Consider the following 72089-nt stretch of genomic DNA (forward strand, 5'->3'; position numbering starts at 1 on the left):
CTAGGGGGATTCAAATGATGTGCAGCCAGACGCCGCAGCAGAAGAGGACTCAGCCGAGGAGGTTATCGAAGAGGATGGAGTAGGAGGAGTAGAGGGAGGTGGCAGTAGGCCTGCCTGCAAGTCGTGGCGGTGTCACCAACTCCGCTGCAGAGCCACACATTCCATTCTTGGCAGCCTTCAGCAGGTTGACCAAATGCGCAGTGTAGGTGATATACCTGCCCTGACCGTGTTTTGCAAACCAGGTATCAGTGGTAAGATGGACCCTTGCCCCAACACTGTATGCCAGAGATGCCATGACTTATTTTTAAATCACTGAGTAGAGGTTTGGGATTTCCTTTTTTTTTTTTTTATTCGTCCGGGTACCTTCCACTGTGGTGACCCAATAGCGACAAATGTTTTGAAGGCCTCAGACTCCACCAGCTGGTATGGTAAAAGCTGGCGGGCTAAGAGTTCCGTCAAGCCAGCTGTCAGACACCGGGCAAGGGGGTGACTCTGTGACATTGGCTTCTTACGCTCAAACATTTCCTTTACAGACACCTGACTGTGGGCAGATGAGATGGAACTGCTGAAGGTGAGAGGCGGAGTGGCGGGTAGTTGAGAGGGGGCAAGGAGGACAGCAGTGGTTGACGTGGCTGAAGATGCTGGACCAGGAGGAGGATGGTGGTTTTGAGTTTGTGTGCTGCTTCTACTCATGTGTTGATCCCATTGGCGTTTGTGATGTGAGATCATGTGCCTTCGCAAAGCAGTTGTACTGAGGTGGGTGTTGGACTTCCCACGACTCAGTTTCTTTAGGCACAGGTTGCAAATGGCATTGCTTTTATCAGAGGCAGACACACAAAAAAAATGCCACACTGCTGAGCTTTGCAATGACAGCATTCTGGTTGTGGCAACAGCATACGTTGATTTGGCATGCTGTCTGGCTGACCCCAGGTGCCGATACATGCTGTCTGACTGTGCCCCTAGCTCCTTGCGATGACCTCCCCCTGCTTCCAACTCGTCTCGTCCTTCTATCTGTCTCCCCTTCAGAACTTTCCCCCTCTTCTTTTTCTCTTCGAGCAGGCACCCACGTGGCATCCAAAGATACATTGTCATCATCAACCACTTCACTTGTATCTGACACCTCAGCAAAGGAAGCAGCAGCGGGTACAACATCATCATCATCATCACACTGTACGTCCATGTGTGTAATGCTGCCTGACTGAGACATATCCCTGTTATCTACATCCTCTGGCAATAATGGTTGCGCATCACTAATTTCATCCAACTGATGTGTAAATAACTCCTCCGAGGGATCAAGTAAAGCGGCTGTGGTGGTAGTGGTGGTGGCGGCGGGCGGGAGAGTGGTAATTTGAGAACAGGTGACCAAAGCTGAGCTGGAGGAGGATGGTGCGTCAAGGTTCTTAGCGGAAGTTGTTGAAGATTGGGTGTCCTGTGTAAGCCAGTCAACTATTATTCAACCCAAATTTTTTGGGTTCAGGGTATGTGGTCTCTAAACACTGGGCATTATTCCAGGGCCAGTGGAAATCGCAGCACCACAACCACGATGTCCCCTGCGGGGTGGCCTGCCTCTGCCATTTTTTTTAGATAAGTGGTACTATGCATGCAAGGTACTGTGCCACCATATATAAGTGGTGGGCAGTGGGCACAGTACAGTCTGTGTGGGCCTGACACACACTGGCTTGCAACTGGGATTATATCACAGAAAAATAATACATTGATTTATTTTTTTTTAACTGCAAGGTATTTGTGAGTGACACCCTGTAACGGTGTGAGTGGTGGCCTAGCCAGTGGCCACAGTACAGTCTGTGGGCCAGACACACACTGCCTTGCAACTTGGATTATATCCCAGAAAAATAATAAATTGCATTTTTTTTATCTGCAAGGTATTGTCTGTGACACCCTGTATGAATGGTGTGCACACAGTACTGTCTGTGACTGAGCCTGCAGCCTCTCACACACGGGCAGGCAACTGCAATATATATTGTAAGGGGTTACACTCTCAGGCTGGGAGGCGATGACAGATTTTCTTACAGACCACAGGGTTAAAGTCCAAATGCTGCTTTATTTATCACACTCCGGCAATACAGGCAACCCCAGTTATAATTCACTGGGTAAGGTGAAGGACCAGCACCACAAAACATAAATCAAACTGAAATAAACACCTGCCCGTCTGGGCCCTGGCTAATACAGTGAAGATCCTAGCTCACCTATTGAACACAGGTCACACAGAGCACTGTACCTCACAGTCTTCTGACTGTGAGGTACAGGGTAAAAATTTGCTCAATGATGATGTATAGGGGCGGACCGAAACATCGCATATGTTCGCCCGCCGCGGCGAACAAGCCATGGTCGCTGTGAACTGTTTGCCTGCGAATAGTTCTGGACATCACTATTGATAATCAGTTTCGCAAAATAGAAAAAATTATAATCAAAGCCATAAGGAGAAATTAATAAATAAAATACAATTTTGCTGATTTTAATGTTTTTACTTTAGATTTTTTTCGATTTTTATGTTTACTATTATCAACTTGCAAATCAGCTAAATTTTATTTTATTTTTCTTAATTTCTCCTTATGGCTTTGATTATAATTTTATCTATTTTGTAAAACTAATGATCAATTTTTAGACTTGAAAAAGGAGCGTCACAACTCCGAAACGTGTTGTCACCCTTTATTTAAATAAAAAAGAATATTCTACAAGTTGCTGAGGTCGTGCATTTACACCAGGAGGTATCGAAATCTGTGTGGTGAACCCCATTATCCACTCTATTCCTATCTTCTATTGTATCAATCCTCCGGATGACTGACAACTCCACGAACGAGGACTGAATGATACCGGCAGCATCGACCACTTGCCTACTTTTTTTTTATAAATCTAGCAAAACTTACTACCCTATGAGCGCCTTTCCCCTTTTTGCCACATATGCTCTCTACTGTCATATCAATTAGTGGATTCCAATGCTCTTAGGCAAATAATGATGTGCACACAGCCTCAAATAAGGGTACCTAGCCACCATTATTGTACAAAAAAAAAGTCCCTGCTTTGTACGTGGGCCTTTCCTTGGAATTGTTGCCGAAGATCAATACACAGTGCAGCAAGTATGGAGAGGTACAGTGCATGTCTTTCACAGCCTTCATGGACAGTGTTTTTCATAGCAGTGGCAATGATGCACCACTGCACAGAGGCCAGGTATTACTGATATACACATGGTTGTGCAGGTCTGGTTCTCATACCAGGTGCTTATTAACCTCCTGCATGTTCTCCTCAAGTGGCATACTCTCATCCCAAATAGAAACATGGCAAATTCTGTTTTGTCCATTATCTTCCAAAAGACATTTCCCTGTTCTACCTTTGGTGAGTATACTTTGCACATAAGTTGCTACAGTAATTCATTTCGAGATTTTCTTAGGTTCTGGAGAGAATACTTATATTAATGATAACTTTACTGTAGAATTCTTTATGCTTTTGTTTAAAAAAAACTAAAATTTGCTTTGGAAAAATGTAAAGTTTCTATGAAGCATATCTGGTGGTAAAACTAACACTTCAATCATTAACTTTTGATTGGTATCGTACATTAATTGTTGAGTAAAGCTTTCCACAATTCTGTTTAACCTGTTGGGGGACACATGATGTACATGTACGTCATGATGTCAAGGTACTTAAGGACACATGACGTACCAGTACGTCATGTGTATTTCCAATCACCGCCGCGCGGGAGGGGGGCGGTGTTCGGAACTGGGTGCTTGCTGAAATCAATCAGCGGGCACCCTGAGACAATGCGGGGGGGGGGGGGGTCCTGTGAACCCCCCTCCCGTATTGGCAATCGCGGTAAGCCGCAGGTCGATTCAGACCTGCTGTTTGCTGCGTTTCCGGGCTATTCGGGTGTCTGGTGACCCGATAACTCGGAACCGGATGGTGATCGGTGGTGTGATAATACACCACCAATCACAATCCTGCGATCCTGAGAGGTGATGGTGACATCACCTCTCAGGATCACTTCTGATTGGCTGCAGGGCAGGCGGGAGGTTCAAGTTATTGCAGCTCTCCTCTTCTCCTCCTCCTCCTCCTTTCTGTGTTTGGGAGCGAGGAGAGAGGAGCCTGCATTCAGATCTCCTGCACCAGCACCCCCATCTGTGCCCAGCAACCCCCTTCTGACCCTCCACAGTACCATCTGGCACTAAAAGGTGCTTAGGGAAAGGTTAGGTTAGGCAGGGATATTCAAGGATATTCAGGGAAAGTTTAGGGGGAAAAAAAGTTTGATTGTTGCATCACCCTGATTGGATGTCTGGGGTCCACAGCACAGCTGTGTGAGCCTAGACCCCCTAGGGGTGCTGCAGCTTGCCCCCCTGCCCCCGCACAAATTTTTTGGGGTGCAAGCAGTTTTTTTTTTTTTTTTCTGCGTACGCTGACTGTGGCCAGCACTCTTAGAGTCCGGCCACTGTTAGCACATCGCACACCTCACCGCTGATCAGCTTCGGATGGCTGGTCAGCTAGTTTGAATTATTTTAATATTTTTTAAATTTGGGGCTTTTTTTATTTAGTTTTTTTTTCTGTTAGGTTTAGGGATAAGTACGCAAACACCCGTCCCCCACACACATGCACACTAAATAAAAATTTCCACACACAAACTCCCCTATGGCCTGCCGGATGTTCTCGGCCGAGGAGGCATATGCCAAGCTTGCCTCCGACTCTGAGAGCCCAGTGAGGACGAGGATGACCCCACTTTATTTTTGTCATCCGTGTCCTCGTCACCATCTAGCAATGATGATGAGCCCCCAAGGCGGCGGAGACACCATCAGGTGGAGCAAGGGGACCACAATGCCCGGGACCCTGTGGCCCACACTAGTACGTGCAGCTCTGGGGCTCGTACTAGTTTTCCGGCCCACCAGATAAGTCCACCGAAGCCCCCTACCGGTGAATTTGCATGGTGTACCCCAGAGCATTTTGAGCCTGTGATTCCTGATTTTGTTGGTTAACCAGGAATCCAGATTCCCACAGTGGGCTTCACTGAATATGACTATTTTAGTCTTTTTTTCAGTGACCACTTTGTGAATCTGATGCTGGAGCAAACGAACGTGTTCACCCAACAGTTCATTGCTCAACACCTGGGCTCTGTTTTGGCTAGGGTCGGTGGCTGGACTCCGTTTAGTGCAGCCGAGATGAGGACGTTTTGCTGCACATGGGCCTAGTCAAAAAAACCAGTGTCAGCCATTACTGGAGTGGTGATGTCCTCTGCCAGACCACACTTTACAGTATGACCATGACACGTACCCGGTTTGAGGTCATCCGGAAATGCAGCATGTCCCCCCAAAGGTGACCCTGCCTATGACCGCCTGCACAAAATCAGGCCGGTCATCGATCACTTTGGGGCCAAATATTTGGAGGCCTATGTACCTGGAAGGGAGGTCGCGGTTGATGACTCTCTCATTGCTTTTAAGGGGAGACTGATTTTCCACCAGTATGTTCCCTCTAAGCGGGCAAGGTATGGCGTGAAGCTGTACAAACTTTGTGAGAGTACCTCAGGGTACACTTGCAAGTTTCGTATGTACGAGGGGCGAGATTCCCATATACAACCCCCAGAATGTCCCCCCACTCTGGGTGATAGTGGGAAACTTGTGTGGGACTTTATGCACCCACTGCTAGATAAGGTTTACCACCTGTACATGGATAACTTTTATACTAGTATACCCTTGTTCCAGTCCCTCGCCGCCAGATCCACGTCTGGTTGTGGGACCATGCGGAAAAATCAACGCGGCCTCCCTACCCACCCCCTCCAGGTACCTATCCCCAGGGGTGAGAGCCGTGCTCTTATCAGTGGAAACCTGTTGCTGGTCAGATATGAGGACAAGAGGGATGTCCTTGTACTGTCCACAATTCACGGTAACGGCATCACCCATGTCCCTGTGCGAGGTAGCGTGACAACGGTCCTCAAGCCCGATTGTATCGTCGACTACAATCAGTAAATGGGAGGAGTTGATTTCTATGATCAAGTCCTCAAGCCATATACGGCAGGGCGCAGAGGGAAAGGAACGCCATATGGTTTCTGGAAGGCAGATTTTGATGGCCTTTTTTGGGGCACAATGTCCCATTTGAAAAACCCCTGATGCACCGCTAGAGTAGAAACTCCATAAAAATGACCCCATCTAAGAAACACAAGGTATTTAAAACTGATTTTACAAATTTCATTAACCCTTTAGGTGGTCCTCAACAATTTATGGCAAATGGAGATGAAATTTCAGAATTTCTATTTTTGGTAACCTTGCCTCACAAAAATGTAATATAGAGCAACCAAAAATGATTAAAATGAAAAATTAGTAAACAAAAATATTTTTATTTTATTTTATCTCCATTATCCAATAACTCTTGTAGAACACCTAAAGGGTTGAAGTTTTTAAAATCAGTTTTGAAAACCTTTAGGGGTGTAGTTGGGGTCACTTTTATGGAGTTTCTACTCTAGGGGTGCATTAGGGGGGTATCAAATGGGACATGGTGTAAATAAACCAGTCCAGCCAAATCTGCCTTCCAAAAACCACACTGCGCTCCTTTACATCTACACCATACCGTGTGCCCGTACAGTAGTTTACGACCACATATGGGGTGTTTCTGCAAACTACAGAATCAGGGCAATAAATATAGAATTTGGTTTGGCTGTTAACACTTGCTTTGTTACTGGAAAAAATTTATTAAAATTGAAAATTTGCCAAAAAGTGAAGTTTTGAAATTTTATCTCCATTTGCCATTAACTTTTGTGGAACACCTAAAGGGTTAACGACTTTTGTAAAATCATTTTTGAATACTTTGAGGGGTGTAGTTTCTAGAATGGGGTAATTTGTGGGTGGTTTCAATTATGTAAGCCTCACAAAGTGACTTCAGACCTGATCTGGTCCTTAAAAAGTGGGTTTTTGGAAATTTCTGAAAAATGTCAATATTTGCTTCTAAACTTCTAAGCCTTGTAACGTCCCGAACAAATAAAATATTATTCCCAAAATGATCCAAACATGAAGTAGACATATGGGGAATGTAAAGTAATAACTATTTTTGGAGGTATTACTATGTATTATAGAAGTAGAGAAATAGAAACTTGGAAATTTGCAAATTTTGTCCAAATTTTGGGTCAATTTGGTATTTTTTATAAATAAAAAGGATTTTTTTTTTTTACTCCATTTTACCAGTGTCATGAAGTACAATATGTGACGAAAAAACAATCTCAGATTGGCCTGGATAAGTAAAAGCGTTTTAAAGTTATTCACACATAAAGTGACACTGGTCAGATTTGCAAAAAATGGCCTGGTCCTTAACCACTTCTACCCCGCTAGCTGAAACCCCCTTAATGACCAGGCCACTTTTTACACTCCTGCACTACACTACTTTCACCGTTTATCGCTCGGTCATGCAACTTACCACCCAAATGAATTTTACCTCCTTTTCTTCTCACTAATAGAGCTTTCATTTGGTGGTATTTCATTGCTGGTGACATTTTTACTTTTTTTGTTATTAATTAAAATGTAACGATTTTTTGGCAAAAAAATGAAATTTTTCACTTTCAGCTGTAAAATTTTGCAAAAAAAACGACATCCATATATAAATTTTTCACTAAATTTATTGTTCTACATGTCTTTGATAAAAAAAAAATGTTTGGGCAAAAAAAAAAAAATGGTTTGGGTAAAAGTTATAGCGTTTACAAACTATGGTACAAAAATGTGAATTTCCGCTTTTTGAAGCAGCTCTGACTTTCTGAGCACCTGTCATGTTTCCTGAGGTTCTACAATGCCCAGACAGTAGAAAACCCCCACAAATTACCCCATTTCGAAAAGTAGACACCCTAAGGTATTTGCTGATGGGCATAGTGAGTTCATAGAACTTTTTATTTTTTGTCACAAGTTAGCGGAAAATGATGATTTTTTTTTTTTTTCCTTACAAAGTCTCATATTCCACTAACTTGCGACAAAAAATAAAAAATTCTAGGAACTCGCCATGCCCCTCACCGAATACCTTGGGGTGTCTGGTTTCCAAAATCGTGTTACTTGTGGCGTAGTTATACTGCCCTGGCAATTTAGGGGCCCATATGTGTGAGAAGTAGTTTGCAATCAAAATCTGTAAAAAAAAAGACCGGTGAAATCCGAAAGGTGCACTTTGGAATGTGGGTCCCTTTGCCCACCTAGGCTGCAAAAAAGTGTCACACATCTGGTATCGCCGTACTCAGGAGAAGTTGGGGAATGTGTTTTGGGGTGTCATTTTACATATACCCATGCTGGGTGAGAGAAATATCTTGGCAAAAGACAACTTTTCCAAATTTTTTATACAAAGTTGGCATTTTACCAAGATATTTATCTCACCTAGCATGGGTATATGTAAAATGACACCCCAAAACACATTCCCCAACTTCTCCTGAGTACAGCGATACTACATGTGTGACACGTTTTTGCAGCCAAGGTGGGCAAAGGGGCCCAAATTCCTTTTAGGAGGGCATTTTTAGACATTTGGATCCCAGACTTCTTCTCACGCTTTAGGGCCCCTAAAAAGCCAGGGCAGTATAAATACCCCACATGTGACACCACTTTGGAAAGAAGACACCCCAAGGTATTCAATGAGGGGCCTGGCGAGTTCATAGAAATATTTTTTTTTGCCATAAGTTAGCGGAAAAAAAAAAAACAGGCCGCAACGCAATAATTTTATTAACTTTGGAACAGAACATATAAACTTTAACTTTTTGAACTAAACATTAACCTTTTTGCCTACTGGTGTTTTTTTTTTTTTTTTTTTTTTTACCTTTATAGAACAAACCTCTCCTTCCCCATGGGTCAATGTGCAAAGCGCAAATCGCCCAAAGATGTGGCGAAGTGCGTTATGCACTTTGTCCCAGGTGAAAGGAGACGTTTGCAGCAGCTGTATGTGAATGGGCCCTAATAGCCCTGTGTGCCTGTACTGGTGAGATGTGATCCCTATGCTAGGTGTACCTGTGTGTGGTACTTCCGGAAACACTCTCCAAAGCATAGGGCAGGGTGGTCAGGACAGTCAGGACAGAAATAGCGGGTGTCACGCCTTATTCCACTCCTGCTACAGACACGACATCTTTTTCGGGGTGACGGTTGGGTTGAGGTACCAGGAACGACATTGGGGAAATGTCGCTCGTGTAGGCGGCTAACTACACTGGTGGATGGGGCCACGGAATCTCCTGGGTACAGGAGGTTCTCGATGATCTCTTCCTGAAATTTGAGGAAGGATCCAGTTCTCCCAGCCTTACTGTAGAGAACAAAACTATTATACAGAGCCAATTGAATTAAATATACAGACACCTTCTTATACCAGCGTCTGGTTCTGCGGGAAACTAAATACGGAGACAACATCTGGTCATTGAAGTCCACCCCTCCCATGTGAAGGTTATAGTCGTGGACTGAGAGGGGCTTTTCAATGACACGGGTTGCTCGCTCAATTTGTATTGTCGTGTCTGCGTGAATGGAGGAGAGCATGTAAACGTCACGCTTGTCTCTCCATTTCACCGCGAGCAGTTCTTCGTTACACAATGCAGCCCTCTGCCCCCTTGCAAGACGGGTGGTAACGAGCCGTTGGGGGAAGCCCGCGCGACTAGTTTGCGCGGTGCCACAGGCGCCAATCTGTTCTAGAAACAAATGCCTAAAGAGGGCCACACTTGTGTAGAAATTGTCCACTTAAAGATGGTACCCCTTGCCGAATAAGGGTGACACCAAGTCCCAGACTGTCTTCCCACTGCTCCCCAGGTAGTCAGGGCAACCGACCGGCTCCAGGGTCTGATCTTTTCCCTCATAGATCCGAAATTTGTGGGTATAGCCTGTGGCCCTTTCACAGAGCTTATACAATTTGACCCCATACCGGGCGCGCTTGCTTGGGATGTATTGTTTGAAGCCAAGGCGCCCGGTAAAATGTATTAGGGACTCGTCTACGCAGATGTTTTGCTCTGGGGTATACAAATCTGCAAATTTCTGGTTGAAATGGTCTATGAGGGGCCAAATTTTGTGGAACCGGTCAAAAGCTGTGTGGCCTCTGGGACGGGAGGCGGTGTTGTCGCTAATGTGCAGGAAACGCAGGATGGTCTCAAAACGTGCCCTGGACATAGCAGCAGAGAACATGGGCATGTGATTAATTGGGTTCGTGGACCAATATGACCGCAATTCATGCTTTTTAGTTGGACCCATGTTGAGGAGAAGGCCCAGAAAAGTTTTAATTTCGGAAACTTGGACTGGTTTCCACCAGAAAGGCTGGGCATAATAGCTTCCCGGGTTGGCGGTTATAAATTGTGTGGCATACCTGTTTGTTTCGGCCACGACTATGTCTAAGAGCTCCGCAGTCAAGAACAGCTCAAAAAATCCCAGGGCCGAACCGATCTGAGCTGTCTCAACCCGAACTCCAGACTGGGCGGTGAAAGGGGGAACTACAGGTGCAGCTGAAGTTGGGGACTGCCAATCAGGGTTTGCCAGCACCTCTTGGATTCTAGGGGCTCTATGGGCCCGTCTTTGCGGTGGCTGCGATGGGGTCACTACTGCTCGTGCCACCGTACCAGCTTCAACTGCCCTTCTGGTGCTCGCCACTTCACCAGGTTGTACGGCAGTGCTGGTACTAGGTCCAGTGAGGGCTGCGCTGCTGGTGTATGCCTCACCACGTAATCCGAAAGCGCCAGCCCCACTCTACTGCTCTTGAAGTGGATCCTGCGAAACCTGTGGTCTAGCGACACAGGGCCGGGTACGCCTGGTGCTATCAGGGACCTCAGCCTCCTCGTCCGAACTTTGGGTCAGAGAGCCACTGCTTTCTACAGGTTCGTATTCTGACCCACTAGATTCATCAGATGAGGGTTTTCATTCCTCATCCGACTGGGTCAGAAGCCTGTAGGCCTCTTCAGAAGAATACCCCCTGTTTGACATTTGGGCAACTAAATTTAGGGGCATTTCCTGAGACTACTCAAGAAAAAAAAGCAAGCCTGTCTTACAAATGGGAGGCTAGCAAAGTACCGGAGGCCGCTGCGGTTGATAAAAAATATCAAAACTGATTTTTTGTCACTGCGGTGGGGCGGGTTTGGGCGAACGCACGTGTGGGCGACCGATCAGGCCTGATCGGGAAAACACTGCGTTTTGGGTGGAGGGCGAACTAAAGTGACACTAATACTATTATAGATCTGACCGTGATCAGTTTTGATCACTTCCAGATACTATAAAAGTACAAATGCTGATTAGCAATATGCTAATCAGCGAATCAGTGACTGCGGTGCGGTGGGCTGGGCGCTAACCGATCCCTAAACTACCTAACCAAGGGGCCTAAACTATACTAAAACCTAACAGTCAATACCAGTGGGAAAAAAAAGTGACAGTTTACACTGATCACTTTTTTCCTTTCACTAGTGATTGACAGGGCGATCAAAGGGGTGATCAAAGGGTTAATTGGGGTGCAGGGGGTGATCTGGGGCTAAAGTGTGGTGTTGGTGCTACTCACTGTGAAGCCTGCTCCTCTGCTGGATCCAACCGACGAAAAGGACCAGCAGAGGAGCAGGGCAGCCATATAACAGATCATATTTACTAATATGATCTGCTATGTGGCTTCTGATAGTTTTTTTAAAAAACAATCAGCTTGCCAGCCGCGATCATTGGCTGGCAAGCTGATGACGCGACCCCCCCTTGACGAAATGCCGGCCCGAACTGCGCGGGCCGGCAAAGCGCGTCATCTCGCGTCTCGCGAGATGACGCGTATATGCGTGACTCTGCGCAGCGCTGCCGCCTCCGGACCGCACATCTGCGTTAGGCGGTCCGGAGGCGGTTAAGGTGAAATATGGCCGTGTCCTTAAGTGGTTAACAACTATTATGCTGCGTAAAATAAAAGTTTGCATAGCAAGTTTATCCAAGACATGATTTACATCTCAGCAGTGGGAGTGACTTTGCCTTGACACAATCCGTATTGTTTGTTTGAACGGGGCCTTAGGGTTTATTTTTTGTGCAGTGATGTGTAGGTTTATTTTGTATACCATTTGACAGTGTGTTTGCCTTTTTGATCACTTTTTATGAAATTTTTTGGGGAGGTGAAGTGACCAAAAAACTGCAAATTGCCCATTTTCTTTTTTTTTTTAATTATTGTTACAGGATAAATTATTTTATTTATTAATAGTTCAGGCATTATGGGACGTGTGATACTAATGATCTTAATTATTTTTTGTATTCTTGTTTATTATATTTTTAAAAACTTTTTTTTTACATTTATTTTTACCCCCTTAGTGGTTTTGATCATCTAATTTGTCTGATAGCTTCTCCCATAGACTGCAATAATTTACCATTGTAGCCTATGGGAGATTCACTATGGGGTTTAGACGCTGATCTTAATATCACCTATATCTGGCGTTTAATCTTCTAGATCTCTATAGATACGCTGGCCTCTACATAATTTTGGTGAATCCGCCACTGCTTTTAAATGTAAGACAGCTTCCCCACTATTTTAGAACTGGCGTGAGTGGGGAAAAGTCACAGATTGCGGTGCAAAGGACCTTTGCACCACAATCTGTGCCAGGAATACAGCTACTATAGGCATATTTCTGGTTAGTAAATGACCCCCCCATGTTCCTATGGAGCCCTGCCAGAGACAGAAGGCCGAGGTTGCCATAGCAACCTAGCAGCTCCTGCAATCCCATCGTGGAGAGCCATATGGTCACCGGACCGCGGCGCTCCCAGAATTTGGCTGCTTAGATGCTGTGGTCACAATTGACCACAGTATCTAAGGGGTTAACGGTCTGTGAACAGATTCTGCCACCAGGTGTTTGTTGTATGTTGAGCGGGCGCCATTTTCAAAGAACTGACAACTGCTGTTAGGGTGGCCAGAGGTCCGGTTTTAGGCCAGGCAGTCTAGTTTTCAGACTCCCTGTCCCCCGTCCGGTGCAGGGGCTGGACGGACACAGAGATGTCCTTTTGAACAGCTAACAGTCAGACAGCAGCACTGTGCTGTCCGAACGTGAGCTGCAGGGAGAAAGTCACCATTCCTCCCATCCCTGCAGCTGACCTGAGATTCATTTTACCCTGTCCGCTGTGGAGTCATTTTATCGTGGCTTAGCACAGCCGGAGGTGGGGTTTTACAGTCCGTTTTTTCAGGGTGGCCTAAATGGCCAGCATAACTGCGGTACATATGGAGTTAAGGGCAACTACATGTATATGTTCTTTTTAGGGCAGCTAGACCATTGTATATATTGATTTATTTAAAAAACTATTGATACCTGCCCCACAGTGCTTCAGTGCACATACTTACCCCTCCGTTCCTCCTGCACTGATGCTCAGCACTTGACTTCTCCTTACTTCACTTCTGTTTCTCAACTTCTCCTGACCTGATGCTGCCAGTCTGGTCAGGTAGGTGATGCTGTGAGCGTGTCCAGGAGTGCAGTCCCAGCTGGATATAGCTGGGCTGAGGTGATCCACCTCTACTGGCTCCTCTGACAGGACACTGAGGCTGAGCAGAGAACTTGAGCAAGCTGGTGCCGTACTCTGCGCTCTGCCGCAACTTTACTCGCTACTAGAGTTGAGCGAACACCTGGATGTTCGGGTTCGAGAAGTTCGGCCGAACATCCCGGAAATGTTCGGGTTCGGGATCCGAACCCGATCCGAACTTCGTCCCGAACCCGAACCCCATTGAAGTCAATGGGGACCCGAACTTTTCGGCACTAAAAAGGCTGTAAAACAGCCCAGGAAAGAGCTAGAGGGCTGCAAAAGGCAGCAACATGTAGGTAAATCCCCTGCAAACAAATGTGGATAGGGAAATGAATTAAATTAAAAATTAAATAAATAAAAATTAACCAAAATCAATTGGAGAGAGGTTCCATAGCAGAGAATCTGGCTTCCCGTCACCCACCACTGGAACAGTCCATTCTCAGATATTTAGGCCCCGGCACCCAGGCAGAGGAGAGAGGTCCCGTAACAGAGAATCTGTCTTCATGTCAGCAGAGAATTAGTCTGCATGTCATAGCAGAGAATGAGGCTTCACGTCAGCCACCACTGCAACAGTCCATTGGCATATATTTAGGCCCAGCACACACACAGGCAGAGGAGAGAGGTCCCGTAACAGAGAATCTGTCTTCATGTCAGCAGAGAATTAGTCTGCATGTCATAGCAGAGAATGAGGCTTCACGTCAGCCACCACTGCAACAGTCCATTGGCATATATTTAGGCCCAGCACACACACAGGCAGAGGAGAGAGGTCCCGTAACAGAGAATCTGGCTTCATGTCAGCAGAGAATCAGTCTGCATGTCATAGCAGAGAATGAGGCTTCACGTCAGCCACCACTGCAACAGTCCATTGGCATATATTTAGGCCCAGCACACACACAGGCAGAGGAGAGAGGTCCCGTAACAGAGGATCTGGCTTCATGTCAGCAGAGAATCAGTCTGCATGTCATAGCAGAGAATCAGGCTTCACGTCAGCCACCACTGTAACAGTCCATTGTCATAAATTTAGGCCCAGCACCCAGGCAGAGGAGAGAGGTCCCGTAACAGACAATCTGGCTTCATGTCAGCAGAGAATTAGTCTGCATGTCATAGCAGAGAATGAGGCTTCACGTCAGCCACCACTGCAACAGTCCATTGGCATATATTTAGGCCTAGCACACAGGCAGAGGAGAGAGGTCCCGTAACAGACAATCTGGCTTCATGTCAGCAGAGAATCAGTCTGCATGTCATAGCAGAGAATGAGGCTTCACGTCACCCACCACTGCAACAGTCCATTGGCATATATTTAGGCCTAGCACACAGGCAGAGCAGAGAGGTCCCGTAACAGACAATCTGGCTTAATGACAGCAGAGAATCAGTCTGCATGTCATAGCAGAGAATGAGGCTTCACGTCACCCACCACTGCAACAGTCCATTGGCATATATTTAGGCCTAGCACACAGGCAGAGCAGAGAGGTCCCGTAACAGACAATCTGGCTTCATGACAGCAGAGAATCAGTCTGCATGTCATAGCAGAGAATGAGGCTTCACGTCACCCACCACTGCAACAGTCCATTGGCATATATTTAGGCCTAGCACACAGGCAGAGCAGAGAGGTCCCGTAACAGATGATCTGGCTTCATGTCAGCAGAGAATCAGTCTGCATGTCATAGCAGAGAATGAGGCTTCACGTCAGCCACCACTGCAACAGTCCATTGGCATATATTTAGGCCCAGCACCCAGGCAGAGGAGGGAGGTCCCGTAACAGAGAATCTGTCTTCATGTCAGCAGAGAATTAGTCTGCATGTCATAGCAGAGAATGAGGCTTCACGTCAGCCACCACTGCAACAGTCCATTGGCATATATTTAGGCCCAGCACACACACAGGCAGAGGAGAGAGGTCCCGTAACAGAGAATCTGTCTTCATGTCAGCAGAGAATTAGTCTGCATGTCATAGCAGAGAATGAGGCTTCACGTCAGCCACCACTGCAACAGTCCATTGGCATATATTTAGGCCCAGCACCCAGGCAGAGGAGGGAGGTCCCGTAACAGAGAATCTGTCTTCATGTCAGCAGAGAATTAGTCTGCATGTCATAGCAGAGAATGAGGCTTCACGTCAGCCACCACTGCAACAGTCCATTGGCATATATTTAGGCCCAGCACACACACAGGCAGAGGAGAGAGGTCCCGTAACAGAGAATCTGTCTTCATGTCAGCAGAGAATTAGTCTGCATGTCATAGCAGAGAATGAGGCTTCACGTCAGCCACCACTGCAACAGTCCATTGGCATATATTTAGGCCCAGCACACACACAGGCAGAGGAGAGAGGTCCCGTAACAGACAATCTGGCTTCATGTCAGCAGAGAATTAGTCTGCATGTCATAGCAGAGAATGAGGCTTCACGTCACCCACCACTGCAACAGTCCATTGGCATATATTTAGGCCCAGCACCCAGGCAGAGGAGGGAGGTCCCGTAACAGAGAATCTGTCTTCATGTCAGCAGAGAATTAGTCTGCATGTCATAGCAGAGAATGAGGCTTCACGTCACCCACCACTGCAACAGTCCATTGGCATATATTTAGGCCTAGCACACAGGCAGAGCAGAGAGGTCCCGTAACAGACAATCTGGCTTCATGACAGCAGAGAATCAGTCTGCATGTCATAGCAGAGAATGAGGCTTCACGTCACCCACCACTGCAACAGTCCATTGGCATATATTTAGGCCTAGCACACAGGCAGAGCAGAGAGGTCCCGTAACAGACGATCTGGCTTCATGTCAGCAGAGAATCAGTCTGCATGTCATAGCAGAGAATGAGGCTTCACGTCAGCCACCACTGCAACAGTCCATTGGCATATATTTAGGCCCAGCACCCAGGCAGAGGAGGGAGGTCCCGTAACAGAGAATCTGTCTTCATGTCAGCAGAGAATTAGTCTGCATGTCATAGCAGAGAATGAGGCTTCACGTCAGCCACCACTGCAACAGTCCATTGGCATATATTTAGGCCCAGCACACACACAGGCAGAGGAGAGAGGTCCCGTAACAGAGAATCTGTCTTCATGTCAGCAGAGAATTAGTCTGCATGTCATAGCAGAGAATCAGGCTTCACGTCACCCACCACTGCAACAGTCCATTGGCATATATTTAGGCCCAGCACCCAGGCAGAGGAGGGAGGTCCCGTAACAGAGAATCTGTCTTCATGTCAGCAGAGAATTAGTCTGCATGTCATAGCAGAGAATGAGGCTTCACGTCAGCCACCACTGCAACAGTCCATTGGCATATATTTAGGCCCAGCACACACACAGGCAGAGGAGAGAGGTCCCGTAACAGAGAATCTGTCTTCATGTCAGCAGAGAATTAGTCTGCATGTCATAGCAGAGAATGAGGCTTCACGTCAGCCACCACTGCAACAGTCCATTGGCATATATTTAGGCCCAGCACACACACAGGCAGAGGAGAGAGGTCCCGTAACAGACAATCTGGCTTCATGTCAGCAGAGAATTAGTCTGCATGTCATAGCAGAGAATGAGGCTTCACGTCACCCACCACTGCAACAGTCCATTGGCATATATTTAGGCCCAGCACCCAGGCAGAGGAGGGAGGTCCCGTAACAGAGAATCTGTCTTCATGTCAGCAGAGAATTAGTCTGCATGTCATAGCAGAGAATGAGGCTTCACGTCAGCCACCACTGCAACAGTCCATTGGCATATATTTAGGCCCAGCACACACACAGGCAGAGGAGAGAGGTCCCGTAACAGAGGATCTGGCTTCATGTCAGCAGAGAATCAGTCTGCATGTCATAGCAGAGAATCAGGCTTCACGTCAGCCACCACTGCAACAGTCCATTGGCATATATTTAGGCCTAGCACACAGGCAGAGGAGAGAGGTCCCGTAACAGACAATCTGGCTTCATGTCAGCAGAGAATCAGTCTGCATGTCATAGCAGAGAATCAGGCTTCACGTCAGCCACCACTGCAACAGTCCATTGTCATAAATTTAGGCCCAGCACCCAGGCAGAGGAGAGAGGTCCCGTAACAGACAATCTGGCTTCATGTCAGCAGAGAATTAGTCTGCATGTCATAGCAGAGAATCAGGCTTCATGTCAGCCACCACTGCAACAGTCCATTGGCATATATTTAGGCCTAGCACACAGGCAGAGGAGAGGTTCATTCAACTTTGGGTAGCATCGCAATATAATGGTAAAATGAAAATAAAAATAGGATTGAATGAGGAAGTGCCCTGGAGTCCAATAATATATGGTTATGGGGAGGTAGTTAATGTCTAATCTGGACAAGGGACGGACAGGTCCTGTGGGATCCATGCCTGGTTCATTTTTATGATCGTCAGCTTGTCCACATTGGCTGTAGACAGGCGGCTGCGTTTGTCTGTAATGACGCCCCCTGCCGTGCTGAATACACGTTCAGACAAAACGCTGGCTGCCGGGCAGGCCAGCACCTCCAAGGCATAAAAGGCTAGCTCTGGCCACGTGGACAATTTAGAGACCCAGAAGTTGAATGGGGCCGAACCATCAGTCAGTACGTGGAGGGGTGTGCACACGTACTGTTCCACCATGTTAGTGAAATGTTGCCTCCTGCTAACACGTTGCGTATCAGGTGGTGGTGCAGTTAGCTGTGGCGTGTTGACAAAAGTTTTCCACATCTCTGCCATGCTAACCCTGCCCTCAGAGGAGCTGGCCGTGACACAGCTGCCTTGGCGACCTCTTGCTCCTCCTCTGCCTTGGCCTTGGGCTTCCACTTGTTCCCCTGTGACATTTGGGAATGCTCTCAGTAGCGCGTCTACCAACGTGCGCTTGTACTCGCGCATCTTCCTATCACGCTCCAGTGCAGGAAGTAAGGTGGGCACATTGTCTTTGTAGCGTGGATCCAGCAGGGTGGCAACCCAGTAGTCCGCACAGGTTAAAATGTGGGCAACTCTGCTGTCGTTGCGCAGGCACTGCAGCATGTAGTCGCTCATGTGTGCCAGGCTGCCCAGGGATAAGGACAAGCTGTCCTCTGTGGGAGGCGTATCGTCATCGTCCTGCCTTTCCCCCCAGCCACGCACCAGTGATGGACCCGAGCTGCGTTGGGTGCCACCCCGCTGTGACCATGCTTCATCCTCATCCTCCTCCACCTCCTCCTCATCCTCGTCCTCCTCGTCCTCCAGTAGTGGGCCCTGGCTGGCCACATTTGTACCTGGCCTCTGCTGTTGCCAAAAACCTCCCTCTGAGTCACTTCGAAGAGACTGGCCTGAAAGTGCTAAAAATGACCCCTCTTCCTCCTCCTCCTCCTCCTCCTCCTGGGCCACCTCCTCTTCCATCATCGCCCTAAGTGTTTTCTCAAGGAGACATAGAAGTGGTATTGTAACGCTGATAACGGTGTCATCGCCACTGGCCATGTTGGTGGAGTACTCGAAACAGCGCAACAGGGCACACAGGTCTCGCATGGAGGCCCAGTCATTGGTGGTGAAGTGGTGCTGTTCTGTAGTGCGACTGACCCGTGCGTGCTGCAGCTGAAACTCCACTATGGCCTGCTGCTGCTCGCACAGTCTGTCCAGCATGTGCAAGGTGGAGTTCCACCTGGTGGGCACGTCGCATATGAGGCGGTGAGCGGGAAGGCCGAAGTTACGCTGTAGCGCAGACAGGCGAGCAGCAGCAGGATGTGAACGCCGGAAGCGCGAACAGACGGCCCGCACTTTATGCAGCAGCTCTGACATGTCGGGGTAGTTGTGAATGAACTTCTGCACCACCAAATTCAGCACATGCGCCAAGCAAGGGATGTGCGTCAAATTGGCTAGTCCCAGAGCTGCAACGAGATTTCGCCCATTATCACACACCACCAGGCCGGGCTTGAGGCTCACCGGCAGCAACCACTCGTCGGTCTGTTGTTCTATACCCCGCCACAACTCCTGTGCGGTGTGGGGCCTGTCCCCCAAACATATGAGTTTCAGAATGGCCTGCTGACGTTTACCCCGGGCTGTGCTGAAGTTGGTGGTGAAGGTGTGTGGCTGACTGGATGAGCAGGTGGAAGAAGAGGAGGAGGAAGCCGAGAAGGAGGAGGTGGCAACAGGAGGCAAAGAATGTTGCCCTGCGATCCTTGGCGGCGGAAGGACGTGCGCCAAACAGCTCTCCGCCTGGGGCCCAGCTGCCACTACATTTACCCAGTGTGCAGTTAGGGAGATATAGCGTCCCTGGCCGTGCTTACTGGTCCACGTATCTGTGGTTAGGTGGACCTTGCCACAGATGGCGTTGCGCAGTGCACACTTGATTTTATCGGATACTTGGTTGTGCAGGGAAGGCACGGCTCTCTTGGAGAAGTAGTGCCGGCTGGGAACAACATACTGTGGGACAGCAAGCGACATGAGCTGTTTGAAGCTGTCTGTGTCCACCAGCCTAAATGACAGCATTTCATAGGCCAGTAGTTTAGAAATGCTGGCATTCAGGGCCAGGGATCGAGGGTGGCTAGGTGGGAATTTACGCTTTCTATCAAATGTTTGTGAGATGGAGAGCTGAACGCTGGCGTGTGACATGGTTGAGACGCTTGGTGACGGAGGTGGTGGTGGTGGTGTTGGTGGTACATCCCCTGTTTGCTGGGCGGCAGGTGCCAACGTTCCTCCAGAGGCGGAGGAAGAGGCCGAGGCGGCAGCAGCAGAATAGGCCGAGGCGGCAGCAGCAGAAGAGGTAGCAGGGGGAGCCTGAGTGACTTCCTTGGTTTTAAGGTGTTTACTCCACTGCAGTTCATGCTTTGCATGCAGGTGCCTGGTCATGCAGGTTGTGCTCAGGTTCAGAACGTTAATGCCTCGCTTCAGGCTCTGATGGCACAGCGTGCAAACCACTCGGGTCTTGTCGTCAGCACATTGTTTGAAGAAGTGCCATGCCAGGGAACTCCTTGAAGCTGCCTTTGGGGTGCTCGGTCCCAGATGGCGGCGGTCAGTAGCAGGCGGAGTCTCTTGGCGGCGGGTGTTCTGCTTTTGCCCACTGCTCCCTCTTTTGCTACGCTGTTGGCTCGGTCTCACCACTGCCTCTTCCTCCGAACTGTGAAAGTCAGTGGCACGACCTTCATTCCATGTGGGGTCTAGGACCTCATCGTCCCCTGCATCGTCTTCCACCCAGTCTTGATCCCTGACCTCCTGTTCAGTCTGCACACTGCAGAAAGACGCAGCAGTTGGCACCTGTGTTTCGTCATCATCAGAGACATGCTGAGGTGGTATTCCCATGTCCTCATCATCAGGAAACATAAGTGGTTGTGCGTCAGTGCATTCTATGTCTTTCACCGCTGGGGAAGGGCTAGGTGGATGCCCTTGGGAAACCCTGCCAGCGGAGTCTTCAAACAGCATAAGAGACTGCTGCATAACTTGAGGCTGAGACAGTTTCCCTGGTATGCATGGGGGTGATGTGACAGACTGATGGGGTTGGTTTTCAGGCGCCATCTGTGCGCTTTCTGCAGAAGACTGGGTGGGAGATAATGTGAACGTGCTGGATCCACTGTCGGCCACCCAATTGACTAATGCCTGTACCTGCTCAGGCCTTACCATCCTTAGAACGGCATTGGGCCCCACCATATATCGCTGTAAATTCTGGCGGCTACTGGGACCTGAGGTAGTTGGTACACTAGGACGTGTGGATGTGGCAGAACGGCCACGTCCTCTCCCAGCACCAGAGGGTCCACTAACACCACCACGACCATGTCCACGTCCGCGTCCCTTACTAGATGTTTTTCTCATTGTTATGGTTCACCACAACAACAAATATATTATTTGGCCCAATGTATTGTATTCAAATTCAGCGGGATATAAATTTGAGGCCTAGTATTTAGGCGCTGGGTGACCGGTATGGATTTAGTGACAGAATTAGACTTGGAAATGCACAGAAGCGTGTGTGTGAAGTTATTCTGAATGACCCTATGTGCACCTTCAATATGATCTACCCTTTTAGGGATAGATTTCAAATAGCTCTGATATAGCAGAAACGACTAAATTATGAAATTGCTAAATTGGGAATTGTATTTCAACCCAGAACAAAAAATGTGCTTTGACGGACACTAAATAACTTTCCCAGCCACAACAGGACAGCGGTAACGAGAGATTTAGCGGGATATAAATTTGAGGCCTAGTATTTAGGCGCTGGGTGACAGGTATGGGTTTAGTGACAGAATTAGATTTGGAAATGCACAGTAGCGGGTGTGTGAAGTTATTCTGAATGACCCTATGTGCACCTTGAATATTATATACCCTTTTAGGGATAGATTTCAAATAGCTCTGATATAGCAGAAACCACTAAATTATGAAATTGCTAAATTGGGAATTGTATTTCAACCCAGAACAAGAAATGTGCTTGAACGGACACTAAATAACTCGCCCAGCTACAGCACTAGGGACAGATTTAGCTGGATATAAATTTGAGGCCTAGTATTTAGGCGCTGGGTGACCGGTATGGATTTAGTGACAGAATTAGACTTGGAAATGCACAGAAGCGTGTGTGTGAAGTTATTCTGAATGACCCTATGTGCACCTTGAATATTATATACCCTTTTAGGGATAGATTTCAAATAGCTCTGATATAGCAGAAACCACTAAATTATGAAATTGCTAAATTGGGAATTGTATTTCAACCCAGAACAAGAAATGTGCTTGAACGGACACTAAATAACTCGCCCAGCTACAGCACTAAGGACAGATTTAGCGGGATATAAATTTGAGGCCTAGTATTTAGGCGCTGGGTGACAGGTATGGGTTTAGTGCCAGAATTAGACTTGGAAATACACAGTAGCGGGTGTGTGTGAAGTTATTCTGAATGACCCAATGTGCACCTTGAATATTATATACCCTTTTAGGGATAGATTTCAAATAGCTCTGATATAGCAGAAACCACTAAATTATGAAATTGCTAAATTGGGAATTGTATTTCAACCCAGAACAAGAAATGTGCTTGAACGGACACTAAATAACTCGCCCAGCTACAGCACTAAGGACAGATTTAGCGGGATATAAATTTGAGACCTAGTATTTAGGCGCTGGGTGACAGGTATGGGTTTAGTGCCAGAATTAGACTTGGAAATACACAGTAGCGGGTGTGTGTGAAGTTATTCTGAATGACCCAATGTGCACCTTGAATATTATATACCCTTTTAGGGATAGATTTCAAATAGCTCTGATATAGCAGAAACCACTAAATTATGAAATTGCTAAATTGGGAATTGTATTTCAACCCAGAACAAGAAATGTGCTTGAACGGACACTAAATAACTCGCCCAGCTACAGCACTAAGGACAGATTTAGCGGGATATAAATTTGAGGCCTAGTATTTAGGCGCTGGGTGACAGGTATGGGTTTAGTGCCAGAATTAGACTTGGAAATACACAGTAGCGGGTGTGTGTGAAGTTATTCTGAATGACCCAATGTGCACCTTGAATATTATATACCCTTTTAGGGATAGATTTCAAATAGCTCTGATATAGCAGAAACCACTAAATTATGAAATTGCTAAATTGGGAATTGTATTTCAACCCAGAACAAGAAATGTGCTTGAACGGACACTAAATAACTCGCCCAGCTACAGCACTAAGGACAGATTTAGCGGGATATAAATTTGAGGCCTAGTATTTAGGCGCTGGGTGACAGGTATGGGTTTAGTGCCAGAATTAGACTTGGAAATACACAGTAGCGGGTGTGTGTGAAGTTATTCTGAATGACCCAATGTGCACCTTGAATATTATATACCCTTTTAGGGATAGATTTCAAATAGCTCTGATATAGCAGAAACCACTAAATTATGAAATTGCTAAATTGGGAATTGTATTTCAACCCAGAACAAGAAATGTGCTTGAACGGACACTAAATAACTCGCCCAGCTACAGCACTAGGGACAGATTTAGCTGGATATAAATTTGAGGCCTAGTATTTAGGCGCTGCGTGACAGGTATGGGTTTAGTGCCAGAATTAGACTTGGAAATACACAGTAGCGGGTGTGTGTGAAGTTATTCTGAATGACCCAATGTGCACCTTGAATATTATATACCCTTTTAGGGATAGATTTCAAATAGCTCTGATATAGCAGAAACCACTAAATTATGAAATTGCTAAATTGGGAATTGTATTTCAACCCAGAACAAGAAATGTGCTTGAACGGACACTAAATAACTCGCCCAGCTACAGCACTAGGGACAGATTTAGCTGGATATAAATTTGAGGCCTAGTATTTAGGCGCTGCGTGACAGGTATGGGTTTAGTGACAGAATTAGACTTGGAAATACACAGTAGCGGGTGTGTGTGAAGTTATTCTGAATGACCCAATGTGCACCTTGAATATTATATACCCTTTTAGGGATAGATTTCAAATAGCTCTGATATAGCAGAAACCACTAAATTATGAAATTGCTAAATTGGGAATTGTATTTCAACCCAGAACAAGAAATGTGCTTGAACGGACACTAAATAACTCGCCCAGCTACAGCACTAGGGACAGATTTAGCTGGATATAAATTTGAGGCCTAGTATTTAGGCGCTGGGTGACCGGTATGGATTTAGTGACAGAATTAGACTGGGATATGGCCAAAAAATAAACAGACTATTGCTGGTTAAATGCACTTGGTGTGACAGCTTCACCCTGATGTAGGCTTTAGCCAAAAAACAACCACACCATTGAGGGTTAAATGCACTTGGTGACAGGCGCAGCTTGCCCCTGATTTAGTATATGGCCAAAAAATGAACAGACTATTGCTGGTTAAATGCACTTGGTGTGACAGCTTCACCCTGATGTAGGCTTTAGCCAAAAAACAACCACACCATTGAGGGTTAAATGCACTTGGTGACAGGCGCAGCTTGCCCCTGATTTTGTATATGGCCAAAAAATGAACAGACTATTGCTGGTTAAATGCACTTGGTGTGACAGCTTCACCCTGATGTAGGCTTTAGCCAAAAAACAACCACACCATTGAGGGTTAAATGCACTTGGTCGCAGCTTGTGCTGGCGCACCACAAGACACAAAATGGCCGCCGATCACCCCAGAAAAATGTGACTGACAAACGGTCTGTGCAGCCTAAAAACAGTGAGCAATTGAGGATCAGCAGCTCAATGATCCACAGCTGCAGATCGATCAGTTAATCAAGTCCTTTGGAGGAGTTAATCTGCCTAATCTCGCCCTACTGTCGCAGCCGCAACCTCTCCCTACGCTAATCAGAGCAGAGTGACGGGCGGCGCTATGTGACTCCAGCTTAAATAGAGGCTGGGTCACATGGTGCTCTGGCCAATCACAGCCATGCCAATAGTAGGCATGGCTGTGATGGCCTCTTGGGGCAAGTAGTATGACGCTTGTTGATTGGCTGCTTTGCAGCCTTTCAAAAAGCGCCAAGAAAGCGTCACAAAAGCGCGAAGAAAGCGACGAACACCGAACCCGAACCCGGACTTTTACGAAAATGTCCGGGTTCGGGTCCGTGTCACGGACACCCCAAAATTCGGTACGAACCCGAACTATACAGTTCGAGTTCGCTCATCCCTACTCGCTACCTATCATTGTACCCTGCTCAGCTGCAGCCTGCCAGTTCTCTTCCATATTCGGTGGCTGGGCCAGCAGCTGAATGGAACAGTTGTGTAGTGGTGACTGTGGAGTGAGAGGGGGATCTTTCTGGGATGGGGGCCCTGGCCAATTACCCAGTTTGCCCCCCCCCCCCCCACACGCCAGCCTTAGATTTAAGCTTGATAACCTGATTACTGATGACGAATCAGAGATATGTCAGTTTGTCTTCCAAAAATTTGCAGTTCATGTACCATTTGTTTCACACATTTTCTTGCAAAGTTTATTTGCATTTTTTTTAAGGCTAGTTTGACACCTCTGGTGAATCTCAGCAGGCTGTCCGGCAGAGAACGCCCTTCCAGAATTTACCAGATCAACTTTGCTGGTACAAAACAATACTGTTGATTTTCATGAAAAACTCTAACAGCAAATATGCAGCCTTTAAGTGGTGGGAATATTCCCTTAGGTTGGCCAAGTGTATGCTGGATAGGTCAACTCATTTTGTCATAAGCCTCAACAATTATGAATCCAATATTCATGGAAACCTCAAACCTCAATCACTGAACCCGGTAACATACCAGAATGAATAGAGGGAGTATTAATTTTCTGTCCCTATGAACCCAAATCAGGAAATTGTAGCATACTCCTTTGGACACTACATATGTATCTCTATACAAATTAAATCCAACAAAGCCTATAAAGCAATGTATGGAGGTTACATAGTAAGAATCCACAAAGGCTCCATGTGCTGACAAGCAGGCTGAATACACTGCAGTCTGCCCATGTCAATCAGATCTTAAAGGTAAACTTCAATTCACTGTACTTTTACACTATTTCATTTCAATTAATAAAGAATGGGGTAATTAGCAAATTTCTAAATCATGTCAATTAAAAAATATGCCTGCATCCACATGAAAAAAAGAACAGAAAAACTGTAAATTAATGGACACAAGGGGTCTCACTTCTACTTAATTAGCAGTCCACTGCCTGTTGTCAGGCAAGATCTGTTCCTAGTAACAGAGATTTAGGAAATATCGAAGCTAGCTAAGCTCCTGAGCCTGATTCAAGAACTGCTTCTATAGAGCTTCTGAAGAGTTTAGAAGCTCCTTTGTTTCTATAAGTCTGATCTCTCCCTCCTTAGCAGCTTTCTGAGCTTTCTAGAAGAAAACAAACAAAGGTACATTGTACAAAGTACATGGAAGCATCCAAGGCCTGCCTTAGCTTGGGAGGTTCCCTCCCAACATCTTTAGTCCTCATGCACATGATGGTATCTGATTTTCAGTCTGCAGATTTTTTTAAAAGAGATAGCTTTCATGTCGACTATGATTTCCTCTCCTTCTTTCAGGATTAGACGTCAAGCCAGGGAATTTATTAGTCCACCGTCCAGACTGACTAATAGGTCTACTAGCCATGGCTTGGCTGGTTCACATAGCAACCCTCCAAGAACACAAAAACATCTGTGCACAAGAACATAGTTTGGTAATTTCCTGAAACTATTCTTACACTGTACCTGTGTACAGATTTGTCCTTCTTTAAATGTGTTGTCTAAGATTTTGAAGCTGATGACCTATCCTTAGGATATATTATCGATATCAGAACGTCAAGGACCCAATGCAATACACCTCTGCTGATTAGATGTCTTGCTGTAGCTTTGCTCTGGAAGCAGTGCTGATAACTTAAATCAGTGAGAGCTTTACTGCATTTACCAACTCCGTCAACACTACAAGATGGATAGAACTGGGTAGTTCTGGCGCTAACTCCCAGCTACAAGGAAACAACTGCTTGTTGGGTTTGTGGATTGTCGTACCCCAGCCGATCTAATATTGATGACCATCATCCTTATCAAAATCCTGGATCCTGGACTACTGCTTTAAGCCCCTGCAACACAAATTTTTGGATCAATTATCAGGAACAAGCATACATAGGGATGCTGATTTGTCCCACATAATTGTGCTACCTATCAGTAGAGATGTCGCGAACATAAAATTTTCCGTTTGCGGATAGCGAACGCGAATTTTTGCAAATGTTCGCGAACCGGGCGAACCGCCATTGACTTCAATGGGCAGGCGAATTTTAAAACCCACAGGGACTCTTTCTGGCCACAATAGTAATGGAAAAGTTGTTTCAAGAGGACTAACACGTGGACTGTGGCATGCCGGAGGGGGATCCATGGCAAAACTCCCATGGAAAATTACATAGTTGACACAGAGTTGGATTTTAATCCATAAAGGGCATAAATTACCTAACAATCCAATTTTTTTTTTTTTTACAACGTGGTTTAAAACGATCAGGTATGTGTGTATACGATCAGGTATGATGTTGTATCGATCAGGTAGTGTAAGGGTTACACCGGCTTCACAGACATTGACAGACCAAACTCCCCTTTTAATGCACCGCAAACAGTCCATTTGCCCAACCGCAAACTTCCCATTTGCACAAGGTTGGATACCAAGCTAGCCATGTCCCGTTGATGTCATTGAAGGTTTGTTCCTCCACCCAGCCACGTACAACACCAAGGGTCCCGGAAAGGTGAATTGAATTGATTTTTCGAATGGGGAGATGGTTAAAAAAAACGCTGGCTCCCTCCCCTTTGTTTGAATCCACGGTCACTGCGTCTGTGCCGTGCAATTTACTGTCCCACCCGATATATGAGTGCTATTTTCTATAGTTCTCTCTTCTCATCAGTTTAATCCCTGTTACGTCCCCAATCTGGGGTCCATTTATTAAACAGATTTTTCGAATGGGGAGATGGTTAAAAAATTGCTGGCTCCCTCCCCTTTGTTTGAATCCACGCCACGGTCACTGCGTCTGCATCGTGCAATTTACTGTCGCACCCGATATGAGTGCTATTTTCTGTAGTACTATTCTCATCAGTTTAATCCCTGTTACGTCCCATATCAGGGTGGGATTGCCTTTTGTGAAAAAAAAATGTAGGCCGGGTATCTTCGACTACCTTCACAGTGACAGACCAAACTCTGATACACCAAACTAAATTGATTTTAGGAACCGGGAGATGGAAAAAGCAGCTTGGTCGGTCCTCTTACTCCCAAGTTGGGGCACTGCGTGTGCACGGAGCAATGTGCTGTGACACCCTATATGAGTGGTGTCTTAACTAGTCCTATTCCTATCAGTTTAATCCCTGTTACGTCCCCTATCCGGGGACGTGTGTCGAATTGATTAACCATTGTCGAATTAACCACCATTACGACATCCTGGAATAATTTAGTTCTGAGCTCTGTACTTGATTTGTATTGGAATTGTTGTGGATTTTTTAAATTGTCTGCATTATTTCTAATAAATTATTAAGAGACTTTATTATGATTTTTTTATTTTATGTATTAAAAACCCCACCCATACAACTTAAAAAAAGATAAATAAAAAAAATTAAGTTTTTTCTATGAAAAAAAATCCAGCCGTCCCCATTGCTTTTGGTCTCATCATAATGAAGCAACGGCCTTATCATCTGGGGTGTGGCAACATTGCCAACACACTCATAGAGGTGATGTAATGACCGGCGTCACGCAAAGGGAGGGAAAAGGGAAGGCCCTGCCCAAGGGAGAGGGAAAGGTGGTGACCCCTGACTCAGCTTGCGGCTGGCACCTGACTTCCCTGACGTCCCTAGACGGGTTCCTCACCCGTACACCGATCACGTGCCTAAACCCTGGCTTTCCCTAAGATGAGCCCTAGGTAGTGAACGGGGCGGTGGGATTACTAGTCCGCACCACTGACACTAAGAGGAAAACACCAAGGAGATGACAGACAATACAGACAAACATATAATCCCAGGTGGGTGACAACAGCAGACCACAAAGGCCCAACAGGGATCCGGAGGGTAACGTTCTGGAACAACAAACAGGGAATGCAGCAACACAGCTCCAGTGGTTCAGTATAGAAGTCCAGGCAGGAAGCTCTATATCTGGCAACCAGAGAAGTGGGAGAGGGGAATATAAGGAGGTTGGGAGTGCTGGACAAGGAACAGCTGAGGAAGGAGCTACGGATCCCTGAGTGAGCCAAAAGGGTTGAAAAGTAAACCCAGAAAGCTACCATAAAGAAACAGCCCTATCTTTCTACATAGAGTGCGCAGCCAACCGCTGCGACTTCCTGACCCCGGGTATAACGGAGTCAGGCGTGGTTCTTGACACCCTCGTGACAGGTGATGATCGCTTCATTGTGATACACAAGCCCCTTCACCACAACAAGGTAACGATCACGAAAGGGGAATTGACACTTGTATGTGCCTTTTTTTTGTTTTGTTTTTGCAGCCACAGTGCAGCACCAGAGGCCAGAAAAATTAGGCATGTACACATGCCTGAAAAACAATGTTATTGTTGCAGCCGCTGTTGTAGCAGCGGCCGGAAAAATTTATGTTTTCAAGGCAGAAAGGTGACTAAAACATTGCGGCTTGAACCCTAGTTGGTGGCGGAGAATTCACGAAAGTCATCCAGTATGCAGACATTAAATACAGCAGCGTGGGGACCATTTTGAGGCCAAGGCATGTCATCAGGCCTTTTGTTAGTTAAACGTATCCCCTACTGTCAGTCCCTTCGGGATCCATGCCTCATTCATCTTAATGAAGGTGAGGAAATCAACACTTTTTTGACAGAGGCGAGTTCTTTTGTCAGTGACAATGCCTCCTGCTGCACTGAAGGTCCTTTCTGACAGGACACTTGAAGCGGGGCAGGCCAGAAGTTCTATTGCAAACTGGGATAGCTCAGGCCACAGGTCAAGCCTGCACACCCAGTAGTCAAGGGGTTCATCGCTCCTCAGAGTGTCGATATCTGCAGTTAAGGCAAGGTAGTCTGTCACCTGTCGGTCGAGTCGTTCTCTAAGGCTGGATCCCGAAGGGCTGTGGCGATGTGTAGGACTGAAAAAGCTCTGCATGTCCTCCATCAACAACACATCTGTAAAGCGTCCTGTTCTTGCCGCCGTGGTAGGAGGAAGATTACTTTGACCTCTTCCCCAGTTAGAATCCCGTTGTGCTGTAACATCCCCCTTATAAGCTGTGTAAAGCATATTTTTTTGTTTGGTTTTGAACTGCTGCATCCTTTCTGACGGTAATTTGGTAACATTTCCGCCACTTTCTGCTTATACCGTGGGTCTAGTAGCATGGCCACCCAGTACAGGTCGTTCTCCTTCATCTTTTTTATACGAGGGTACCTCAACAGACATGACAGCATAAAAGACCCTATTTGCACAAGGTTGGATGCCGAGCTACTCATTTCCCGTTCCTCGTCCCCCCAGCCACGTACGACACCACGGGTCCCAGATAGGTGACAACAACAAGCACCCTGGGATGCCTGCTGTGGTTGGTCTTTCTCCTCCTCAAAGCCACATTCCTCCTCTGAGTCCTCTTCCTCATACTCCTCTTCCAGCGTTGCCGCAGGTCCTGCAAGCGATGATGACAAGGCTGTTTCTGGTGGTGATGGTGACCACAACTCTTCCTCTTCCTCTTCTCGCTCATCTACAGCCTGATCCAGCACTCTTCGCAGGGCACGCTCCAGGAAGAAAACAAATGGGATGAGGTCGCTCATGGTGTCTTCGGTGCGACTGACTAGGTTTGTCACCTCCTCAAAAGGACGCATGAGGACAGCAGTGGTTGACGTGGCTGAAGATGGTGGACCAGGAGGAGGATGGTGGCTTTGAGCTAGTGTGCTGCTTCTACTCATCTTCATGTGTTGATCCCATAGGCGTTTATGATGTGCGATCATGTGCCTTCGCAAAGCAGTTGTACCTAGATGGGTGTTAGATTTCCCATGACTCAGTTTCTTTTGGCACAGGTTGCAAATGGCATCGCTGTTGTCAGAGGCAGACACACAAAAAAAATGCCACACTGCTGAACTTTCCAATGACGGCATTCTGGTGGTGGCAACAGCATGCGTTGATTGGCGTGCTGTCTGGCTGACCCCGGGTGCCGATACATGCTGTATGACTGTGCCACTAGCTCCTTGCGATGACCTCCCCCTGCTTCCAACTCTTCCTCCTCCTTATCCCTGTCTCCCCTTCTGAACTTTCCCCTCTTCTTCTTCTCTTCGAGCAGGCACCCACGTGGGATCCATGGATACATCATCATCATCAACCGCTTCACTTGTATCTGACACCTCAGCAAAGGAAGCAGCAGCGGGTACAACATCATCATCATCACACTGTACGTTCATGTGTGTAATGCTGCCTGACATATCCCTGTTATCTACATCCCCTGGCAATAATGGTTGCGCATCACTAATTTCATCCAACTTATGTGTAAATAACTCCTCTGAGGGATCAAGTGAAGCGGCTGTAGTGGTTGTGGTGGTAGTGGTGGTGGTGGCGGCGGGCGGGAGAGTGGTGACCAAAGCTGAGCTGGAGGAGGATGGTGAGTCAAGGTTCTTAGCGGAAGCTGTTGAAGATTGGGTGTCCTGTGTAAGCCAGTCAACTATTTTCTCAGAATTTTTTGGGTTCAGGGTACGTGGCCTCTGAACACTGGGCATTATTCCAGGGCCAGTGGAAATCACAGCACCACGAACATGACGGCCCCTGCGGCGTGGCCTGCCTCTGCCTGTCATTTTTTATTAGATAAGTGTTACTATGCGTGCAAGGTACTCTGCCACTCTATATAAGTGGTGGGCAGTGGGCACAGTACAGTCTGTGCACGCCTAGCTGACACACATGGGCTTGCAAATGTGATTAGATCACAGTTAAATTTAAAATAGATTTTTTTTTCTGAAAGGTATTTGGGCGAATGACACCCTGTAACGGTATGAGTGCAGGCCGAACCAGCCACTAGCCAGTGGACACAATACAGTATGTGTGGGGGCCTGACACACACGGGCTTGCTGATGTGATTAGATCACAGTTAAAAAAATTTTTTTTTTTTTTTCTGAAAGGTATTTGGGCGAATGACACCCTGCAACGGTATGAGTGCAGGCTGAACCAGCCACTAGCCAGTGGACACATTAGAGTATGTGTGGGCGCCTGACACACATGGGCTTGCAAATGTGATTAAATCACAGTAAAATTTTAAATAGAACTTTTTTTTTCTGAAAGGTATTTGGGCGAATGACACCCTGTAACGGTATGAGTGCAGGCTGAACCAGCCACTAGCCAGTGGACACAATAGAGTATGTGTGGGTGCCTGACACACACGGGCTTGCTAATGTGATTAGATCACAGTTAAACTTTAAATATAATTTTTTTTTTCTGAAAGGTATTTGGGCGAATGACACCCTGTAACGGTATAAGTGCAGGCTGAACCAGCCACTAGCCAGTGGACACAATAGAGTATGTGTGGGCGCCTGACACACACGGGCTTGCTAATGTGATTAGATCACAGTTAAATTTTAAATAGATTTTTTTTTTCTGAAAGGTATTTGGGCGAATGACACCCTGTAACGGTATGAGTGCAGGCCGAACCAGCCACTAGCCAGTGGACACAATACCGTATGTGTGGGGGCCTGACACACATGGGCTTGCTAATGTGATTAGATCAGTTAAATTTTTTATAGAATTTTTTTTTCTGAAAGGTATTTGGGTGAATAACACCCTGTAACGGTATGAGTGCAGGCCGAACCAGCCACTAGCCAGTGGACACAATACAGTATGTGTGGGGGCCTGACACACACGGGCTTGCTAATGTGATTAGATCACAGTTAAATTTTAAATACATTTTTTTTTCTTAAAGGTATTTGGGCGAATGTGTCAGGAAGCAGGGGGTGTTACCCCTACTCGGGGACCAGGGGCACGGCGCAGAGCACGGGTTCCCCTTCAGCTCAGTAGAACACCTGGTACCCGAGGTGCGGGTGCGCGGCGTGTGCGCGTGCGCAGTACGCAGGTTGCTCACACATTTCCAGGTGCATAGCGTTCCTGCATTATCCGGCTGTCAGGTGTGAGCCTTGCTGAGGGAGATTCCCAGTACACACCTTCCACCTTCCTCGCCTGCCATTGGTTCCTAGGGAGGGTGGTTCCTACCTTCCCTGGCTATAAAGACCTGGCCTGAGCTCTGGCTCATTGCTGAGTTATTCCACCTTATGGTGAACACCTAGCCTCCCTGCAGATCCTCCTATTGCCTGTTGTTTCTTTGTATCCTTCCCGGCTACTGACCCCTGGACTGTCTTCCGCCTTGAACCTTCGCTGCCTGCCTCAACCTGGATTGGACATTGACTACCCCTCTTGGATTATCCCTAAACTTGTACCACGTTCTGGGCTGTCAGCTGCTTACTGCCAGTGGGTTCCTCATACCACTACTGGCTCCCTGGGAGGTTTGACAGAATGACACCCTGTAACGGTATGAGTGCAGGCCGAACCAGCCACTAGCCAGTGGACACAATACAGAATGTGTGGGGGCCTGACACACACGGGCTTGCAAATGTGATTAGATCACAGTCAAACTTTAAATAGAATTTTTTTTTTCTGAAAGGTATTTGGGCGAATGACACCCTGTAAATGGTATGAGTGCAGGCCTAGCCACTAGCCAGTGGGCACAATACAGTATGTGTGGGCACCTGACACACACGGGCTTGCAAGTGTGATTAGATCACAGAAAAATATTAAATAGAATTATTTTTTTTATCTGCAGGGTATTTTCTGTCACACCCTGTATGAATGGTGTGCACACAGTGCTGTCTATGACTGAGCCTGCAGCCTCTCACACACGGGCAGCCAGGCAACTGCAATATATATATATATATGAAAAAAAAAAAAAAAAGCAGACTGATGTACCAGCCCCGAAAAGGGCTTTTTGGGGTGCTGTCAGGACGCTGTCCTGACAGCAGATGAGTCTGTGGACACAGAACAATGCCCTAGCTAACGCTTTTCCTATTGAATCAGCAGCAGCTACACTCTCCCTCCTCTCTCTGTGAATGCAGATTCCGAATGAATCTAAAATGGATGCTGTCCAGGAGGTGGGAGGGTCTAGGAGGGAGGGTCTGCTGCTGATTGGCTGGAATGTGTCTGCTGACTGTGAGGTACAGGGTCAAAGTTTACTCAATGATGATGTATAGGGGGCGGACCGAACATCGCATATGTTTGACGCAGCGGCGAATGCGAACAAGCTGTGTTTGCCGGGAAACTATTCGTAGGCATCACTATTCGCGGGACATCACTACAAACACTCAAATTGCTGTTTACACCTTTCATTCAGACTTTAAGGTACATGATTAACAGCAGCACGTGTTATGGTACCAATAGCTTCTCCTTAATATGTTTTGCTTTGACCGGTGTAATAGGCCTATGCAAATGAGAGTCAATCAACGCATTTATTGTCTAACGACACTCTTTCTGCCTGAAGACTGAGCATTATAACACTACCCTTACCCATTCTAAGATATCCTGAGTTGAGTGGCTTGAGATGATCAGCTTTAAAAAAAAATGAACATGTTTTTCAGTTAGTTTTGTCATTTTTATTTCTTTTCTCAAAGCTGATCATCTCCCGTCACTCACCGCAGGATATCTGAAACCAAGAGAAAAGATAAGGAAGGCACATCTGTATATTGACATGGCAATGTAGATAAAGCCTGTTCACTTTCAGCTGGTGGCACCACCTCTCCCAGGGACTCAATAATGACTTCTTTTCTTATACCATATTTACCTTAATGATACTATGTCCAAATGAAATATTAATATTAACAATTAAAACTTATGTAGAGCCTTGGAGACAGTGTGATATTATAGAAATGAGACGTGATACAAAGGACAGTAACGTAATTAGTAGGATATCTTTGAACTGTCAGTGATAGGTAGGAATCAAACAATCTAATAAAATATATGTATGAGAAAATGACACAATGAGTGAATAGGGCATCCTTCCTGCAGTGACATGATTTGTATAGCCTTAATTACAGCTTATTTCAGGCTTCAATCTTTGCTTCCTTCCACGTACCAATATAGAAGTGGAAAATGTACCCTTAACAGATAGAAAAGAGCTTATCGCAGAAACAAAGCTTTTCAGACGAATTGCATGAGGGCAGCCAGGGGGCATCAAAGTCACAGTCCTATTTAGACGGATGTGAGATACTGTATTTCTCTCTCACACACAGACACAGCCTCCTCTTTCTCCCTTGTTTTCATTCTCATTATGTATTAAGTTGACAATCCTTTATGCAGCTATCGATATCAAGGAAATATTGATGTTTCTCTGTGTTATATTGTCACCATAAGGGAAGTGAAGGGTTTCTAACTCAGTCCAGATTAATGCAACCTTGAAGGAAGGTACTTGTATATTCTTCGGTGTAACTAGAAACCACAATAAATCTTCAAATACTTTGGGGGTCATTTGTCAAGTTATGCCAGCTGCAACAACAGTGCATTAGCTGCAACAACTGTACATTGACTGGGAGAGGCTGAAAAATTAGCTAAAAGATTTGACCTGAGCTAATGTGCTACTGAACGATTATCCACTACCTTCATGAATTCCAGTCAGGGATATTGTCATGAAAATGTACGCTGGTTCCTAGCTTGATTAATTATTGAAAAAAAATGTGAAGTTTTTAGAATTTTCATGGTCTGAATCTTTTTGGTCTAACAAAATAAAAATAACTGCACCCAGGAAATAGTATTTAAAAAAATTGTGTATCCATAATGTCCCCCAAAATAATTGTGCTAAGCTGATACTGTGCCCGGGTGCCCCCCATTATAATAGTGCTCCCCAAAGTCCCACCAATAGAAATAATTATCTGCCAGAGTGCACTCAGTGTTAACAGTGCCCCCAATAGTAATACTGTACCTATTGTGCCCCAAAAGTAATATTACCCCCATAGTGCCCATGCTAATAATCGATCATGTTTCCCATATTCCCCAAGTAGCAATAATTCTTACAATGTGTGTCAGTAGAAAAATGTCCCCTTACAATGTGCAAAAAAACAAAACATACCCCATATAAGATCCTCAAACCAAACCGACATATCAGATCCCCAGACCACCATATCAAATACTCAGAGCCCCATATCAGATTAGACCCCCATATCAGATCCTCACACCCCCTTATCATATCCTCAGACCCCCATATCAGATGTTCAGATGTCCTTATCAGATCTTCAAACCCCTTATCAGATCATCAGACCCTCACATCAGAACCTGAGACCCCCTTATAAGATCCTCAGACCCCTTTATCAGATCCTCAGACCCCCATACCACATCCTCAGACCCTCATATCAGATCAGACCCTCATCAGATCCTCAGACCCCCATATCAGTTCTTTAGACCCCTTATCAGATCTTTAGTTCCTCATATCAGATCATCGGACCCCCATTTCAGATGCTCAAACCCCCATATCAGATGTTTAAGCCCCATATCAGATGTTCAGGCCCCCATATCAGATGTTCAGGCCCCCATATCAGATGCTCAGGCCCCAATATCGAAAATCAGACCCCCATGTCAGATGCTCAGGCCCCGATATCAGAATCACAGACCCCCATAACAGATTTTCAGGCCCCCATATCAATGCTCGCACTCCCATATCAGATGCTTAGACTCCCATCAGACCTCAGATCAGACTCAAATAAATAAACTTATCTCTTCTGCTGCTTCTCCCTATGTTCGATGTCCTCTCCTGCAATCCCTGCTCTCTGGTCTCCACTGGCCCGTGCTGCATTTTCACCTGACAGTGTTCAGCAACAGGTCATAGTGCTCACTGTACGTCCTGATGCTGTACACAGGTAGGGCAGTGCGGTGTGACACGGAGAAGACCAGGGAGGGGGGGTAAATAGTACTTCACTACTCACAGTACTTCGCTCCCCCACCTCCTGTACACTCTGACTAGTGAGCACTCCCATAATGGAAGCACTCAGTAGTATTGAACAATGGGCCCCGTCCCATGCTGGGCCCCTGTGCAGCTGAACTGGCTGCAGAGGCGGTATGTCTGCCCCTAGATGTGGCCACAAGCAGCACATCACCACTGAAGCCAATCATTGGCTGGGGAGGTGTATGTGACCATGCCCATAGCCAGCCAGATGTAAACAGCATCGGGACTGGAAGATAGAGACAGAAGGGCCTGGGAGCAGGTATTTATGACTCTTCTGTTTCAGCACCATGCCACGTTCCGAATTTCACGGCAAATTTGATTCACAGTGAAGCCAAATTTCCTTAAAATTTAACCTGAAATAGTGTAAAAAAAAAAAATTAATCATACTTACCCAATTTATTTGCTCGCAACGGGCTGGCCGCCGCCATCTTACTTGAAGATCTCAGCCGAAATCCTGTGTGCACTGAAGTATCACGACACCAGGCTGGCCAGCGTGATGATGTAATCTCGGCCCGCTTAAGATTTCGGGCTAAACCTTTAAGCAAGATGGTGGTGGCCGGTTGCAAATGGATCAGGTAAGTATTTTTTTATTTTTATTTTATTTTACACTGTATTATTCCTATCAGATGCATCAATCAGCTATGAACTCAGCATCTGACGGGTACAATGATGGTGAGCGGTGCAATCACCGCTCCCTCTTATTGCAATCACTACTTACAAAGAAATGTGCGTCGCAACAAGTAATTTGTCATGAAGCAGATTATTATTTTTTTATTTGACGAAGCTGTCGAATCGAATTTTACAAAATTCGCTCAACTCTAGCTGTAACCTATAGGTCAGCTCATGCAATAAATGATTGGATGGTTGAAAACTCTGACCACAACAACTAATATAAAAAGCTTATAATCTCAACATTAAAGTGTAAAAGTAAAATTCCTACTTGTACATAGACTCAAGATAGTATGTGTTTACCATGTGAACAATAGGCGCATGGATGTAAGAATAAAGAAGGTATATGATCTGGAGCGCCCAGATAGAAAAAGATTAGCGAGAACCCATCATCACATGAAGGCATGGGTGTAGCTAAAAGCTTATGGGCCCTGGTGCAAGAGTTCAGCTTGGGCCCCCGTCCCTCAGTGCTTGTTGGCAAGGGGCCGGGAAGCACATATCCTTCCTGTTGCCTGAGGCAAACATTGAAAGGGCCCCCCCTCATGCCAAATCCTAACCCCTTCCCTCCAGCCAGAGGTGTAAATTGACCAGTATGCAATTTCTATAATGCCAGTGTCTTATGTGGCACAAGGGTCTTTGGGCCCCCTCAGGCTCCTTGGCCCAGTAGCGAATGCTACCTCTGCACCCCCTATAGCTACGCCCCTGCATGAAGGTATGTTTTGTATCTTGCATTTTAGCTGTTTAGGGTGTGATATAGTCTCTAATAATGTTACTCAAGTACACAAACATGGAATATTGTCATGAGGTTGCTCAATCATGGGGTCTGTTACATCAACCCCTGCTAATTAAAGGGGTTATCCTGGCTGAGCCACTTTCGGGCCACTTTAAATATGTTCGTATTTTTAGATAGAAACATGGCGGCTATGGCGCTGCTGCACCGTAGTTTGGGCACCTACTTCAAAGACCCAGTTTCAGGTGTACATATATACCATATGTTGGAAAGGGGTTCATTAGTTCACTTTGCAACTAAATTTTAGTCCAGAATTGTGCAATTTTAAACAAAAATGTAATCTCTTACCCTTCCTATTTCCTGTCAAGCCACACTCCATTTCTGTATGACACAGTGCATTTTTCAAAAGCCTGGTGCACCAAATAACACCAAAACTGCACCAAATTTTGGTGAAATTTCTTATGTCTAGGTGCACCCACAGTGATGTCTGATAGCAGCAACCAATTTCCACAGTTTAAACTGAGAACCTGGTTACATTCCATTAAAGTGCATGCTGTCTAAAAATGTAAAGTAATTTTGGCAAAATTAAAAAAAATTATGACAAGCGGAAACATACAACAGATAAAATGAAATAAAATTGCCCGGAGAATAACTTTTGTTATTTATTTGTCTGAGCTTTGGCTTAATCCTGTTCAAGGCTTTCTGTCTATGTACATGGAGGAATGCTAAGGTGGCCTTCAGCTAAACAGCTGCTGCCTGCTCCACTTGCAGGCAGTGTTATTTTTCTATTAAATTTACTTGCCATGCTTTTTTTAACAGAATTATCATTTTTGTATAGTCCCTTTTTTCTTTCTGTACAATGAGTGTACAGCTTGGCTTGTTCTGCTGGTTTAATTTTCTCATTTTCTACAGCTCAAAACTAGAGATGAGCCAATTTATTTTTTTATTCTATTTGGCCGGATCGCCAAATTTTTCAAAAAAATTTGGTTCAATCTGAATTTATTTGTGGTGAATCGAGTTAAAAACGGCTATTTCCTGGCTGCAGAGACCCTTTATAGTGGTGTAGAACACTGTACCTTGCATAAAGGCCTCTTGAACACAACCGTATGGCTTTTTCAGTATTGTGATCTGCAAAAAACGCATCCACAAAAACGGACATCTGTGTGCATTCCGTTTTTTGCGGAACGGAACAGCTGGCCCCTGATAGAACAGTATTATCCTTGTCCAATATGCGGACAATAATAGGACATGTTCTATCTTTGAACGGAACGAAAAAATGGAAATATGGAAATGGAAGGCATACAGAGTACCTTCCGTTTTTTTTTTTTTTTTTTTGCGGATCCATTGAAATGAATGGTTCCGTATACGGTTCATATACAGAACGCTAAAAAAAAGAACGGAAACGGAAAAATAAAACGTTCATGTGCAAGAGGCCTTAGGCTACTTTTACACATCCGGAAGGGTTAATCAAAAACGCTTCTGTTATTGATCTAATACAACCATCTGCATCCGTTATGAATGGATCCAGTTGCATTATCTTTAACATAGCCAAGACGGATCCCTCATGAACTTCACTGAAAATCCATTGGGAACGTATCAGTTTTCTATTGTGTCAGATTGTGTCATAGAAAACGGATTTGTCCCCATTGACTTGCATTGTGGGTCATGACGTCTTGCTCCGCATCTCAGGACGGAAAGCAAACCGCAGCAGTTTGCACTCTGATATGAGAACGGAATGCATTTTGGAGCTTTCCGTTCTGTTCAGTTACATTTTGTCCCCATTGACAATGAATGGGGACAAGACGGAAGCATTTTTTCCGGTATCATAGGGTCATTAACGCTAGTGTGAAAAGTAGCCTTATATGCATAGGAAGTCAGTATGGCAGCAGATGACAGGCGTCGCTCTTAGAATCACTGCAAACTTCACCTATTTGGGCAGTCATGGGGCCAAAACTGACCAAATAACTCATGTCGATGTTAGCACCAAGAAGAAGCGCACTCCTTTTACACCATCGTCAGCTGATTTCACAAGGCCCTCTTGTTACTGGCACATGATGGGGAGGGGCCTTCTTGTTTGTGGCACATGATGGGGGGGCTCATGTTAGTGGCACATGATGGGGGGGCCTCTTGCTACTGGTATATAATGGGGGGCCCTCTTATTACTGGCACATGATGGGGGGCATCTATGGGGGCACATTTTACTGGCACATTATTGGGGGGCATCTATGGGGGCACTTTTTACTGGCACATTATTGGGTGCACTTTTTACTGGCACATTATTGGGGGCACTTTTTACTGGCACATTATTGGTGGGCATCTACTGAGGCCACAAAGAAGGGGTATTTTATATGGGGGTTTCTGTACAGTAGCATTTTATACTGGGACACATTATGCTGGGTACTGTGGGGGACTGTTATGAAGGGATCTGTGAAGGACACTGTTATGGGGGATCTGTGAAGGACACTGTTATGGGGGGATCTGGGGATGGCACTGTTATGGGGGATCTGTGGCTGATGCACTGTTATGGGGGATTTGTGGAAGACGCACTGTTATGGGGGATCTGTAGATGACGCACTGTTATGGGGGGATCTGTGATGGACACTGCTATGGGGGGTCTGTGAAGGATACTGTTACAGGGGGAGATCTGTGGCTGACACTGTTATGGGGGAATCTGTGGATGGCACTGTTATGGGGGATCTGTGGATGGCACTGTTATATACAGTACAGACCAAAAGTTTGGACACAACTTCTCATTCAAAGAGTTTTCTTTATTTTCATGACTATGAAACTTGTAGATTCACACTGAAGGCATCAAAACTATGAATTAACACATGTGGAATTATATACATAACAAAAAAGAGTGAAACAACAGAAAACATGTCATATTCTAGGTTCTTTAAAGTAGCCACCTTTTGCTTTGATTACTGCTTTGCACTCTCTTGGCATTCTCTTGATGAGCTTCAAGAGGTAGTCACCTGAAATGGTTTTCACTTCACAGGTGTGCCCTGTCAGGTTTAATAAGTGGGATTTCTTGCCTTATAAATGGGGTTGGGACCATCAGTTGCGTTGTGGAGAAGTCAGGTGGATACACAGCTGATAGTCCTACTGAATAGACTGTTAGAATTTGTATTATGGCAAGAAAAAAGCAGCTAAGTAAAGAAAAACGAGTGGCCATCATTACTTTAAGAAATGAAGGTCAGTCAGTCCGAAAAATTGGGAAAACTTTGAAAGTGTCCCCAAGTGCAGTCACAAAAAACATCAAGTGCTACAAAGAAACTGGCTCACATGCGGACCGCCCCAGGAAAGGCCAAGACCAAAGACCAAGAGTCACCTCTGCTGCGGAGGAAAAGTTCATCCGAGTCACCAGCCTCAGAAATTGCAGGTTAACAGCAGCTCAGATTAGAGACCAGGTCAATGCCACACAGAGTTCTAGCAGCAGACACATCTCTAGAACAACTGTTAAGAGGAGACTGTGTAAATCAGGCCTTCATGGTAGAATATCTGCTAGGAAACTACTGCTAAGGACAGGCAACAAGCAGAAGAGACTTGTTTGGGCTAAAGAACATAAGGAATGGACATTAGACCAGTAGAAATCTGTGCTTTGGTCTGATGAGTCCAAATTTTAGATCTTTGGTTCCAACCACCGTGTTTTTGTGCGACGCAGAAAAGGTGAACCGATGGACTCTGCATGCCTGGTTTCCACCGTGAAGCATGGAGGAGGAGGTGTGATGGTGTGGGGGTGCTTTGCTGGTGACACTGTTGGGGATTTATTCAAAATTGAAGGCATACTGAACCAGCATGGCTACCACAGCATCTTGCAGCGGCATGCTATTCCATCCGGTTTGCGTTTAGTTGGACCATCATTTATTTTTCAACAGGACAATGACCCCAAACACACCTCCAGGCTGTGTAAGGGTTATTTGACCATGAAGGAGAGTGATGGGGTGCTGCGCCAGATGACCTGGCCTCCACAGTCACCGGACCTGAACCCAATCGAGATGGTTTGGGGTGAGCTGGACCGCAGAGTGAAGGCAAAAGGGCCAACAAGTGCTAAGCATCTCTGGGAACTCCTTCAAGACTGTTGGAAGACCATTTCAGGTGACTACCTCTTGAAGGTCATCAAGAGAATGCCAAGAGTGTGCAAAGCAGTAATCAAAGCAAAAGGTGGCTACTTTGAAGAACCTAGAATATTACATATTTTCTGTTGTTTCACACTTTTTTGTTATGTATATAATTCCACATGTGTTAATTCATAGTTTTGATGCCTTCAGTGTGAATCTCCAATTTTCATAGTCATGAAAATAAAGAAAACTCTTTGAATGAGAAGGTGTGTTCAAACTTTTGGTCTGTACTATATGTGCCATCCACAGACCCCCCACCCCTTAACAGTGCCATCCACAGATGTCCCCATAAAACTGTCATCCACAGATTTCCCCACCACCACCACTCCAGTGCTGCAGTATACAAATATAAAATGTCTCATTCAATTAAAAGTGATTAAACATGCCCCCTCACTCCTAATATTACCGTACACCCTAACAGCTTCTGTACAACGCAGGCAGGCCAGGTGGCCGGCATGTCACTCACTGACGTCATGTGCCTGCGCTGCCTGCTTCATTCATAAAGTAGGTGGCGCAGGCACGTGACATCAGGGAGTTACGCTGCCGCCAGCCCGGCCTGCCTGCCTGCATTCAACAGAAGCTGTTAGGGTGTACGGTAATATTAAAAGTCGGGGGGCATGTTTAATCACTTTTAATTGAATGAGACATATTATATTTGTATAGTGCACCTTGGGGGGAAGTGGCCTCCACATTTTCTTTCTCCTCCTGCTCCTCACACTACTCCTCCATGGGCACCTCCTCTGTTTTTATTTAGTTTTTTTTGTGTTGTGGTGGCAGACCGAGTGAACAGGTTGACCTGTAATAATGACACAATGTTAAGAAATTACACAAACAACTTATAAGAAAGGTAAAGATCAAGAAATTCCTATATGGAGGAATCTGCATGGGATTATAAATTATACCAATAGTGGATTTGCCTCATTTTGTTGGTAAAAAAAAGGGTTATAGATAGGTAGAACTAGTCTAAGTAACAAGGTAGGATGAGGTAACATGGGATTTGTTAGGAAGGTGCCCTATAGTGTATTGTGGCTGGGTAATGGACGTTTAGGGAAAACAAACAACAGTTCGGAAATTAGATAAGGGCTTATTGGATGGTGTTATGTTGGGTATATAATTTTTTGTGGCTGCCAGCGTTAGACTGTCTGCCAAGCCGCATTTTGAAGATCTGCTGCCAACCCGCCCTCCCTCCCTCCCTATTAATTTAGTTGTCACGGTAACTTTATAATTAGAAGGAGGCTTAAAGTCTCCCCTTTACCTGTCACTTTGACGGTGACCGCCCCTTTAACAGTGACTTTGATGGTGACCGCCCCTTTAACAGTGACTTTCACTGTGACTGGCCCTTTAACAGTGACTTTTACGGTGACCACCCCTTTAACTGTGAACTCCACAGCGCCGTTCAGTTGGCAGTTAGGATTTAAGTGAAAGGCTGGCAGGCTTGTATTGAATAATACGGGTCTTTTTTGGGAATATCTCAGGAACGGTACGTCGTAGAGAGCCGAGACCCCCGCGAGATTTCCTTCCAGGTGGCAAGGGATGTGTATACCAAATTTCGCTGAAATCGATGGTTGCATTTTTGCGGAACATACATACATACATACATCCTTAATATATATATATATATATATATATATATACTCTTAATAATCCCCTTTGGACAGTTTGAGATAGGGTCACCTGGTATTCTCTTCGAACATTGTTTGAAGCAATATATATGGGGCAAATCCGCTCTGTCTTTACAGTTTTACTCTGCTGTTTTTTGGGGGTTGGCGGGCACGACGATACTTGCACTTGTGGACAAGTGCGGTATGGCCTGAGCCGTCTACCTATACAACTGATGACGTTTAGCAATATCCACAGATGTTGAGGACCCCTTTAATGCAGAATTGCAATCTGCCTCTTATGCTTATTGGTACGTATTAATCCTATTGAAATTGTCTTCCGTTGTCCGGGAATTTGTGGTTGTGGACAGATGTCACTAACTTGAGGGATTGGAAGCTTGCTTTAATTTTTATGAGGTTGGCTTTATCTTCCTATAAAGTAAATATAGATACAGATACTGCCAAAGTCTTTACCTAGAAACTGCAGGACCTGAGACACGTGATTGTCTCCGCAGCAACGCTTACAAACAGTCCGCATTTGATTCTAACACTCCGATCACCTGACTTTTAGATTGGCTGAATTGGAGATCATTTGACACATGTGTTCATAGAAGACGACTTATACTACTGATGAATGCGCAACAGCATCGCACAGGTGCAGTTGTCGAGGCACCACCCCAGATCTCCATGTGTCGCTCGGATCATCATCCGGTCACAAACGTTCAACTTTTGTTTTTAATTATGTTTGTATGCAATCACCTGGGTATTAATAAATGTCTTAATTATTATGAAATGTGACTTAGAGTACTTTTATGTACAAACACTATTGGGATAGATATTTTTGTCACGTACATATTGCACATATGTCTCACTTGCTTCTAAATCATGTTTACTTGGAATTTTACACAGGAATGTTTTATACTTAATTTAATTGATACGCAAAATGCTATATGTACACTATGTACACTCCCCTTTTTGTATCACTGCTTGACAAAGGTTCCAGTGTGCGAACCGAAACGTTGTTATTTGGTGAATAAATTACATGCTTTTACGCAAGGAAGTTCCATGGATTCTCTTGGATTATTGTTATTTGGAAGTCTTTGATCGCTTCATCAGCCGCTGGCACCCGACATCATATAATACTGCTGTGCTGTTCACACTCGTTGGATACTTTGTTTTTTATATACAAATAAATAAATATATATATATATATATATATATATATAAAATCTTGAATCCCATGCAAATTGTGTGGGGGATGTATGTAATGGTCGGGGACTTTGACCGGAATACTGAATGATGTTTGCAGTTTATGTAGATATACACAAAAATACCTATCTATATTTATGCGTGTGTGAAACGTATGAAATCATCCGGTGACATCATACATCAGTACCACGCCCGTGTGTATAACAATATATATATACAATCTCAGCGAGGTAGAGAATGGATGTTTGATGTAACCGGAAGATTTTGTACATGTCACACCAAGTATTAAGTAATCATTTAAAAAGGGATGAAATACGGATGTAGTAAAGTTAACACACATGCTTTATGAAACGTGTTATGTAAACTTAATGTTATTAAATACATTAAGATATTTTATAAAATGGCTTTTGTTTCAAGATTATGTGATGAGTTAAGAAATTTGAGTTAAGAGGTTGTGTGTTAATCCTACTACATCTGTACGGATTAGCAGCATAACTGAATATATACATTACTGAGTATTGTAGAGAGAGATACAAAATTTATGTTAGCATTGTACCTGGGCATAATCGCCGACTATAATCTTCGACCCAATCTGGGTATAGTCGTTTGAGGTCACAATATTTTTTTTTAATGGCCTTGGGATTGTGCCATATACCGCTTTTTTATTTTAATTTGGCCTGGACAGACAGTAGGATGGCCTCTTTTTCAACCCTTTTCCGAGTCCAGGGGTATCCCCGCTCCAGAAAGTACTGAAGGATAAAGATGAAAGCATATAACCATTTACCATTTTTTTTTATTATACAAATATTTTTAAAAAATCCACTACAAAAAAGCGAAAAGTAGTTACGTCTTTAAAGAGACAATATTTGATTTGATATAAGATCCGATTGTATTGCGATTATATGTATGTGAGGTCTGAGCAATCAGATATTGGCCAGCTAAGCTGCGATGTACCTGTCTAGTTAAGTGACGGTAGGGTATTAGGTGTACTGCTGGTTCGCCTCCCCGTGGTGCACCCTGGGTAACGCTAAATGAACCAGCAAATACTTTTGGTCCAAAAAATAATATAAATCTATATATATTGTGTGTATGTGTACGGTCGTGTTATGTGCATGTAATAAATATTTATCTGTTGTCCATACATACATGCTACTGACATAGTGCTGTGTAGTAACAAGAATACTCAGTGCACCAATCAGTAGTATCTACTATTGGGGGGGTGGGTGGAGGAGGAAAAAAATATAAAAATTTGTATCAATTTATATCTTATTCACATACACGAATATTTAGCAGCACTCAATCTGCATATAAATCATTTAGACTTAGATCGAGTGTTGCTAAATATTGTTCTGCCATGCATGCAACATGAAATAAAATACAGTGCTGTAATACAATATTTCTTACAGTGAGAATAACTTCTTCTTTTTTAAATCGAATTTGCCCCATTTTTAAACTTGCCAAAATCCACTGGTAGCAAAACCGAAACCAGGGAACATGACACGTGACACGATTACGTCACTCATAAGATCGCGTCCTCATGCGATCATTCATAACATTCCCGATTTTTGGCTAAAAATCGGGATTCGAATAACAAGATTGATTCTTGCAATATAGTGAATATTCGAAAAAATCATGTAGAATAGATTGATTTAGCTAATATAGTGGTATAATCTTATTTGTCTAATAGTTGTAACTTTCTTTTTCTTCTGAACATCTGATTTAAAAAAATATTAAGACTCTTAAAAAAAGATTATAGCACTATATTAGCTAAATTGCTCTATGTTTGTATTTTACGAATATTCACAAAATTGCTATATATTCTTGTTTTAGAATATGACAAATATTCTAAAAAAAAATATATATAGCAATATAGCGAATATATTCGTTATTATTTAGAATATTCGTAATTTTTTTTTATATGAAAAAATTCCTTTAAAGGGATTCTGTCACCTCCCCTAAGGCAAAAATCGATTTAAAAGCAGCCATGCAGCACAGCTTACCTGGATTAGGCTGTGCTGTTCTATCTTGAAATCCGTCCAGCAGTTACTTCAAAAAACGACTTTGATCAATCAGGAAATGCGTCCTGAAGGTGCCCAGAGGGGCGTTTTTTTCTTCTGAGAGAGCCCAGTACCGCCCCTTTTTCAGTGCCCAGCCCGCCTTCCTTTTACTTCCTAACCGCCGCCCCCAGCCTGCCACAGCCTCCCCTCCCTCTCCTCCCCCTCCCTCACGCCGAACGAAGTCTCGCACAGGCGCAGTACCCACTGAGGGCTGCGCCTGTGCGATCATCAGGAGACTGAGGGCGGCAGCTTCATCTTCGTCACTGGGCATGCGCCGAGCCCAGTGACGTCCGATGTTAGCTCTTTCCCTCAGTCAGCCTGGTAGGAAGCGCAGAGGATTGCCGATCGGCTGCTGCACCCTGCGCTTTCTCCAGTCTGCCTGCCTTTACTTAATATAATAAGACCTAATTCGCCCCAACAAATAGTTATTTCTTTCCTGAAGGGAGGGTGGGGAAAGAAATCGCTGGCCGTCCTCACTGTGGCAGGCAGACTGGAGAAAGCGCAGGGTGCAGCAGCCGATCGGCAATCCTCTGCGCTTCCTACCAGGCTGACTGAGGGAAAGAGCTAATATCGGACGTCACTGGGCTCGGCGCATGCCCAGTGACGAAGATGAAGCTGCCGCCCTCAGTCTCCTGATGATCGCACAGGCGCAGCCCTCAGTGGGTACTGCGCCTGTGCGAGACTTCGTTCGGCGTGAGGGAGGGGGAGGAGAGGGAGGGGAGGCTGTGGCAGGCTGGGGGCGGCGGTTAGGAAGTAAAAGGAAGGCGGGCTGGGCACTGAAAAAGGGGCGGTACTGGGCTCTCTCAGAAGAAAAAAACGCCCCTCTGGGCACCTTCAGGACGCATTTCCTGATTGATCAAAGTCGTTTTTTGAAGTAACTGCTGGACGGATTTCAAGATAGAACAGCACAGCCTAATCCAGGTAAGCTGTGCTGCATGGCTGCTTTTAAATCGATTTTTGCCTTAGGGGAGGTGACAGAATCCCTTTAAGCTTAATTTGCTTGTGGTCCAATCACTCAGTAGCCCACAAGCAAGAAGCAGTGAGGGATTATGTTTTCAGATTTTTAAAAATCACGAATATTCGATATAGCGAATATATAGCACTATTTTCAAAATATTCGCAAATCTCTCGAAGTTGCGATATTTGCTAAAAATATTTGTTATTCGAATATTCGCGCACAACACTAGTCTGATGCATCAAGCGCTGGTGGGTGGAAATCCTGGCTGTTCCACGCCTGATTCATCTTGACAAAGGTCAGTCTCTCTACATTTTGGGTGGACAGGTGAGTTCTTCTTAAGGCAAATATGGCCCCCGCAGCACTAAACACTCGCTCTGATGCCACACTACTGGCCAGCTTTTCCAGGGCAAACTTCGCCAGTTGAGACCACAAATCCAGTTTGGCTGCCCAGTAGTGCAATATGGGGTGGCAGGGTACTATCCAAGTATGAAACCACCTGCTGATTCAGGTCCTGCTCCAGGTCTAGCTTCTGCTGCTGGTGAGTAGTTTCTTCACTAGGCGGGTGATAAAAACTGCTAATTAGCGACTCCAGACTCAAGTTGCTGCTGATGGAGATGAAATTGCTTCTACACCCCCCCCCCCCCTCGACACTGCAGCAATGGCAGTGAAACGTTAGCGCAGAGGGCCCCCCGATTAGACCTGCGAGAGGATGGATGAAGGCGCAGAAAGACAACGGCCAACTGACTACATAAGATGTCTCTATAGTAGTTCAGTTTGTCTTCCTTCTCAGCGGGTTTTAAAAAAGGCACACATTTTGTACTGGTAGCAAGGGTGCAACAAGGTGGAGAGGCAGAAGTCATCCCTTAGCAGAATGGTGACAATTCGGCTGTCACTACGCAAGCAAGTGAGCATGTGTCATGGTCTTACCTTCTCACTGTTCTCCTTCGTTTGACATGTGCTGGCGGCCATCTTGGTTTCTGGGTTTCTTGTAGCCTCCCACCCTGCGGCTCCTCCTTCCCACTGGGAGGAGCTGGATGCCTAGCTCATATATATAGAAGGTCTGTGGCTTCAGTTCCTTGCTTGGTCCTCCTGTGTTCACATGCTTCTAAGACTGCTGCTGCTTCTGGTTCCTGATCCTGGCCTCGTCTGACTACCCCGTTGGTTCCTGATCCTGGCTTCGTCTGACTACCCCGTTGGTTCCTGATCCTGGCTTCGTCTGACTACCCCGTTGGTTCCTGATCCTGGCTTCGTCTGACTACCCCGTTGGTTCCTGATCCTGGCTTCGTCTGACCACCCTCCTGGTTCCTGACCTCTGTCTACGCAAGACCCTGCTTCGGTTTAGCCATCCGTTTGGACTTTTGCTACGGCTTGATTTCCAATAAAGCCTTCTTATTTCCACTCATCTCTGTTGTACGTCTGGTTCATGGTTCCATGACATTAGGACCAAGCCATGAATTCTGACGGTACAGGGCCATCCTCGCTACCTACGCTGGTTGCCAGACTTGATCAGCAGGATCACCTGTTGGGTCGGTTCGCTGTGGCGTTGCAAACCCTGCTTGAACGCACGGCTCATTTCGCTTCCGTTGCCGATGGGTCGGTTGTCGCTCCTGGGCCCGCTCCTACTGCCGCTCCGGTTGTTGCGCCAGAGTCTACCCCGACACCTGTTGCTGCGCCTGCGGTGTCTCGGGGTATGACCGGTTCTGCCCCCCTTCCACAGCGCTTTGGGGGAGAGCCAACTCAATGCCGAGGTTTCCTTAACCAGGTGGGCATTTATTTCGAGTTGCTGCCACATGCCTTTCCTACTGAGAGATCAAAGGTGGGCTTCTTGATCTCGCTGCTCTCGGACAAGGCCTTGGCCTGGGCCAGCCCTTTATGGGAGAACAACAATCCGGTGGTTGCCGAGTTTTCCGGTTTTGTTGCGTCTCTTCGGAAGGTATTCGATGTGCCGGCTCGTGCTGCCTCTGCTGCGAAGCTCCTTATGTCCATCAGACAGGGTTCACGATCCGTAGCTGAATACGCCATTGAGTTTCGTACCCTGGCAGCAGAGGTGGGCTGGAATAATGAGGCTCTGGTCGCTGCTTTCTCTCATGGTCTCTCGGATGCCTTGAAGGATGAGGTTGCAGCTAAGGACCTACCAGTGGAGCTCGAGTCTCTTATTTCTTTCCTGATTTTGATTGACACCAGACTCAGGGAGAGACCTTCCTTTAAGGAGAGCCTGCGGAGGTCTCCTAACAGATTGGCGCCTACGTTTGCTGTCCCACCCGTGCCTCCCTCTCCTCCCACGCCTCCTGGGGATGACTTGTCTGGGGGTGAACCCATGCAGCGGGGGTTTGCTCGCCTGTCTGAGGGGGAGAGGGTACTCCGGAGACGCGAGGGCCGATGCATGTACTGTGGTCTCGGTGGGCATTTTCGGTTGGCATGTCCGAACCGTCCGGGAGAACGCTCGCACCTGAGGTCCTGTCGGGGGCAGATCTTGGGTGGAGTCTCCTCGTCCCCGGTTTCCCGTTGGTGGACTCTGGTGCTGGTGGTTTGTTCATTGATAGAGTGTTCGTTGCCGCCAATTCCATTCCTCTGCAGCCTCGACGTTCCCCACTGGCTCTTGAGGCGATAGACGGCAGACCCCTTCTGCCGCCACACGTGACTCATGAGACCCTTCCAGTGGGGATAGCCATTGGTGCCGTTCACAGAGAGTCGGTCTGTCTCCAGGTGATTTCGTCTCCACACTACTCGGTGGTCTTGGGGTACCCCTGGCTCCAGAAGCATAATCCGACTTTCGATTGGAGATCGGTCGAGATCCTCTCGTGGTCACCGCAGTGTGGGGCTAGTTGCATCCATGGGCCTGTCTAGTTGCTGTGTACTTCCTCGGACTCTCTGTTGCCTCCTGAATACGAAGAGTACCGGGATGTATTCGATAAGGTGCGCGCGGTTGCCCTACCTCCGCACCGCCCATACGATTGTGCCATTGAGTTACAATCCGGTGCCGTTCCTCCTCGTGGCAAAGTCTATCCACTGTCGGTAGCGGAGAATGAGGCCATGGAGGAGTACGTGAGGGAGGCGCTTTCACGCGGACACATTCGCAAATCCTCGTCCCCGGCAGGGGCTGGATTTTTCTTTGTGAAAAAGAAGGGCGGCGAGTTGAGGCCTTGCATCGATTACAGGGGTCTCAATCGCATCACGGTCAAGAACGCTTACCCGATACCCTTGATTTCCGAGCTGTTCGATCGCCTCAAAGGGGCCACGGTCTTTACCAAACTCGACCTGAGGGCGGCATATAACCTGGTAAGGATCAAGGCGGGCGATGAGTGGAAGACCGCGTTTAACACCAGGACCGGTCATTATGAATCCTTGGTTATGCCCTTTGGGTTGTGCAATGCGCCCGCAGTCTTCCAGGAATTCATCAACGATGTTTTCCGTGACCTGTTGCAGCAGTGTGTGGTGGTCTATTTGGATGACATCTTGGTATATTCTGCATCCATGGAGGCCCACATTCTGGATGTCAGACGAGTGTTGCAACGCTTACGAGAGAACAAGCTGTTCGGTAAGCTTGAGAAATGCGAATTTCACCGATCCCAGGTAACCTTCTTAGGTTACATCATTTCCGCTGAGGGGTTCTCCATGGATCCTGAGAAGGTTTCGGCTGTCTTACAGTGGCCCCAGCCCAGTGGGCTTCGTGCCCTGCAGCGCTTTTTGGGCTTCGCCAATTATTATCGGAAGTTCATCAGGGACTTTTCCATGCTAGCCAAGCCTCTCACGGATCTGACCAGGAAGGGCAGTAATCCTCAGGTCTGGCCGCTCGAGGCCATCCGAGCTTTTGAGGCTCTAAAGTCCGCCTTTGTGTCGGCTCCGATTCTGTCGCATCCCAACCCTGGGTTGCCTTTTGTCCTCGAGGTGGACGCGTCTGAGACGGGAGTAGGCGCCCTCCTGTCTCAGCGTAGAACACCAGAGGGTCCTCTGCTTCCTTGTGGGTTTTACTCCCGGAAACTGTCTTCCGCGGAGTGCAACTATCAGATTGGTGACAGGGAGTTATTGGCCATCGTGCAGGCCCTTAAAGAAGGGAGGCACTTGCTCGAGGGCTCGGTGGTTCCGGTTCTCATCCTGACAGACCACAAGAATCTGACCTACCTCTCTGAGGCCAAGAGATTGACACCACATCAGGCCAGATGGGCTCTGTTCTTGTCACGTTTTAATTACGTGGTCTCCTACCTACCCGGCTCCAAGAACATCAGAGCGGATGCCTTATCACGGCAGTACTCCGAGCTGTCCGGGGAGGAGTCGATTCCGACTACGGTCATACCCCCGAATCAGATCCTGGCCGCTATTCGCACCAGCCTGACCTCTCCTCTGGGTGAGCAGATTTTGGCGGCTCAATCTGGTGCTCCCTCTGGGAGACCCAACGGCAGATGTTTTGTGCCTGAGGAGTTGCACACTCGGTTGTTGCGAACCTACCATAACTCCAAGGCCGCGGGGCACCCTGGAAAGAATCAGCTGTCCTGGGCGGTTTCACGTCTGTTCTGGTGGCCTTCTCTACGTTCCGACATCGCCGCATATGTAGCGGCATGCTCCGTTTGTGCCCAGAGTAAGTCCCCTCGGCACCTTCCGTTGGGCCTTTTGCAACCCATAGCCACCGGGGAGCGTCCATGGTCACACCTGGGGATGGATTTCATTGTGGACCTCCCTGCATCCCGAGGCCATACGGTCATTCTCATGATTGTGGATCGGTTTTCCAAAATGTGCCACTGTGTTCCTCTCAAGAAGTTACCCTCTGCACAAGAGTTGGCCTCGATTTTTGCCAGGGAGGTCTTCCGGTTGCACGGTTTGCCCAAGGAGATTGTGTTGGATCGGGGGAGTCAGTTTGTGTCCAGGTTCTGGCGCGCCTTTTGCTCCCAGTTGGGGATTCATCTCTCTTTCTCCTCGGCCTACCACCCTCAGTCCAATGGGGCCGCAGAACGATCCAATCAGGCCTTGGAGCAATTCCTTCGTTGCTATGTCTCCGATCACCAAGACAATTGGGTTGACCTCCTGCCTTGGGCTGAGTTTGCCAGGAACACGGCGGTGAACTCTTCCTCTGGGACGTCTCCCTTCATGGCCAATTATAGGTTCCAACCTGCCGTGTTACCGGAGGTATTCTCTCCCCAGGATACTCCGGCTGTGGAGGATCACCTTTCCGTCCTACGTACTTCTTGGGTACAGATCAAGAGGTCCCTTGAGGTCTCTGCGCAACGCCAGAGACTCCAGGCTAATCGCAGACGAGCGCCCGCTCCTTCCAACCAGGTCGGAGACCGTGTATGGTTGTCCACCCGCAACCTCAACCTTCGAGTGCCCACTCCCAAGCTGGCGCCTCGCTTTGTTGGTCCCTTCCGAGTGCTTCACAGGGTAAACCCGGTAGCCTATGCCCTTGCGCTTCCTCCTTGCATGCGGATCTCCAACGTGTTTCATGTCTCCCTGTTGAAGCCATTGGTGTGTAATCGTTTCACTTCCTCGGTTCCTCGGTTCCTCGGCCCCGTCCGGTCCAAGTGGGCAATCGTGAGGAATATGAGGTGAGCAATATCCTGGACTCACGCCTGGTCCGCGGTCGGTTGCAGTTTTTGGTCCATTGGCGTGGTTATGGTCCAGAGGAGCGTTCCTGGGTTCCCTCCGCAGATGTCCATGCTCCTGCGTTGCTCCGAGCCTTCCACGCACGCTTCCCTCTGAAACCGTTCCTTACTCCGCGGAGGAGGGGCCCTTGAGGGGGAGGTACTGTCATTGTCTTACCTTCTCACTGTTCTCCTTCGTTTGACATGTGCTGGCGGCCATCTTGGTTTCTGGGTTTCTTGTAGCCTCCCACCCTGCGGCTCCTCCTTCCCACTGGGAGGAGCTGGATGCCTAGCTCATATATATAGAAGGTCTGTGGCTTCAGTTCCTTGCTTGGTCCTCCTGTGTTCACATGCTTCTAAGACTGCTGCTGCTTCTGGTTCCTGATCCTGGCCTCGTCTGACTACCCCGTTGGTTCCTGATCCTGGCTTCGTCTGACTACCCCGTTGGTTCCTGATCCTGGCTTCGTCTGACTACCCCGTTGGTTCCTGATCCTGGCTTCGTCTGACTACCCCGTTGGTTCCTGATCCTGGCTTCGTCTGACCACCCTCCTGGTTCCTGACCTCTGTCTACGCAAGACCCTGCTTCGGTTTAGCCATCCGTTTGGACTTTTGCTACGGCTTGATTTCCAATAAAGCCTTCTTATTTCCACTCATCTCTGTTGTACGTCTGGTTCATGGTTCCATGACAGCATGCCATTTGTGCAAGTGACTCGGAGGGACTCCCTGCCTCCATCTCCCCTACAAACTGCCACGGTTTGTCTAGTTCCTCTGCATAGTCTTCCTGATTGCCCTGTAGCTCCTCTGACTGATCTTGCTCCTCCTCTCCGGTCACCTGTGTGTAAAAACCACCCATTTTGCTACATATTGTTTGTGCTCCAATGTCTTCCTCCTCCTCCTCCTCCAGTTCAGCTCCCACAGTGCTCAGGTGGCCGTGAGATCTAGACGCCACGTCTCCAGTCCCCTGACCAGCCAGATTTACCAGCATCTGTTCCAGGACATGAAGCAGTGGAATGACGTTGTTCATCCCGTAGTCCTGGTGACTGACAAATAACGTGGCCTCCTCAAAGGGGAAGAGCAAACGCAGTTGTCACGCATGAGCATCCACTGGCTGGCATTGAAGTTACACAGAGGAATACTCCTGTCCACTTGGATCATCAAGAAATCGTTTATGGCCTTTCTCTGTTCAAATAGTTGGTCCAACAAATGGAGGGTGGAATTCCAACAGGTGGAAACGTTGCATATTAGCCTATGTTGGGGGATTCCGTTCTGGCACTGCAGCTCAAGGAGGGTGTGCTTTGTGGTGTATAAGTGGCTGATGTGCATGCAAAGTTTCCTGGCCATTTTTAGGATGTCTTGCAGATGGGTGGAAGACTTCAGAAAACACTTGACAACCAGATTGAACAAGAGTGCCATGCACAGCGCATGGCTCAGCAATCCTTGATGCAGCGCTGACACCATGTTCTTCCCATTGTCGGTCACCATGGTTCCGACTTTGAGTTGTCACGGAGAAAGCCAGGATTCAATTTCTTGCTGAAGAACGCGGAGCAGTTTCTCCCTGTGTGACTCCGTTCGCCCAGGTAAACGAGGTGCAGAACAGCGTGAGACCACCGTGCCCTGCACATGTGGGATGCTGGAGGGTCACTGTGAATTGTCCCTCCAGTGGGGGCTGAGGACATGGTGGAGGATGAGGAGGCAGAGGCGGACATTGTCGTAGGACCAACTGTGTCAGAATGTGGAGGCAGAAGCAGCGTCACCTGGCCAAGTTGCGGGTGTGGCTCTGCAGGCCACATTCAACCAGTGGGCCGTAAAGGACATGTATTGTCCCTAACTGTAGTTACAATACCATACGTCGGCGCTACCGTCCACATTGGCAGACACCGACAGGCTCAAGGACTGGCCCACCTTCTGTTCTACATGTGTGTGCAGGGCTGGTACTGCCTTTTTGGCAAAGAAATGATGGCCTGGGACTCTCCACCTTGGCTTGCCAAAAGCTATCAAATCTTTAAAAGGTGCAGAGTCCACCACTTGGAAATGGAGGGACTGCAGCACCAGCAACTTGGACAGGAGCACATTCACCCGGCTCCCAAGTGCGATCAGCTACATCATCATCATCAAGTACTGTCGCACATCAGTGATGTCTTTCTTAATGGTCTCTGGGTCAGGAGCCTCACCGCTCATAAAAGCAGCTCCCACGCCACTCTCCTCATCATTATTTGCCAGCCAGGCAAAAGAAGTGGCAGATGTCTCCTCCACCTCTTAGAGGCTCAGTAGCTGCTGACTGTCCTCTAGTAGCTCATCCTTGCTGTATAGTGGGACTAAGACCACAGCATAAAATTCTTCTCTGGCTGAGGGAACAGAAAAGGACAAAGGCAGGTTGAGGACAGGTGAGGGCACAGGGCCTGCTCCCGGGCCTTGCCAACTAAGGGTTGTGTCTGACGAACCCACTGACTCTTGGCTGAGGGTTTCTGACGTTACTTAGGACGAAGTGGATGACCGAGTTAACCATTTAAAAACCACTGAGTTGCAAACCACCGCTAGATGAAACTGGGAGTTCAGGCCTCTTGCTGCAACTCCTGCTGCCATGCCCCCTTACTCTGCTACGACCTGTGCCTGCGCCAGAGACATTTAGGCCTCTGCCACTCCCCTGTGCAGGACCTGGCACTTCTCTTCTCTGTCTGACATACTGTTAGATCAAATAGTTAAATAAAAAGGAAATTAAAACACCCCATAACAGTCTGTAAATTTCTCACTTCACCACGCAATGGCTAAAAAGCCCTTTTTTTTGCACTAATACACACCAAAAATGGCTGTAATTTTCTCACTACACCACACAATGGCAAATATTGTATTTTTCCAAGTAATACATGCAAAAATGTGGTTTAGAACATATAACTGCACTGCTGAACGACAAATATATTTTTCTTTTGCCACTAATACACGACAAAAAGGGTTTTAGAACATATAACTGCACCACTGAATGGCAAATATATATTTTTTTATTTCCACTTTTACACTCCACAAAGGGGCTTTAGAACATATAACTGCACCGCTGAAAGGCAAATATATTTTTCTTTTGCACTAATACATGACAACAAGGGCATTAGAACATATAACTGCACCCCTCAACAGCAAATATATTTTTCTTTTGCCACTAATACACAACAAAAAGGGCTTTAGAACATATAACTGCACCGCTGAACGGCAAATATATTTTTCTTTTGCCACTAATACACTAGAAAAAGGGCTTTAAAACATATAACTGCACTGCTGAACAGCAAAAACATTTTTTGTGCCACTAATACACGCCAAAAAGGCAGCAATTTATGCACTTCACCACACAACGGCTAATAAGAATTACAAAGCTGTATAATAGCAATCAGTGCAGAAAGGTATAGTAGTGTTCCTAATACCCAGACTGTAACCTCCCCTACTGAACCCTGTTCTACATAAATTCTGTGGAATGACTCCTCCCTATCCTTTCCCTACACCTTAAATAATCTTTCCCAGAACTTGTAAATCATTTTTTTAGCACAATGAAGTCTTTCCTAGCTCTGTCCCTAGCGCCTGCTGATGTCTCTCGCTGCACTAAGTACACTGGAAAATGGCAGAATCCAAGATGGTTGATGCTATTTATACGGCTGTGACATCACAGGGCTGGCTGGCTGCTTATTGGCTGCATGCATGGCATTATGGGTGATCCCACGTTCCCAGAGTTCCTTGCTCCATGTCCTCACACGTGCAGCAGCCATTTTAGTAAAAAAAAATTTATTCATTACCACAAAGCGTGAGGAAATTTTCCACTTTGTCAGCTTTGATTCGCTCATCTCTACTCAAAAACGAATCATTGAGTCTTTAGTGCTTGACGTGGTAGGTACACAATAGTGCTCCAGTCGATGGGGGTTAATTGGCATCATGATCCTCAGCTTCTAATTACATCGCGGGTGCAAATAGAAAACAATGCTCAGAACTCAATGATGATTATCACACTCTGCTAAAATCCCTTTTACACATTTTAGAAACAGCGTTAAGGAAAATTCTTCTTAAAAAAAAATAAAATAAAAATTCTTACAGTCTCCTTCCCACTTAAAATCACAACTTGAAGCCAATTACCAGGTCCAACTATTCCTGCAGTGGATTGATCAAAGACAAATGACCAAACCATTACAGAATGCTAGGGGAAATGTTACATAGTTGTTACATAGACCACCCTGAAAGATCTCCCTCATTATTTTAAAAGTACAAAGTTCAATGAAAAAGACATGATGCTGGTACAGTATGTAAACCAATTGAGGAATTATATCAAAATACCTCAAATTTTAGGGCGACACACAAGGTATAAATAATTTACAATTTAGATGCACTGTATGAAAGGTTAGAACCTGCAGTTTAATAAATCCTACATGCAGTAAATTGTTAAAGAAATTGCTTAAAAGGGTTTTCTGGGATCAGCTAATCAAATGGTTGTGGATCTGACTGTTGTCACTGCCATCAACAAGCTGTTGAGGGGACAGTGTTACTAGAGCAAACACTGTGGACACTTCATTGTTTTCCTTGGTCTGTGTACCTGCACACGGTGCATGTACATAGTGCCGGAATTCTATGAAGCAATGGTACCCTGCTCCGCTGCTACAAAGTAGATGGTGTGCAGGTAGAGTGACCTAGGTAATCATTAAAGAGGGTGCTGGCTTCTACGAGCACCATGGCCACTTCATATACAGACGTGGACAAAATTGTTGGTACCCTTTGGTCAATGAAAGAAAAAGTCACAATGGTCACAGAAATAACTTTAATCTGACAAAAGTAATAATAAATTAAAATTCTATAAATGTTAACCAATGAAAGTCAGACATTGTTTTTCAACCATGCTTCAACAGAATTATGTAAAAAAATAAACTCATGAAACAGGCATGGACAAAAATGATGGTACCCCTAGAAAACACAGAACATAATGTGACCAAAGGGACATGTTAATTCAAGGTGTGTCCACTAATTAGCATCACAGGTGTCTACAACCTTGTAATCAGCCATTGGGCCTATATATATGGCTCCAGGTAATCACTGTGTTGTTTGGTGATATGGTGTGTACCACACTCGACATGGACCAGAGGAAGCAAAGGAAAGAGCTGTCTCAAGAGATCAGAAAGAAAATTATAGACAAGCATGTTAAAGGTAAAGGCTATAAGACCATCTCCAAGCAACTAGATGTTCCTGTGAGTACAGTTGCACATATTATTCATAAGTTTAAGATCCATGGGACTGTAGCCAACCTCCCTGGACGTGGCCGCAGGAGGAAAATTGATGACAAATCTAAGAGACGGATAATCCGAATGGTAACAAAAGAGCCTAGAAAGACTTCTAAAGAGATTCAAGGTGAACTTCATGCTCAAGGAACATCAGTGTCAGATCGCACCATCCGTCGTTGTTTGAGCCAAAGTGGACTACATGGGAGACGACCAAGGAGGACACCATTGTTGAAAACGAATCATAAAAAAGCAAGACTGGAATATGCCAAACTACATGTTGACAAGCCACAAAGCTTCTGGGAGAATGTCCTGTGGACAGATGAGACAAAAATCGAAGTTTTTGCCAAGGCACATCAGCTGTATGTTCACAGACGAAAAAATGAAGCATATCAAGAAAAGAACACTGTCCCTACTGTGAAACATGGAGGAGGCTCTGTTATGTTCTGGGGCTGCTTTGCTGCGTCTGGCACAGGGTGTCTTGAATCTGTGCAGGGTACAATGAAATCTCAAGACTATCAAGGAATTCTAGAGAGAAATGTACTAGCCAGTGTCAGAAAGCTTGGTCTCAGTCGCAGGTCATGGGTCTTGCAACAGGACAATGACCCAAAACACACCGCTAAAAACACCCAAGAATGGCTAAGAGGAAAAAATTGGACTATTCTAAAGTGGCCTTCTATGAGCCCTGACCTCAATCCTATTGAGCATCTTTGGAAGGAGCTGAAACATGCAGTCTGGAAAAGGCACCCTTCAAACCGGACACAACTGGAGCAGTTTGCTCATGAGGAGTGGGCCAAAATACCTGCTGAGAGGTGCAGATGTCTCATTGACAGTTACAGGAAGCGTTTGATTGCAGTGATTGCCTCAAAAGGTTGCGCAACAAAATATTAAGTTAGGGGTACCATCATTTTTGTCCATGCCTGTTTCATGAGTTTATTTTTTTACATAATTCTGTTGAAGCATGGTTGAAAAACAATGTCTGACTTTCATTGGTTAACATTTATAGAATTTTAATTTATTATTACTTTTGTCAGATTAAAGTTATTTCTGTGACCATTGTGACTTTTTCTTTCATTGACCAAAGGGTACCAACAATTTTGTCCACGTCTGTAGCTGATTACCGCAAGTGAAAAGTGTTGGACCCCCACCGATCTGATATAGCTGTCCAGTCTTTACTGATCTCCTCTAAATAGTAATTTTGCAGTACAGTGTTAAAATTTACAACACTTAAATAGCAGTGGATTAGAAAAGAGCTAATTTTTCGAGAGAGTTTATTGACCGATTTGGATGAATCACACTGAAATTAATTTTAGGGAATTCACTCATCTCTGCAGAGGCTGAATTTGATGCATATTTGGGGCAGTAGGCAATTGTACATTTCCCAGTGTTGTGCTGGGAATCCTAGAACAATGGGTATTTTTAATTGAACACATTGGCATCCACAGTCACTAGAACAGGTATGAGGTATGAAATATCTACAGGTAGATTTCACAGTCTCACTGTCCTTACTAGAAAATAAAATGTCCTCATCAGCCGTGGAGGCATATTTCATGTAGATGCAGAGTTTGCAGTTGCACCTATCTTTTAGTACTTAAGATACTTTTACATGAGGCGATGATCAGTACAATTGACCAACAGACGAGTTGTTTCTAGGTGTAGTGAACGTTTTAACAATGACCCTTTAGACGTGCCGATTATTGTTCACAAAATCGTAATTTCGATATATTCCATCGTTTGTAAAGCACAAAGCAAAAACTTGAGTGGCGTTCAGTGAGCGACTCCTGTTTACACGTATGAAATCGTCAACGATGATTTTTGTGCCCACATAAACGATCGAACCAACGGGAAATCTACCTATTATCACTCTATCGTTCATTGCATTTACATTGCTCGATAATCGTGCAGTTTCACTCGATTTAATGATAATTTACAAGATTGTGTATAGGTACCTTTAGTGCTCACACTATAATAGTACATGGTAGTTGGGAAACTATTTTAGAGTTCACTTTGGTTACCATGCTCAGTCTTAGTCAGGGAGAGCTGTGCTGAGGAAGGGACAGACAGTGTAAGGAGTGATATAGGAATAATTTTAGAAAAACTTTCCAGATACCCAAAAGACCTTTTTAAGGACTATTGTTGTGTGTGGCAGCAGCAATATATATTTTTAGCACAACCTGCACTAAATTGCTAAAACTTAACAGACCCAAAAGTCCTTTTAAGGACTAATGTTGTGTTGTGTGTAAAGTGTGCGCATCCAAAAAGTATCTGTGACATCCAGTGTACTTTTTTCATAGACGGTGTCCACTGCGGACAGTGAGATTATCTTTGCCACATCTCCAGTGTAAAGTGTGAGCATCCAAAAAATATCTGTGACATCCAGTCTACATTTTCCATAGATGGTGTCCGCTGCGGACAGTGACATTAGCTGTGGCAAATCTGCAGTGTAAAGTGTGCACATCCCAAAAATATTCGGGACATCCTAGTGTCCTTTTTCAGTAGACGGTGTCCGCTGCGGACAGTGACATCACCAGTGCCACATCTGCAGTGTAAAGTGTGCGCATACAAAAAATATCTGTTACATCCAGTGTACTTTTTCCGTAGACGTTGTCTGCTGCGGACAGTGACATTAGCTGTGCCACATCTCCAGTGTAAAGTGAGAGCATCCAAAAAATATCTGTGAATTCCAGGGTCCTTTTTCAGTAGACGTTGTCCACTGCGGACAGTGACATTAGCTCCGTCACATTGTAAGACCGTGAACCGGGGAGGGACCCCCAGGATACAGTGAAGTCATGGAATAAGGAAAGCGACACGGACACCAGCTCCTGATGCAAAAACAGTAACTTTACTGAACAGTAGTATTAACAGTAATGACAACTGTGGTTACAGAGAGTATATATCACATATATATCAAATACAATAAACACCTCACATTCCTTTCTCTTACCCCCAAATTACACTGTTCATGTGCCCTGAGTACTCCCAGCCTGGACGCTGGAGTGGCCTTGTAGTGTAGCAACAGTGGAGTGTCCAGAATACCCTATACCGTACCCAAAGCGGCATACCCAAAGCGACGTAATCAGCAGAGCCCGCAAGTCGATACTGTGCCGCAGGGTAACGGACCTGTCCACTGGCGCACACGGCAGAGCCTGCAAGTCAATAACCGTGTCGCTGAGTCACTGACCTGGGTATGTCCTATATTTACTGTTTGCTCCAGACAGACAGCAAGTCCCTGCCACAACATGTGACCCTGCAGAACCTGTACTCTGACCCTCTGTTCCGATCAGCTTTCTGACACCGATACTCATTCCTGCGAACAGAATCCGGATCTACATGGTTCTCTCATGCAGCTCACAAAATGGTGGACTAATTCTTCTCCAAGCTGAGCAACTCCACCTCTCCTGGTAGCTCCAACAGTTCCACGGCTCTTCCAGCCTTCCAGGACCCAGACCTCTCTCTCTCTTTCTCTCTGGGAAGCCTTCTGGATCGCTGACCCTGGCCTGGTCCTTATCCGATGGGGACTTTCACCAACTCGCAGGTCCTTCCATCCACCATGAGGCCTCACAGGGTCTCTAACCAGATTCCACAGTCCAACTGACCTTCCGGGAACCGATCCTATCTCCCTTGGCAACATCTGCATTGCTGACAGTCATCAGTCACTTCTGACAGTGACTTTGACCACTCTAAGTCCCACAGACCTGAGGATGGCCCTGGATCTCGTATACAGCCTCTCAACAAGCATGTCTCCTCATGTCACCATTTCCTGCTCAGTCTGGCACACAGCAGCATGAGTCATCATCTGTTTTGCATATCTAGATCCGGCAGTAACTTCGCTGTGTGGGGAAACAGCAGCCTCTTGTGGCAGAAAAACTGAATGACAGTCTCAGAGACAGCATTCAAGAATCAGTGGGTGTTTCTCCATCTTACATACCACCCCACTAAAAGGTTGCCATCCTCGGCAACCCTCTCCATCCACACTCTTTCTGTGCATAGCGCTGTGGGGGGGGGTAAACCAGCATTGGCCCTCTAGTTCAAACTGACCTGCTCCGCCGGCCAGCCATTCAGGACTCTCTCCTAATCATCCAGCGACATCAACCTCTCGGACGCCACCCCACTTAAATGTGCCACGTAACGGGGCTGTTGACATATAGGTCAGGCAATGGGGCTCAGCCATGGGAGTTCTTTGGCACACACCCTTTGGACTCTCTCACATATTAGAAGATGGCGCAACAGCGCCCCCTGAGCGGGGTCAGTCTCCCGCCACGTTCTCATCCATAATGGTCGCTGTATCCTGCGACTACGCCAAGTTGTAAGACCGTGAACCGGGGAGGGACCCCAGGATACAGCGAAGTCATGGAATAAGGAAAGCAACACAGACACCAGCTCCTGATGCAAAAACAGTAACTTTACTGAACAGTAGTATTAACAGTAATGACAACCGTGGTTACAGAGAGTATATATCACATATATATCAAATACGATAAACACCTCACATCAGCAGTGCCACATCTGTAGTGTAACATGTGCGCTGAAAAAAATATTCTGTGACATACAGTGTACTTTTTCAATAGACGGTGTCCTCTTCTGACAGTGACATTACCAGTGCCACATCTGTGGTGTAACATGTGCGCTGAAAAAATGTATCTGTGGCATACAGTCTGCTTTTTCAATAGACGGTGTCCGTTTCTGACAGTGACATTACCAGTGTTACATCTGCAGTGTAACGTGTGAACTGAAAAAAAAAAAGTGACATACAGTGTGCTTTTTCAATAGACAGTGTCCTCTTCTGACAGTGACATTACCAGTGCCACATCTGCAGAGCAACGTGTCCGCTGAAAAAATGTATCTGTGACATACAGTGTGCTTTTTTAATAGACGGTTTCCGCTTCTGAGAGTGACATTAACAGTGGCACATCTGCAGTGTAACGTGTACGCTGAAAAAAATGTAATTGACATACAGTGTATTTTTTTAATAGACGGTGTCCGCTTTTGAGAGTGACATTATCTGCGCCACGTCTCCTGTGCAAAGTGTGCGCATCACAAAAGTATCTGTGACATACAGTGTACTTTTTCAATAGACCGCTTCTGACAGTGACATTACTAGTGCCACATTTGCAGCGTAACGTGTGCGCTGAAAAAAAAAAGTGACATACAGTGTGCTTTTTCAATAGACAGTGTCCTCTTCTGACAGTGACATTACCAGTGCCACATCTGCAGAGCAACGTGTCCGCTGAAAAAATGTATCTGTGACATACAGTGTGCTTTTTTAATAGACGGTTTCCGCTTCTGAGAGTGACATTAACAGTGGCACATCTGCAGTGTAACGTGTACGCTGAAAAAAATGTATCTGACATACAGTGTATTTTTTTAATAGACCGCTTCTGACAGTGACATTACTAGTGCCACATTTGCAGCGTAACGTGTGCGCTGAAAAAATTTACAGTATCTGAGACATCCAGTGTACTTTTTTAATAGACAATGTCCGCTTCTGGCAGTGACATTACCAGTGCCACATCTGCAGTGTAACGTGTGTGCTAAAAAAAATTATCTGTGGCATACAGTGTACTTTTTTCGTAGATGTTGCAGACAGTGACATTACCGGTGGTACCTCTCCTGTGTAACATTTCCTCATCCCAAATACCTATGACATTCCCTGTAATATTTTAATAGCCACTGGTGACAGCATTGACATTATCTGCGGGATATCTCCTGTGTGACATTTCCACATCCCAAATACCTTATTAAATTTGTTTGCGCATACACTTCCAAATCCTTCACTACTGTACGTGTGACAGACTTTCAAGCATATATAACATTTAATATGAAGAAGGCGAACAGTGAGGGACGGGGCAGTGGCCGCGATGCTGATGATGCACGCAGATGCACGTGGTGATACTGTGCCTGCTGCCAGAGCACAAGAAAAACAATCATCCATGATACCTAGCTTCATGTATTGTATTCAGGGACAGGACACCACTCATGAAGTCAGGCCAGTGCGACCAGGGGGTCGGTTGGTTTACAGCAGATAATGCTTGCAGTTGCTTAAGCACCACCCTGTCTTCCACCAAGTCCAGTCTCAGTAGTCAAGAGTCTGCTCAACGCAATCCTCACCCTGATCCTCCTTCCTCCCAGCATGGAGTCTGGGCAAACAAGAGATCCCACACTTAGATATTCCGAGGAGCTCTTTTTTAGCGCCATTCCTTGATTTGGCCCTCTCGCCAAGGACACTTGAAGAGGGACAGATTGTGTGCTCGGATTTACAAACTCTTGAATATTCACAGTCACAAGAAGATGATGGTGGGGAGCAACAATTCCATTTTAATATCGGTGGATGATGATAAGACTCAGTTGCCAATAAGTCAACGGCAATTACTGTCTCAAGAGGTTGATGAAGAGGATGAGACACAGTTGTCAATCACTCAGGTTGTGGTTATGTCAACAAGTCAGGAGGATGAGCAGAGTGAGTAAGTGGAAAAGGAGGTGGTGAACGATGAAGTAATTGACCCAACATGGGAAGGTGGAAAGCCGAGTGAGGACAGCAGTACAGAGGGGGAGGGATTTGCAGCACTGCAACAGGCTGGAAGAGGCAGTGGGGTGACAAAAGAAAGAAGGCGGGCCACACCAAACAGGCCTGCAACTGTTCTACGGAGCACACCTTTGCTTAAATCTCCCTTTGCCAAGGTGTAGGTGTTCCGCAGTCTGGCGCTTTTTTTAGTAAAGTGCGGACGACAAAAGAATAGTAGTTTGCAACCTGTGCCGTACCAAAATGATATAAGGTGCGAACGCTAGCAATCTCACCACCACTAGCATGATCCGCCATATGGCATCCAAGCAGCGTAATAACTAGGCTGAACGACTGGGTCCACATTATGTGTTTGCGGGTCACACCACTGCCTCCTCTTCCTCTGTGTTACCTGCTGGCCAATACACTGTTGAAGACGCAGGCCCGGATGCATCCGGCCCTGCACCTGGACCTTCACAAGCACCATCAGCAACCACATCCAACATGTGTCTCGTAACATCACACTGACCAACGCAGTTACTGGAAAGGTCCACTTAACCATGGACACATGGACAAGTGCATTTCGGCCAGTGATGCTACATTTCCCTGACGTCCCACTGGGTGAACGTTGTGGAGGCCAGGAGCGAGTCGTACCATGGGATGACACAGGTGCTACCGATGCCAAGGATTGCGGGCCCTCAATCAGGGTTTCCTCCAGCACCTACATTAGTGGCTCTAACCCCCACTTTTTCTCCTCCGCCACCTCCTCCACTTCCACCTCTGAATTATCCACATGCAGCACCAGTCAGTCATCATTCGGTAGCTGAAAGCAATGTAGCACTGCAGTGGGAAATCGGCAACAAGCCGTGCTGAAGCTGATATGCATAGGGGACAAACAGCACACCGCCGCAGAGCTGTGGCAGGGGATAAGAGACCAGAATGAGCTGTGGCTCTCGCCACTCAACCTACAACCATGCATGGTTGTGTCTGATAATGGTCGTAACTTGGTGGTGCCTTTGGATCTCGGCAAGCTCAGACATCCCATGCCTAGCCAACGTTTTCAACCTTGTGGTTCAGCGGTTTCTCAAAATCTACCGCAATTTGCCTATGCTATTGGTGAAGGTGCACCACGTGTGTGCATATTTCCGCAAGTCATCGAAAACTTCAGCTGGTCTGTCAAGGCTGCAGTTGGGCGACGTGAGCACGCGCTGGAACTCCACATTCCACATGTTGGCCAGGCTTTGTGAGCAGCAAAGGGCAGTAATAGAATACCAGCTGCAACATGGTTGTCACCTTTCCAGTCAGCTTCTGCTATTCACAAGCGAGGAGTGGGCATGGATGTCTGACCTCTGAGGTTTTAAGAAACTTTGAGGAATCAACACAGATGGTTAGCGGAGATAACACTATTATCATTGTAACCATCCCACTTCTGTGTCTACTCAAACGCTAGCTGCTCACAATTAAGGACGACGCTTTGCATGTGGAAGAGGTGGAAATGGGAGAAGACATTACACAGCGTGATAGCCAGACCACCCTCAGTTCGTCTTCTTAGCGCAAATTGGACGATGAAGACAAGGAGGAGACGGTTAGCTCCGCTATGGAGGGTAGTACCCATGCAAGTTTAATTCTATCTGTTCTGCGTGGGTGGGCAGAAGAGGAGGAAGAGGATGAGGAGATTGAGAGTCATCCTCCTGATGACGACAGCGAAGTCTTGCTTGTTGAAACTCTGGAACACATGGCTGAGTTCATGTTAGGCTGTCTTTACCCCTGCTACAATGAGAACTTCTTATTCCTCTGGTGGAGAGGATGAGCTAAATATTGCAATACCAGAAGGTCCTTGTTGAAAAATTGCTTAAAAAAATTCCATCTGACAACGCAGGCGGCAGAGTCCATAGTTCCTTGGCCAACCAAGGAGGGGAGACAAGGGGAACACATAGCAGTTCCAACAGAGGCAGGGCAACACTCTCCAAAGCCTGGGACAGTTTCATGACACCTCGCCATTACCCTCACCCTGAGGCATGGCCTACTGTCACAAGGAGGGAAACATTTTGGAAGATGGTGAAGAAGTACATAGCAGACCGTGTCAGCGTCCTCAATGATCCCTCAGTGCCTTACAACTACAGGGTGTCCAAGCTAGACATGTGACACGAACTGTCGCTCTACACCTTGGAGTTGCTGGCCTGCCCTGCCGCCAGCGTTTTGTCTGAGTTGGTATTTAGTGCTGCTGGTGGCATTATATCAGATAAGCGTATCTGCCTGTCAACTGAAAATGCTGACAGGTTGACTCTTATAAAAAGGAACAAGGCCTGGATTGACCATGACTTCTCGACTCCACTAGAGGAAAGCTGATGAACATAAAGGCACTTTAAATGTGTTGCCTTTAATGTACTGAATACATTCCCATGCACCCCTTTCACCACAAACATTTGTTTTATCATCCTCCTCCTCCTCCTCTTCTATTATATCAACATGCTTATTCATTGCATATATTGCATTCATTGCACATATTGTTTTATAGGGTCAGCTCACCTTCACCTGCAAGCCCTCGCATGTAATTTTTTAGATGGTCACATTACCAGCAGGCCCTCACCTCCAATCTTTTACAGGGTCAGCTCACCTACAAGCCCTTGCATATAATTTGTACAGGGTTCACTCACCTGCAGGCCATCACATATAATGTTTTACAAGGTTAGCTCACCAGCAGGCCCTTATCTACAATCTTTTAAAGGTGTAGTTAACCTGTAGGCCCTCACCTACAATCTTTTACATGTTCAGGTCACTTTTAGGCCCTTGCATATAATTTTTTAGAGGGTCAGCTCACCAGCAGGCCCTCACCTACAATCTATTTTACAGGGTCAGCTTATCTATAGGGCCTCACATATAATTTTCTGATGGTCAGCTCAGCTATAGGCCCGTGCATATAATGTTTTACAGGGTTAGCTCACCTTTAGGCCCTCACATATAACTTTTTAGAGGGTCATCTCACCAGCAGGCCCTCACCTACAATCTTTTGCAGGGTCTGCTCACCTGAAGGCCCTTGCATATAATGTTTTACAGGGTCAGCTCCCCTGTAGGCCCATGCATATAATGTTTTACAGGGTCAGCTCACCTGCAGGCCCTTACCTACAATCTTTTACAGGGTAAGCTCACCTATAGGCCCTCGCATATAATCTTTTACAGGGTCAGCTCACCTATAGGCCCTCGCATATAATGTTTTAAAGGTCAGCTCACCTGCAGGCCCTCACTTACAATCTTTTATAGGGCCAGCTCACCAGCATGCCCTCGCATATAATTTTTTAGAGTGTTAGCTCACCAGCAGGCCCTCGCATATAATGTTTTACAGGGTCAGTTCACCAGCAGGCCCTCACTTACAATCATTTATAGGGTGAGCTCACCTGTAGGCCTTCACATATAATTTTTTAGAGGGTCAGTTAATCTGCCGGCCCTCAACTACACTACTTTATAGGGTCAGCTCACCTGTAGGCCTTTGCATATAATTTTTTAGAGGGTCAGCTCACCAGCAGGCCATCAATCACAATTTGTCAAGTGTGTATGATGCCCTCCTTTATGTGTAATAAAGGGTGTCTTGGAGTGCCGATTCCTTGTAATTTTTGGCAGCCCTTTTACTTAGTGCATAGGCTTTATGAGTGTAGGAGTCCCACTACCTGAACAATTGTACCACAATGTGAATGAGGCCCTTCTTTATGTGATATATAGGTTGCATCGGAGTGCCTCTTCCTTGTAATTTTTGGTAGCACTTGCACTTTATATATAAGTAAATATATAGGAAAGAATGTTTTCTAACAATTTTTCCTCTGAAATCGATTTTATCTTTGGTTTTGTGCATATCATTGTTAGTCTGTAAAAGTGGCATAGTACTGGGACAACATCGTTCCCAGCAGCGACCTGGGAGTCCAAGATGTATCCAGACATCCTCCCCATGCTGTTCCTGAACCATTTCAGTGGTGTTTCCATCAATTTCTGACTTTTCATGTGAACCAAACACCCTCCCCTCTTCAGAGCAGGGGGTGCCTGGTTTAATGCTTGGGTTCTCCCATTGACTTCCATTGTGCACTAGTAGTAAGTATTCCTCTACAGTAGAAATCTCATTTTTATTTTTTATTTTTTTGTGACTGGCTATGCAGCTTTACGGATGGAGTAGAGTTAACACGCATGTTTTCTGAGATTTCTGAGTTGTGCTATCTAATCTAAGCAAACACCTTCAATTGCTTTTCAATGGCATAAAAAATGTATTGTACAAAATAAATGTGTAATTACTATATATATATATATATATATATATATACAGTGGGATGCGAAAGTTTGGGCAACCTTGTTAATCGTCATGATTTTCCTGTATAAATCGTTGGTTGTTACGATAAAAAATGTCAGTTAAATATATCATATAGGAGACACACACAGTGATATTTGAGAAGTGAAATGAAGTTTATTGGATTTGCAGAAAGTGTGCTATAATTGTTTAAACAAAATTAGGCAGGTGAATAAATTTGGGCACCACAAAAAAGAAATGAAATCAATATTTAGTAGATCCTCCTTTTGCATAAATTACAGCCCCTAAACGCTTCCTGTAGGTTCCAATGAGAGTCTAGATTCTGGTTGAAGGTATTTTCGACCATTCATCTTTACAAAACATCTTTAGTTCATTCAGTTTTGATGGCTTCTGAGCATGGACAGCTCTCTTTAAGTCACATTACAGATTTTCAATTATATTCAGGTCTGGGGACTGAGATGGCCATTCCAGAACGTTGTACTTGTTCCTCTGCATAAATGCCTTAGTGGATTTTTAGCAGTGTTTAGGGTCGTTGACCCCCTTAAAAACTCTCTCATAATTGGATTCACCTGTGTATGTAGGTCAGGGGTCACTGAGCTTACCAAGCCAATTTGAGTTCCAATAATTAGTTCTAAAGGTTTTGGAATCAATAAAATGACAACAGTGCCCAAATTTAAGCACCTGCCTAATTTTGTTTAAACAATTATAGCACACTTTCTGTAATTCCAATAAACTTCATTTCACTTATCAAATATCACTGTGTGTGTCTCCTATATGATATATTTAACTGACATTTCTTATCATAACAACCAACGATTTATACAGGAAAATCATGACGATGTCATGACCCTTGGACATGGTCGTGACTCCTTGGGAGCCGCATGCAGTTGCCTGCGGTTTGGTGTTGTGTCAACCGCAGCTGGGGGCACTTAGTTGTTTGCCTCAAGTGCGGTTGCCGCGGACAACAGGTTTGCGTGCGGTTTCCCTTGTCTGGTGTGCACGGGGGTTATTGTGTGCATTTCCCCTTTAAGTTGATGTTTTCCCTTCCCTGGTGTTGGAAGGGTTAACTTCCTTCCTAGAGTGTGTGTGCACTGGGTGTGTCTGACTGTTGGGTGTGGCTTCTTGGCCCTATAAAGCCTCAGTGGAAGGCAGTAGTCAGAGAGGGTGCTTCAGCCATGCTTGCTGGAGACATCCTCCTGGTTATTTACCAACTGCCAGTGGGGGCCACCATTCTGGTCATAAATTGTTACCTTGTCTGATGTGATGTTTATGTGTATGCGGTTGCTTGTTGCTTGCACCTTATGGTTTCCTGGTTTCCCGTGTGATGTACGGTGTGTGCTGTTGTCATTTGTGTTGGTTGTGGATAGCAGCACTTGCACATGGGTTTCAGGCTGTGTGTCTGTGGCAGGTAGGTGAGGTTGTAGTTTCCACGTACCTGCCACTGCCATAAGTTGTATTGGTTTCCCCTTATTTACAGCTTGGCCATTCTAGGCTCCTGTTCCTCTATGTCCAGGAGGAACAGGTAGTCTACCCAGCTCCTAGCTTAGGGACCTGCGGAGGGTTAGTAGGGACCGAGGTTCCAGAGCATGAGTCCTCCTACCTTTAAGGTCGGCTCATGCCGCTAGGAGTTAGGGTCAGATTTTGGAGGCTTTAGGAGGTGACCTGCTCCCTGATCCTGTTGTCCTGGCCAAGCAGCAACCAAACATCTATGGGTACCGCACGGCTCAGGGTTTCCCCCATCCCCAGCCATGACAGACGATTTCTGGATCAAATGTGACATGATATATGCATATCAGAATTTTTCTGTGTTGCATGTGTTCTGTGTTGTTTCTACATTGTGTACTTTTTCATACAGAAGAATATAATTTTACATCTAGTGTTTGATGACCGCTGATATTTAGGAACTGTTGTATCATAGACATCGACCAGCCAGGACTGGTGATATGTCACTTCCATGCATGGGCATAACTACCATAACTACCAGGGTAGCAGGCATGGCAGCTGCTATGGGACCCCAATAACTAAGGGGGCCCTTCTCCAATCAGACATATGTACACTAAGTACAGTGTATGGACATCGGAAGAGTGCATTCATTTTTGTATTATTTCAGTGCTATGACATCACTGATTCCTTCGTATACATCACCATGCATATTTTCATAGTATTATGATATCACTGTGAGCCTTATTGCTGTACTGTGACATTATTGTACACATTAATCCTGTGCCTTAACTTCACTGTGCACATTAGAAGATTGTTGTGACATCACTGTGTGCATTATCCCTGTTCGTTAACAAATCTAACATAATCATAAGCTTCTCTCATTCACGCTACTGAAGATGGTCATGGTGGTGTGGGGCTACATTCTAAGTTTTGCTATGGGGCCCCATGGGTCCTTGTTGCGAACCTGTTTCCATTTAGCATGTGTATGAGATTACTAGATATGGACACATAAATAAACAGTATTTCCATTCCACATTCATTTTGGCCCTAAGGTCAGCATCT

Source organism: Bufo gargarizans, chromosome 1 (genome assembly GCF_014858855.1).
Source record: "Bufo gargarizans isolate SCDJY-AF-19 chromosome 1, ASM1485885v1, whole genome shotgun sequence".
Classification (NCBI taxonomy): domain Eukaryota; kingdom Metazoa; phylum Chordata; class Amphibia; order Anura; family Bufonidae; genus Bufo; species Bufo gargarizans.